The sequence below is a fragment of the Salmo trutta genome, chromosome 6 (assembly GCF_901001165.1).
Source record: "Salmo trutta chromosome 6, fSalTru1.1, whole genome shotgun sequence".
In the NCBI taxonomy this organism is placed as follows: Eukaryota; Metazoa; Chordata; class Actinopteri; order Salmoniformes; family Salmonidae; genus Salmo; species Salmo trutta.
In genome coordinates this window covers 50397363-50469221 of record NC_042962.1, presented here as the reverse complement: position 1 = coordinate 50469221, position 71859 = coordinate 50397363, and the positions used below count along the sequence as shown (strand labels likewise).

Here is a 71859-nt window from a genome sequence, read left to right as displayed (position 1 = left end):
CAGTATACAATCAAGCCGTTAAAAAAACGTATATAACCAAACTCTTGTTTTGCATTGATAATTTTGATGATAATCTAATCTCTCTCTCCTCAGTGGATTAATAACCTGGAGACAGACAGCAGGTACGGCTCATGGCCCTACAACGTCCAGGAGCTCCTCAGACCAACCTTCCCCGGAGTCATACGACAGATCCGGAGAAACTTTCACAGCCTCGTGAGTACATGATACGTGTGTCAGACAGTGACACCAAACGTATTGGCATGAACTCGTGTGATGAGTCTGCAGTGTCGTGCAGCTACACGAAACGTATCGCGCACACTTTTGGAACAGACAGCAAAAACCAATGATGTCTTGTGTTTTAGGTGGTGATTCTGGACCCGACCCATGAGAGTTCTGCTGAGCTGTTGAATGTTGCTGAGATGTTCTACAGCAATAACATCCCACTCAGGTAGGGGGGGGTGTTTCTAGCAACAACAAAATGTTTTTCTTTTTTATTTAACTAGGCAAGTCAGTTTTAAGAACAAATTCTTATTTACAATGACGGCCTAGGAACAGTGGGTAAACTGCCTTGTTCAGGGGCAGAATAACAGATTTTTTTACCTTGTCAGCTCGGGGATTCGATCTAGAAACCTTTCGGTTACTGGCCCAACACTCTAACCACTAGGCTACCTGCCGCCCCCGAAGGCCATGTTGGTTCTAATTCTGCTGTATTATTATTATTATTATTATTATTATTATTATTATTATTATTGCTATGTGGATGTGAGTAACTGTGTTTAACCCTTAGTGGGGGGGGGGGGGGTCGATAGAGTTGCATATCGGGGTATTATTTTTGACGATGTATTGCATCTTTTTGACAATATCGCAATATTATAACTCCCGTATTTTTCCTTCATAGCTCGTTCTCAATCTTTCTAAATTGGGAGCCAATTTGTTTTCAGCGCTTTTATTTCCATTACTTTTATTTGGTTTTCTCATGGTTCTCGTCTCTCTGCAGCAGACATATGGTGAGCAATATGTCTGGAACATCGAATCGCAATAAAATCACAGTATCGAATCGCAATACATGTAGAATCGTGAGAATCGCAATACATAGCGTATCAGCACCTAAGTATCGTGATAGTATCGTGATAGTATCGTGATAGTATCGTGAGGTCCCTGGCAATTCCCATCCCTAATAACCCTGCTGTGTGTGTTGTAGGATTGGGCTGGTGTTTGTGGTGTCTGATGTTGATGAGATAGATGGTATGGAGGATGCAGGTGTGGCTCTGCTCCGAGTCTTTAACTACATCACAGAAGAACTGGACGCTCCCGCTGCCTTCGACACCATCATCTCGGTGAGTCGGTCTGACCAATGAGAATAATGGATGAGTCTTTTGACCAATCCCAGTAATCTGGAACATCAGCCTGACCAATCGGATGGAAATGCTGTATTTGAATCTCCTCTCTCCCCCTCTAGATGTTTAACCGTGTGCCTAGCGGTGGTAAGCTAAGTGTAGGTGATGTAGTCAAGGTGTTGGAGAAGAAGTTTCCCTACGTGGGGGTCGGCAGCATTCTTGGACCTGACTCCAAATACGACGACAACCGGAAGGTATGGTTCTGCTTTTATGTACCGTTATGTTTCTTGACAGAACGGTATGATTTTCATGTACCGTTTCCCTATCTACCTCCGCCTCCAGGAAGGGCGTGGTTACTACTTGCAGACGGGTGTAGGTCCGTTGCCAGTGGTGATGTACAACGGAATGCCGTACCAGCGAGAACAGCTAGACCCAGAGGAGCTAGAAACTGTCACCATGCAGAAAATACTGGAGACTACCAGCTTCTACCAACGGGCTGTCTACATGGTGAGTTACACACATACACACACACAAACACGCACACACACACACTGACCTTCTCTTGTTGTGTCTTCCTAGGGTGAGCTGGCCACTGATCAAGATGTGGTGGATTTCATCATGACCCAACCCAACGTTGTCCCTCGTATCAACCCCCGAATCCTGTCGACTGCCAGGACGTACCTGGACCTATCTAATACTAGTGAGTTTTACACACACACACACACACACACACACACACACACACACACACACACACAGGCGGAACCATCTTAACCACTTCTCTCTTTCCTGGCAGATAACCATTTCATAGACGAGTACGCTCGCTTTCTGTTCCTGGACACCAGAGAGAAGAGCACTGCTGTGGCTAACAGCATGAACTACATGACCAAGAAGGGTAAGATAGATAGATAGATAGATAGATACATACAGCTACACATACAGAGCTTCATCTTAATGAGCAAAACATTATGTGCTCCTACTTTTCAGCCCTAAATCTCTTGTCTATCTATTCTCTTCTTTCTCCTCTGTACGTTTGTTTTTGTTCTATCAGGGATGGCCCCCAAGGACCACCATGGTAACCCTTATTCATTTTCCTGCACTTTCTCTCTTTCTCTCTCAACAGACAGTATTACGATCCATAGTTCTGTAAATCCACCATATCTCACTCCTCATCAACATTATCACACCATCTTGCATCTCTATGAGATGACATGCTTGGATGTATTTGTGTTTGTTTCTGCTCCAGAGAGAGAGTCTTTCTGAAAGACTAAGTATTAAAGTATCTAACTAAGTATCAAACTGCGTACATTTCAGTATTAAGGAGGTCTGTGACCCTTTACTCTCCCCCTCTCCTCCTCTTCAACTCTCTCTCCCTCCTCTAGATGATGGCTACATCCGTCCAGTCACGTTCTGGGTTGTGGGAGATTTTGACCAACCTTCCGGGCGCCAGCTATTATACGATGCCATCAGACACATGGTATGATGATGTCACACTGATATGATGTCACTATAACACGACCCAAAAAACTCCACACACAAAACAACCTGCCATCTGAAGGATTCTCCTAAATCTGCCTTCAACAGAAAACCAGTAACAACGTGCGACTGGGCCTGATCAACAACCCTAGCGACAGCCCATCCAAGGAGAACAGTCATGTTGCCAGGGCGATATGGGCCGCCATGCAGACCCAGACGGCTAACAACGCTAAAAACTACATCACCAAGCTGGCTAAAGAAGAGACCGCTAAGGAACTGGAGACTGGGGCCGACGTCACACAGTTCACTGTCGGGGTAAAGAGTTTACACACACTCGCATACACACACGCTATACATCGTTCTGTCTCACCCTTTACTATACTGTCCTGTTCTCTAAAAACATTTGTTTTTCTTTCATCATCTCTCCAGGGTATGGAAGTTGCCTTGTTTAAGAGTGCGTTTGAAGGTCCTAAGTTTGACTTCCTGCTGTCTCACGCTGTCTACTGCCGAGACGTTCTCAAGCTGGGGAAAGGACAGAGAGCAGTCATCAGCAACGGACGGGTGAGTGGGCAACACACACACACACACACACACACACAATAGCACGCTTCCTACTGTGATCGAAGTGTCACAATGGTGTTTGTCTCTCTCTGCCGCCAGCTCATTGGTCCGCTAGAGGATGGGGAGGTCTTTAACCAAGATGACTTCCTCCTATTGGAGAGTATCATTTTGAAGACCTCGGGAGAGCGAATCAAAAGCAAGGTCCAGCAGTTTGGGGTGGAGGAGGACAGGGCCAGTGACCTGGTGATGAAGATTGACTCTCTGCTCTCCTCTCAGCCCAAAGGAGAGGCCAGGATAGGACATGCCTTTGCTGATGACCGATACAGGTACTGAAACTAATCAAACGTTTTACTTCATGTTTTTATTCATTGCCTATATACTTTCTGTTTTACCTCTGTCTGGTCTATGATTGGTCCACAGTGCTGTAAAGTTCCGGCCCACAGAGGGAGACGTCTACTTTGACATGGTTGCCGTGGTAGACCCCGTAACCAGGGACGCCCAGAAACTAGCCCCGCTCCTATTGGTTCGTACCGCTTCAAATAACTGTCACTTAGGAGTTCTGTCTCACGCCAAATACTCTGTCTCACGGCCATCTGTCTCTCCATGTTTCTCTCTCTCCCCACCAGGTGTTGAAGAAGCTGGTCAATGTGAACCTACGCGTGTTTATGAACTGCCAGTCCAAACTCTCAGACCTGCCTCTCAAAAGGTGAGCAGACCCCAGCTGCACTGTTTCACTCCGTGCAGGTAATCTTGTTTTACGAGAGACCTCGTTTTTGTTGTCTTAGTTTCCTTACCCCTAGAAGTCCCTGGTAGTATGAGGGTTTTTCCTGTGTGTTTCTCTAAACCCTCCTCTCTTCTCCCAGTTTTTACCGGTATGTGTTGGAGCCTGAGGTGTTGTTCCAGACTGACGGTAGTTTCTCCCCTGGTCCCATGGCTAAGTTCCTGGACATGCCCCAAACTCCCCTCTTCACACTCAACCTCAACACCCCTGAGAGCTGGATGGTGGAGTCTATACGCACTAGATATGACCTGGACAATATCTACCTGGAAGAGGTATGTTTTCCGTGCTGTTTTTTTTAGGATTGTGTTCTATTTATAACACGGTTGCCTTGGCTAATGTTGTCCTTTACCTCTTCAGCTGGAGAGTGTAGTGACTGTGGACTGAGTATTCTGGTATTTGTCGAAATGTTGTGTTAAAGTTATTTTTTAAAGGTTTAGTAATGGTTCTCTATTCTCCCTGTCTAGGTGGACAGTATAGTAGCAGCAGAATACGAGTTGGAACATCTGCTGCTGGAGGGTCACTGTTTTGACGTGAGTACAGGTCAGCCCCCCAGAGGACTCCAGTTCACCCTGGGAACCCCCTCCGACCCTGTCATCGTCGACACCATCGTCATGGCCAACCTGGTGAGTCACCTCTAACCCTAATATCTGACTCTGTCGTCATGGCCAACCCTAACCTCTAACCCTAACCTCTGCTGATAGGCAGACACCTTTCTATTCTTCGTTGTTGTGGTTGAACGAAGGCGTTGTGTTGTCGTCGTCCTCAGGGTTATTTCCAGTTGAAGGCTAACCCAGGAGCCTGGATCCTGAAGCTGAGGAAAGGACGGTCTGACGAAATCTACAAGATCTACAGGTACTGAAGATCACATCTCGACATATCACACCGTCTTCACTTCAGCATACGACTAGTGGAACCAGGCGTGTTAGTGCTGGGCTGGAACAAAAGCCTGCACAATGCACACCCTCTTGCTCCTCTCTCTGACCTCACATCCTCTCTTCCAGTCATGATGGAACAGACTCTCCGGCAGACGCTGATGACCTCATCGTGGTGCTGAACAACTTCAAGAGCCGGATCATCAAAGTCAAGGTACTGCTCTGATCCCAGCTGTAGAGTACAGCTTTCATATTGTCTGCTGCTGTCAGGTCCCAATAAAGCTTAGGTTGAATTCGAATTGATCAATAAGTCCATTGCTAAGTAATGTATTGATCGTGTGTTGTTGTTGTTGTTGTTGATCAGGTCCAGAAGAGGCCAGAGAAGTTCAGCGAGGAGCTGCTGAGTGATGGAACCCAGGAGAACGACTCAGGCTTCTGGGAGTCATTCACCAGGTACCTCTCTCTAAGCATCCAGCTCCACCCTTTACATCACTGTCTACTGTTTCATACCTATTTGATCTCTGCTGGATTTGATGGTGTTAATTCTCTCCCTGTCTTTCTCTCTCCAGAGGGTTTACAGGAGGTGTGAAGACGGAGGAGAGTAAACAGGAGAAGGATGATGTCATCAACATCTTCTCTGTGGCCTCTGGACACCTCTACGAACGTTTCCTCAGGTACGTGTGTGTGTGCGTGTGTGGTTTTTCTAAATGTTTGTTTGTTGTAATCCCACAATTTGTTCTCTCTTTTAGGATCATGATGTTGTCTGTTCTAAAGAACACCAAAACACCAGTCAAGTTCTGGTTCCTCAAAAACTACCTGTCCCCGGCATTTAAGGTAGTTAAGTATAAAATGTAAATATGATCTGTTATTCTCTCCTCTAGGAGTTTACTTTGAATGTGGCGGTATGAATAGGGTTTCCAATATCGAGTTTTCATTGAGTTTACTCCAGAATAAATGTTATTCCCACAGGAGTTTATCCCGTACATGGCAGAGCAGTACGGTTTCCAGTATGAACTAGTCCAGTATAAGTGGCCGCGGTGGTTACATCAGCAGACTGAGAAACAGAGGATTATCTGGGGTTACAAGATCCTCTTCCTGGATGTCCTGTTCCCTCTGTCTGTCGACAAGTTCTTATTCGTGGACGCAGATCAGGTACACACACACACACACTCTGAATGTCCATGTCTCTGATTTGCGTAAAGCTGAGAAGTACTCTTTCCTCTCTCCTCCTACAGATAGTGCGTACCGACCTGAAGGAGCTCCGTGACCTTGACCTTGAAGGAGCGCCGTATGGATACACACCGTTCTGCGAGAGCCGAAGAGAGATGGACGGTTTCCGCTTCTGGAAGTCCGGCTACTGGGCGAGTCACCTCGCTGGACGCAAATATCACATCAGGTAATTGTGTGTGGGGGTGGTGGTAGAGGGATATATGTGTGTGTGTGTGTGTGTGTGTGTGGGGGGGGGGGGGGGGGGGGGGGTGGTAGAGGGATATGTGTGTGTGTGTGTGTGGGGGGGGGGGGGGTGGTGGTAGAGGGATGTGTGTGTGTGTGTAACCCTCTGTCTCTCCAGTGCTCTGTATGTGGTAGATCTGAAGAGGTTCCGTAAGATAGCAGCAGGAGACAGACTGAGAGGACAATACCAAGGCCTGAGTCAAGACCCCAACAGCCTGTCCAACCTCGACCAGGTGTGTGTGTGTGTGTGTGTGTGTGTGTATTAAAAGTGAATATGGGTGTATAACATTCAGATTTTCTTAACATTTGATATTCCCAAACAACCTTTGTGAAGTTAAATTAGCTTCAACTCTGTGTATTTATATTTGTAATATTTTCCTATAATCTCTTTCTCTCTCCAGGATCTGCCTAATAATATGATCCACCAGGTGCCTATCAAGTCTCTGCCTCAGGAGTGGCTGTGGTGTGAGACTTGGTGTGACGACAACTCTAAGAAAAAGGCCAAGACTATAGATCTGGTACGAAGTGTGTGTGTGTGTGTGTGTGTGCAGATTTTAGTCATGTCTGTGTTTTTACACTCCACTCCGTGTTTATTTGGACAGTGAAGCTAAAAGGTTTAACCCTTCCTCCAGTGTAACAACCCCCAGACCAAGGAGCCCAAGTTGCAGGCAGCTGTTCGTATTGTAGCAGAGTGGAGCGACTACGACCAGGAGATCAAACGCCTGCAGAACAGAGTCCAGGAGAGAGGAGCAGAGAACCATACCACACAGAAGGACAAGCCAGGTACATATAAACTCAGCAAAAAAAGAAACGTCCCTTTTTCCGGACCCTGTCTTTCAAAGATAATTCGTAAAAATCCAAATAACCTCACAGATCTTCATTGTAAAGGGTTTAAACACTGTTTCCCATGCTTGTTCCATGAACTATAAACAATTAATGAACATGCACCTGTGGAACGGTCGTTAAGACACTTACAGCTTACAGACGGTAGGCAATTAAGGTCACAGTTATGAAAACGTAGGACACTAAAGAGGCCTTTCTACTGACTCTGAAAAACACCAAAAGAAAGATGCCCAGGGTCCCTGCTCATCTGCGCGAACGTGCCTTAGGCATGCTGCAAGGAGGCATGAGGACTGCAGATGTGGCCAGGGCAATAAATTGCAATGTCCGTACTGTGAGAAGCCTAAGACAGTGCTACAGGGAGACAGGATGGACAGCTGATCGTCCTCGCAGTGTCAGACCACGTGTAACAACACCTGCACAGGATCGGTACATCCAAACATCACACCTGCGGGACAGGTACAGGATGGCAACAACAACTGCCCGAGTTACACCAGGAACGCACAATCCCTCCATCAGTGCTCAGACTGTCCGCAATAGGCTGAGAGAAGCTGGACTGAGGGCTTGTAGGCCTGTTGTAAGGCAGGTCCTCACCAGACATCACCGGCAACAATGTCGCCTATGGGCACAAACCCACCGTCGCTGGACCAGACAGGACTGACAAAAAGTGCTCTTCACTGACGAGTCGCGGTTTTGTCTCACCAGGGGTGATGGTCGGATTCGAGTTTATCGTCGAAGGAATGAGCATTACACCGAGGCCTGTACTCTGGAGCGGGATCGATTTGGAGGTGGAGGGTCCGTCATGGTCTTGGGCGGTGTGTCACAGCATCATCGGACTGAGCTTGTTGTCATTGCAGGCAATCTCAATGCTGTGCGTTACAGGGAAGACATCCTCCTCCCTCATGTGGTACCCTTCCTGCAGGCTCATCCTGACATGACAATGCCACCAGCCATACTACTTGTTCTGTGCGTGATTTCCTGCAAGCCAGGAATGTCAGTGTTCTGCCATGGCCAGCGAAGAGCCCGGATCTCAATCCCATTGAGCACGTCTGGGACCTGTTGGATCGGAGGGTGAGGGCTAGGGCCATTCCCCCCAGAAATGTCGGGAACTTGCAGGTGCTTTGGTGGAAGAGTGGGGTAACATCTCACAGCAAGAACTGGCAAATCTTGTTGAATCTTATGTTCATACAAATATTTACACATGTTAAGTTTGCTGAAAATAAACGCAGTTGACAGTGAGAGGACGTTTCTTTTTTTGCTGAGTTTTGATACATACATACATACATACATACATACATACATACATACATACATACACTACTGTTCAAAAGTTTGGGGTCACTTAGAAATGTCCTTGTTTTGAAAGAAAAGCTATTTTTTTTGTCCATTAAAATAACATCAAATTGATTAGAAATACAGTGTAGACATTGTTCATGTTGTAAATTACTATTGTAGCTGGAAATGGAAGATTTTTTTTTTGATGGAATATCTACATAGGCGTACAGAGGCCCATTATCAGCAACCATCACTTTTGCGTTCCAATGGCACGTTATGCTAGCTAAATCAAGTTTATAATTTTAAAAGGCTAATTTATCATTAGAAAACCATTTTGCAATTATGTTAGCACAGCTGAAAACTGTTGTTCTGATTTAAAGAAGCAATAAAACTGGCCTCCTTTAGACTAGTTGAGTATCTGGAGCATCAGCATTTGTGAGTTTGATTACAGGTTCAAAATGGCCAGAAACAAAGAACTTTCTTCTTAAACTCGTCAGTCTATTCTTGTTCTGAGAAATTAAGGCTATTCCATGCGAGAAATTGCCAAGAAACTGAAGATCTCGTACAACGCTGTGTACTACTCTCTTCACATTTGTTTCTGGACATTTTGAGCCTGTAGTCAAACCCACAAATGCTGATGCGCCAGATACTCAACTAGTCTAAAGAAGGCCAGTTTAATTGCTTCTTTAATCAGAACAACAGTTTTCAGCTGTGCTAACATAATTGCAAAAGGGTTTTCTAATGATCAATTAGCCTTTTAAAATGATAAACTTGGATTAGCTAACACAACTTGCCATTGGAACACAGGAGTGATGGTTGCTGATAATGGGCCTCTGTACGCCTATGTAGATATTCCATAAGTAATCTGCCATTTCCAGCTACAATAATCATTTACAACATTAACAATGTCTACACCGTATTTCTGATCAATTTGATGCTATTTTAATGGACAAAAAATGTGCTTTAATTTCAAAAACAAGGACATTTCTAAGTGACCCCAAACTTTTGAACTGTAGTATACATACATATACAGTTGACTAATCCCTCTCCTTCCTCCCCTCTCTCTCCCAGATGATACACATACAGAGTTGTGAGACCAGTAGATGGAAGATGTGGCTGTAGCAGCAACAAAAGATGGAACCATGTTAATAGACAATGCTGTTCTCCTTTGGAACAGCAATGATAGACGGACTGCAAACCAATACTCATTCAATCATTCATTTTCCATGTATTTGTATTTTCTCTGTTGTGAGAGTGGCGAGGATACGGGATAGGGAAGGGGTGCTGGGTGGGGATGATATGGGGTGACTGTTAGTGGATGGTGTGGGTCTGTGAAAAATCAGACTATTCCAACAGTTCCCACCTCCAATATTTTTGATCCATCTGTGTTTGCACTGATTAGGACACCTTATTAAACAACTGTCTGTGGGTAGAGGTTTGGGCCTAAGAGTTCAATCACACTGATAAATAGCAGCTTAAGTTATGAGATGAGAGTTTTGTCCTGTTCTATGCCTTTCGTTTCTGTGCTTTAGACTTCAGTTGTCCATGGCCTGTGTCAAACTCAGGGAAAGGTGGTTTTGGCGAATTGATCTGATTCAATCTCCTAATGACAATACAAAGAGGACTGGAGTGACATTTTATTTAATGTGAAACAGACATTAGTTCTGTCATGTAGTAAAATAGGGATTCATATCTCTACAATACAATTTACCTGCAACATTTCGTTGCATCCTTGTGAGCATGATGTGGAGTTAAGGGATGTGTGGGTGAGCACTGGTGGGGACATATCAGCGACAGACGGCACTGGGAGTTCTGTGATCACTCAAATTGATTTTAACAGTGACTTGAAAGGCAGCAGGCATATGACTAGAATGTTGTGGTTCAGGGTGGCCAATCTTATCCACAAAAGGTCTTTGGGTGCAGGGTTTTTTTTTCTAGCAACACACCCATTTCATCAAGTCAGTCTTTAATGAAGATGATGATTAATGGGCTTGTTGACGCAGACGGCTTGATTGGAACAAAGCCTAGGTCAGATTGGCCACCCCTGCTGTAGTTAACTCCTGTTTTCTCCGCTGTGGTCTGTTCTGGAGTAAACACTTAGTCATCCATTGCTAACCGCTGGCTGTTTCTGTTCTTTGTTTTGGCTAAATATGTACTGTTAATTGTGGGAAATCAATATTTTGTAATAAAAAACAAGGAACCCAACACTGGTCGTTTAGTGACCCCGATCCCTCTTCTGCGTGTTGGTGTTTCCTTTCTGTTTGTTTTACTGGTAAGACATTTTTATTATACTCTTATAGACTGCCATCTATAAGAATACAGTAATGGCTGGAGAATGACTACAGATTTACTACTAAAAGGCTGGACTTACACAGGCAGACCAATTCTGGGGTGTGTTCAGTATGGAGAGGAAGAGACAAAACAAGAGGGATAACTGGGCCCAAAATCTGTGTTCTCCAGCAGGTGAGTTTTTGTATGGCGGTCAATGAGGGTTGAATTTCGTTAACAAAAAAATGTAACGGCTTATTTGGTCTAATTTTCGTAATGCTTAGGTCCTTAGTTGTTACGGGTGTACTGATATAAGTAGGACATGTGACATCCCAGGAACTTTTAGAAAAAACATCGGTTGTGCCTGTTCACATGCTTATCTGTCCTCTCATTGGCTAGAATGGTCCACCTGATCTTGCCTCCTCCCGAATGCCTTTTATTTAAATAGGCAAGTCAGTTAAGAACAAATTCTTATTTACAATGACGGCCTACACCGGCTAAACCCGGATTACGCTGGGCCTATTGTGCGCCGCCCTATGGGACTCCTAATCACGGCCGGTTGTGATACAGCCTGGATTTGAACCAGGGTGTCTGTAGTGATGCCTATGGCACTGAGATGCAGTGCCTTAGGCCGCTGTGCGACTCAGGAGCCTTCTAATTTTGAAGACATTTATTTTCATTGTTAGAGCGGTCATTTGAGTATCTTGTCAATATAACTGATAATCTGTGGTTTAATTAAAACCTCTTAAGGACCTGACAATTTTTTTCAATTTGTCTAAAATGACATACCCAAATCTAACTTCCTGTAGCTCAGGACCTGAAGCAAGGATATGCATATTCTTGATACCATTTGAAAGGAGACACTTTGAAGTTTTGTACAATCAGCTTTGAAATGCAAGCGAAAGGCCATAATGTACTATTCCAGCCCAGGCGCATTTTAGATTTTGGCCACTAGATGGCAGTAGAGTATGTGCAAAGTTTTAGACTGATCCAATGCATTACTGTTCAAAATGTATCAAGACTGCCCAAATGTGCCTAATTGGTTTATTAATATATTTTCAAGTTCATAATTGTGCGCTCTCCTCAAAGAATGGCATGATATTATTTCACTGTAATAGTTACTGTAAATTGGACAGTGCAGTTGGATTAACAAGAATTTAAGCTTTCTGCCCATATCAGATATGTCCTGGGATTTTTTTGTTACTTACAACCTCATGCTAATCACATTAGCCTACGTTAGCTCAACTGTCCCGCGGGGGGGTCACCGATCCCAGAGGTTAAACTCCAACAGTACTGTACTGAATTGCTGTTGAACGGTGTGCACCGTTTTGGGAAAATGTGTCATTCAGTACAAACCGTTGAAGTAACTAAATGCACCCCAGAAATGGGCTGCCTGTGTAAACACAGCCAAAGAGAGTCTCCCCAACATTTGAACTATGCCCACTTATCTTTTATTCAAAATTATAGTTTGCAAGGCAGATTGTATAACACAGAGGGAACAACAATATACAAATATGAACATGATTAAAAGCAGAAACACACAAAACATTTTTTATGTGAACATCTACCCCATCTAGTGACATTTAAAAGCCTAACTAATTATGGTATTGGGTTGCCTGACAACACCCTGAACCTAATTCCACTGCTCTATCGCTACATACATAGGCTTCAGAAAGTATTTATACCACTTGACCACATTGTGTTACAGCCTGAATTCAACATGCATTTAAAAAAAAATTACAAATAAAAATAAAATCACACCCATCTACACAACAAACACCATAATGACAAACGCGATATGTTTTTAGAAAATGTATTAAATTATATCTAATTTACATAATTCACACCCCCGAGTCAATACCTTGTAATCGCCGCCAAAGGTACTTCTACATCTTTGAGTCGTGTTGGGTATGTCTGTATCAGCGTGGCACATCTGGATTTGGTGATTTTCTCCCATTCTTCCTTGCAGATTTTCGCAACCTCAAGTTAGATGGGGAGCGGCAGTGAACAGCAAAGTTTTTCCACAGATTTTCAATAGAATTCAAGTCTGGGCCACTCAAGGACTTTCACAGTCTTGTTCTGAAGCCATTCCAGCGTTGCTTTGGCTGTATGCTTGGGGTCATTGTCCTGTTGGAACGTAAATCTTCGCCCCAGTCTAAGGTTATTTGCACACCTTATCAAGGATTTGCCTGTATTTGGCTCCATTCATTGCTCCCTGCCGCTGAATTGCATCCCCCCATAGCATGCTGCTGCCACCACCATGCTTCACCGTAGGGATGGTGTTAGATGGGTGATGAGTTGTGCCTGGTTTTCTCCAGACATAGCGCTTTGCATTCGAGGTCAAAGAGTAAAAATTGTCTCATCAGACTACAGCATCTTTTGCCTTATTCTCTCAGTCGATCACGTGCTTTTCTGCAAACTCCAGGGGTGCTGTTATGTGCCTTTTTCTCAGGAGTGGCTTCCGTCTGGCCACTCCCGTAAATCCCAGATTGGTGAAGTGCTGTAGAGACTGTTGTCCTTCTGACAGGTTTTTCTATCTCAGTCAAGGAACTCTGTATTTCTGTCAGAGTGATCATTGGGTTCTCGGTCACCTCCCTGACCAAGGTCCTTTTTGACCGGTTGTTCAGTTTGGTCGGACGGCCAGCTCTCGGCAGTCTGGGTAGTTCCACATTTTTTTTATTTCCCAATGAGGGAGACCACTGTGCTCTTGGAAACTTTCAACACTCTAGAAATTGTTTTATACGGTACCCTTTCCCAGATATATGCGTCATCACAATTCTCTCTCGGAGATCTACAGACAGTTCCTTGGACTTCATGGTATAGTTTCTGCTCTGACATGCACTGTCAACTGTGGGACTTTATATAGAGACGTGTGTTTCTTTCTAAATCATGTCCAAACAATTGAATTGGCCACAGGTGGACTCCAATCAAGTTGTAGCGACATCTCAAGGATGATCAAAGGAAATTGGATGCACCTGATGCACCTGAGCTCAATTTGGAGTGTCATCGCAAAGGGTGTGAATACTTAAGTAAATTTGATAACATTTCAAAAAATGTGGTAATGTGTATAGATGGGTGAGAAAAAAATTATAATTTAGAATTCAGTTTGTAACAACAGATTGTGGAATAAGTCAAGGGGTATGAACTTTCTGAAGGCGTTGCCATCCTAGAAGTTATTTGTGTGACTTCAAAATGAGAAGCACTGTACAAAACAAATTCATCAGTGATTGGATAGTCTAACAAATCTTAACCACGCAAAGTATCAAAGTTGATAACGTCATCATGCAGGCCGGCGCTGGCCCAACCGATCGATTTCTGGGACCAATCAGAAAGGTCAGAATGTGTTCGCATTCTAAGGCAAATCCAGACTCATCGTGGAGAAGAAACATCAGTTGGCGGGATCGATGTAAATGGTTAGCCAGGCAAGGTATTGGGCTTTGTCTGTAGAGTTCAGTGGTGTATCTGATCTGTAGATGCCCACCCTGCCTTGTCCTGACTCCGGGTCGCTGATCCCTCGTAGGTGGCAGCCAGCTGGAGAATTTGTTTGACCTCTGCAGCTTAAATGTATACACTCGAAGGTTGTAGTTGGGAACCTTTCATTGGCATCTTTTCAAAGTAGCTTGTGGCCCACCTGATAATCAAAATATCAACATTAAAGCTGCAATATGTAACTTTTTGGGCGACCTGACCAAATTCACATAATGTGTGTTATAGATCTGTCACTCATCAAAAGCAAGTCTAAGAAGCGGTAGATATGTTCTATGTGCGCCATTTCTATGCTTACCGTTCTTTCACTTTCGGTTTTGTACACCAGCTGAAAATACAATATTTTCTGTTCTGGAAAATATATTTCACAACGGTATAGATGGTACCATTGTACACTATACTTGCTTGTTTTGTCACATAAATTGAAATTAGGCTAACTATTCGAATTTTAGCAACCAGGAAAATGGTGGAGAGATTTCTGCATTGCGCATCTTTAATACAATATAGCTGACTGCAAATCACCAATGGGGAAGGCCCATAATTTAACAATGAACGCTATTGATAGTATACTATGCTTTTGTTGAAACAAAATATTAAAACATTTGAAAAAAAGAAATACTTAAATGAAAACAGTAATACTCAGACTTGTGTATCAGCAACAGTCTGTCTGTGTGTATTTTCTACAGTCTGTGGTGGCAATTCCAGGCCACCTGGTTAGAAATCACATTGGTATTGCAGGAACCCACCCAATCAAACACCAATTCTGCATTATAGATCGAGGAACTCTGAGACACCAGAGTAGTGCCTCTTCTCGTGGCGTTTTCTGTCGCCATCTTGGGAGAAGCGTTGCCCACAGACAGAGCATTGGTATGGTTTCTCTCCAGTGTGAACGAGACTGTGTCTCTTCAGTGACTCTTTTCGAAAGAATCGTTTTCCACAGTCTCCGCACTGATGATTTCTCTCTCCAGTATGAACCCTCCTCACGTGTCTCACCATGCCATCTATGCGAGTAAAAGTCTTTCCACATTCCAAACAAGGATAGGTTGCTCTTTCACCAGAGGTATGTGTTAATATGTGTGTTTTGTACGATTTTGTATACGCAAAACTCTTCCCACACTCAGTGCAGTGATATGGTTTCTCTCCAGTGTGTACTCGCATGTGTATTTTAAAGTTGTGAATCTCCTTTCCACATATTGTGCAGAGAAATTTCTCTCTTTTTCTCAAATGTGTTCTCCTGTGTCTTTCAAAAAGTCCCTTGTACAAGAACTGCTTGTCACAGTCAGGACAGTGTAGGATCTCTCTGTGTACTAAAAAGTGTGCTTTCCAGTCAACCAGATCTGAAAACCTTTCATCACACTTTGAACAGCGGTAACTTTTCTTGTGTGTTAACTGATGTTTTTCAAGCTGTTCCAATCGGACAAAGCTTTTCACACAGTCAGAGCAGCGGAAATTACGTTCCTCCTTCATATGTGTTTTTTGGTGTGACTTAACATGATCTAATCGCGCAAAACTTTTGTCACAGTCAGGGCAGTCGTAAGGCTTCTCTCCTGTATGTGTTCGCTGATGTCTTATAAGACGATTCTCTAGTCTGAAGCTCTTACCGCAGTCGGAGCAGATGTATGGCTTCTCTACAGTACTAAAACTCTCTGTCCAGTTATCAGAAGTATCTTCAGGATCCTCTTCATTCTCCTGCGTTGTTTGGGGTAGTTGCAGTTTTTCTGAGTGTTGATTCTTTCGAACTGAACTTTTGTAAGGGGAGTCTTTACCTGGCTGTGACTGGCCCATTTTTCCCCGTGGTGCACTAGCTCGCATTTTACTCTTCTGCCTGCCTCTGCTGGCTGTTCTCTGCTGTGTGTGCGCACAGTCTACATTCATTTCAGTTTGATGGTTCAGTGTGACATTATGTTCCTCTTTAATATGTATTTTTTGGTGTAATTTAAGATTATCTAATCGAGCAAAACTTCTCTCACATTCAGGGCAGTGGTGAGGCTTCACTCCTGTATGTATTTCTTGGTGTAACTTAAGTTTGTCTAATCTAGCGAAAGTTCTATCACAAACAGGGCAGTGGTGAGGCTTCTCTCCTGTATGTGTTCGCTGGTGTCTTATAAGATCCCTCACTTTTCTAAAGCTCTTACCGCAGTCAAAGCAGTAGTGAGGCTTCTCTCCTCCAGGACCGAAACCCTCGATCCAATCATCAGAGTCATCAGTATCTAGGGGCTCCCCTTCCTTCTCCTGCATTGTTTTGCTATGTGTTGGTGTTCCCTTTCCTGGAGCTCTAGCTCGTATTTTACTCTGCTGCCTTTTACTCTCTCTGACTTTGCTGAATGTTCTCTGCTGTGTGAGCACACGATCTATATTGGATGCACTGCTGGTAGCTTTGAAGGTATTCTCCAGCTGGTGTTTTTCAAGCTTCTCTAATAGGACAAAGCTTTTCACACAGTCAGAGGAATGAAAAATACGTTTGTCTTTTGCATGTATTTTTTGGTGTGACTTAAGCTTATCTAATCGAGCAAATCTTCTGTTGCAATCAGGGCAGTGGTGAGGCTTCACTCCTATATGTATTTCTTGGTGGATCTTTAGCTTATCTAATCGAGCAAAACTTTTGTCGCAATCAGGGCAGTGGTGAGGCTTCTCTCCAGTATGTGTTCGCTGGTGTAATTTAAGCTTATCTAATCGAGCAAAACTTCTGTCGCAATCAGGGCAGTGGTGAGGCTTCTCTCCAGTATGCGTTCGCTGGTGTCTTATAAGATCCCTTACTTTTTGAAAGCTCCTACCACAGTAGGCGCAGTAGTGAGGTTTTTCTCCTCCAGTACTGAAGCCATCAGTGTCATCAGTATCTAGGGGATCTTCTCCATTCTCCTGCGTTGTTTGGGGTTGTTGTGGTCTTTCTGAGTTTTGATTCTTCTCTGATTGGCACTGGACATTGGCTGGGCATTGATGTTTTCTACATGAAAGCACACGGTCTTCATTTTCCGTGCTGCTGGCAGCTTTGAAGATATTCTCCTGCAGGTCCTGTTGCTTTTCCACAATTTCAGTTTGACGAATGTGTGTGACAGCTTTATCCAGTGTGAGTTCTGGGTCCATTTGTAATTGCTTGGACAGTCTTCTGTCAAGTAAGCCTGCGACTAGTCTGTCTCTTATCATCTCACTGAGCAGAGCTCCATAACCACAATGTTGTGACAAACAATGAAGTGCAGAGATAAAATCATCAGCTGTCTCTCCTGCTTCCTGTTGTCTTTGGTTGAATTTTGTTCGTTCTAATATTACATTCCTCCTAACTACCAAATGTCCATCTTGCTGTTCATTATTAGAACTGTGGAAGTGTTCCCGCTCCATCAGGTTGTCATCTTGCAGGTCTTCTAGGGTGTCCATCTCCTCTCCCTGGAAAAACATTTTAAAAATAGTATAATTACCATAGGCCTAGTATCATCTGTGTTCTCTAAAACATCATTTTGTAATAGATAAGTCTACTTTTCATTACGGTTCAAGTCCAAATTAGAATAGATAGCATTCAATAAATAGCTAAACAAATAACTTAGGTCTATACATTTTTACAGTAGTAGCTAGTTCTAATCATTTGAAATACCTAGCAGTATCAACATTATAATGTATTGTTTTTCATTAGGTCTAGAGCTCACCATAGCATAGGCTACGCAGTGGGCATATGACATGATAAAGACGTCATTTTCCTGGTTGAAATTTGGTCAGGACGTATTTTTCATGACATCTTTTCGACGTCATGAAAAATTATTCTTATTTGGGTTGATATCTGGCTTTGGGTTGAAATCTGATTGATCTACTGACCAGTTATCTAAAGCATGAAACACACTGAGAATCTCACTGCCGATAGGTATTTATCACTGAGAGAGGCCTTCTCTTGCAAGAACAAATGCGGTACCTGCTGCGTGCCAACCCGGTAGCGACAAACCTAGTGTTTCTACTTGTAGAATCGCAATACTTGTCAGTGGCCAACAACTTGTCTTTAACCTATCTAGGGGGTGTGGGACACTACCGTGGGACACTACATTCACTACATCCAGTGAATGTTGGCCATGTTGGCCAGAGCGCCAAATTCAAAAACAGAAATACTCATTATACAAATTAATGAAACATACAAGTCTTATACATCAGCTTAAAGATAAACTTCTTGTTAATCCAACCGCTGTGTCAGATTTCAAAAAGGCTTTACGGCGAAAGCAAACCACGCGATTATCTGAGAACAGCGCCCAGCAGACAAATCATTACAAACAGTTAGCAGCCAAGAAGAGGAGTAACAAAAGTCAGAAATAGCGATAAAATGTATCACTTACCTTTGATGATTTTCATATATGATTGCACTCCCAAGGCTCCATGTTGCACAATAAATGTTTGTTTTGTTCGATAATGTCCCTCTTTATATTCAAAAACCTCCATTTTGTTTGTGCGTTTTGTTCAGTAATCCATTGGATTAAAGCGCGGTCACAAAAGACAGACGAAAAATCAAAAAAGTACCATAAAGGTTTGTAGAAACATGTCAAACGATGTTTATAATCAATCCTCAGGTTGTTTTTGTCATAAATAATCGATCATATTTCAACCGGACAATAGCTTCGTCAATAGAAAAGGAGAAACAAGAAAGGTGCGCTCCCAGTCACTCGCTGGACTCATGTCTGGAAATTTACACTGTCCTCTCATTGAAAGTGGTGTATCTCCCTCATTTTTCAGAGTAAAATCCTGAAACAATGCCTAAAGACTGGCCACATGTAGTGGAAGCCATAGGGATCGTGAACTGCGTCATAAGTCTTTGTATGGTGGATAGGCTTTCAATGGAAAAACAGGCATTTCAAAATAATAGCACTTCCTGGATAGATTTTCCTCAGGTTTTCACCTGCCATATCAGTTTTGTTATACTCACAGACATTATTTTAACAGTTTTGGAAACTTTAGAGTGTTTTCTATCCAAATCTACCATTATATGCATATCCTAGCTTCTGGACCTGAGTAGCAGGCAGTTTACTTTGGGCATGCTTTTCATCCAAAATGTTGATTGCTGCCCCCTACCCTAGTGAGATTAACCCAATCAGAGAGCATGAATCCCCACTTGGGGGACCAACAGGAGTGACAACAAAAAGGGAAGAAAAATAGGAAATTGTCTCCGTATATCCACGGATGAGCCAGTCACACTTCAAATGCAATGTATGCTATGGGATGGTAGCTAGCTAAGTGACCAGACAACATTGAATATTTACTGCTTGTTACATTACACATCAAATCTCCTATTCGTGGTCAGTATCCATAAAGCCCAGAGCAGACTTGTTTAGAAAGAACAGTGTGTTAGCAAGAATAGAGTTGTCATCGTCTGACTCTCTGATGCAGCGGTCCAGTAAGTGCTGAGTAGAATGAGCTGCTTATCAGCTAACTAGCCAACTTTACATACTATAGAAAACCAAAGCTTCGTTGACGTGAGAGTTCACGGAGCAGCCTGTTAATTACAATCAAACAAGTGAAAGCACGGTAATCGTGAGAAAGATGCATCGTTAAAAACATTTGTAAACAACTGGTTGCAGTTCAGAGCCAACCTGGATACTAAAGAGATCCTGAAGGAAATCGACGAGTATCAACAGCTTTATGCTATGGAGGAACAACATACTCCATCGTAGAAAGATCCGGCTACCTCACAAAAGAACTCTAACCCAACCAAAAAAATAAAATAAGACATTCATCTACAGACAGGGACGATTTACTTACCGTTGAAGTAGAGGCCAGTGCCCTTGCTGGAATCCATGCACTTTAAAAGTTGTGTGAGGAGGTAGCAGAGCTGTGGGGGAGTTTGGAGTTTAGCCAGAGTGATATTAAGGAGAGAACAAGGCACTCACAGCCAAGGTAAAAACCCTCGATTCCAACATGGATTGTCTACTCAGGGGAAACAGGGTGATGAGGGAGTCGCTACGAGACATACAAAGCCGTAGCATGCGTGAAAATCTAATATTTTCTGGGATTCCTGACGACGCATCCAATAATCCAGAGGGCGCAATAAAGGAATTCATGCAATACCCCTTTGTAACTTTCTCTAGAGACTAAACAAGGTGGCTTTCCACCAAGTACACAGACTTGGAGCTCAGAGCGACAAGACCAAGGGTCCCTGACCAAATTCAGTCTCAATTACCAATTTCCACGGAAGATAAGTGAACGTCGCAAGAGGCTGTATCCTGTACAGAGGCAACAGAGGGAGAGGGGTAAGCGTGCCTTTCTCATTGTGGACAAACTCTTTATAGATGGACGGCTCTTGCGAGACAGCTCCATAACACCATGGCTGTACTAAATTCTACGGGGACATCAGGTTATGAAGAAGAAAAAAAAAAAGTATGGGAACTGTAAAAATATCTGAAAACTATGAAGTTGATATGAACATACACGCACTCAATTACATGCTCGCTTACACATACAGACTTATACACACACGGACTTATACACACACTTGATCCCTCTCTCGTCAAGAACTTTTCTATAATTTAATGTTTGTCTATGTCTGTCTACATTTTTATCTATGTTTACAACAAGCAAGGGGAAGATATCAGAACAGGTACATTGGGGAATAATATATTGTACGGGATACATTTGTACTGTAGTGAAGCCGTCTATATAGTAATGGAAGATGTCGGCCATGATCACGTGAAACGTCAATTGCTATGGAAATGTTGGGATGTGTTTTTCTATGAAAATTATGTTAAAGGTAATTATTATGCAACTATGTTGGTGATACAATATGGATTACAATTATCATCCTGAATATTAAGGCTATTCTCACGTGGTGTAAAGTACTTAAGTAAAAATACTTTAAAGTACTACTTAGGTCATATCTGTACTTTACCATTTATGTTTGACAACTTTTACTCCACTACATTCCTAAAGAAAATAATGTACTTTTTACTCCACTACATTCCCAAAGAAAATAATGTACTTTTTACTCCTTACATTTTCCCTGACACACAAAAGTACACGTTACATTTAGAATGCTCAAGCAGAACAGAATTATGGCACCTATCAATATAACGCTTTGTCATCCCTACTGCCTCTGATCTGACAGAGTCACAAAACACAACTATTGTGTTTGTAAATTATGTCTGAGTGTTGGATTGTGCCCATTTCTGTCCGCAATTAAAAATAATACGAAAATAGTGCTGTCGGGTTTGGTTAATATAAGGAATTTGATGAATAGCATTTACTTTTACTAAAGTATGACAATTTAGTATTCTACCACTGTTCTTAAGTACATTTAAAACCAGATACTTTTAGACTTTTACTCAAGTAGTATTTTACTGGGTAACTTTCACTTGAGTTATTTTCTGTTAAAGGTATCTTCACTTTTACTCAAGTATGACAATTGAGTACTTTTTCCACCACTGCATGTTACACACTGACACTGTTACACACTGCATGTTACACACTGACCCAAATTGGCTGGGTTATTATTTATTTGTACATCACACAGTCTTATTCAGACATCATACACTCGCACTAAATCACATCCAATGTCATACACATCAACCTACTCCGATTGACTACACACACAATATCTTGACAAAATTTTCGAACATCTGTGGCATTAGCTCACAGGCAAGGGAATAAAACAAATATTGCTAGAACCTGTTTGAATTCTAAATATCAGACATTTGAAATCTCCGTCATAATACCTCTTATGGCAGTAACTTTACGAGCACTAATTATGGTCAATTTAGACTGAGAATAGTATCTAGTTATGGTAAGGGGTGAAATAAGTATATCCAGTTATAACTAACAGTTTAGCAGATTATTTAAAAAAGTCTACGTGGCTAAAAGAAAAGGAATATAACATACTGTTTACAGGAAACTCACTCTACAAGCTAAATAGTTTAAGCAGATGTTCTCTTTTCCGACTCATCCTCATCCACTTAATGACGATTACGGTAAGGAATACTTTCCAAATAATACTTGTTTTTTTGATTTTACAAAAAGTACAGAAAGATCAGCGCGAAGGCCAAATTGCAGAGGAAGAACTTTGAGGCTTTTAAATCCTTTCAGTCTGGAAAAACCCCAGGGCTTGATGGCATACCGGTAGAGGTATATCAAGCCTTTTTTGATATACTCAAAGCTCCATTGTCAGCTTGTTTTAACTACTCCTAAAGAAATGATAATCTGTCAGGTACTCAGCAGGAAGGTCTGATTTCACTATTACTAAAACAAGACCCAGATGGCAAATATAAAGATCCAGTCTAAAAAACTGGAGGCCTCTTATACTTCAATGTTGTGATGCAAAAATACTATCGAAATGCATAGCACTCAGAATTAAAAAAGGTTTTAGCAGGTATTGTTCATCCTGATCAGACAGGATTTTACATGGACGATAGATTGGAGATAATATACGACAACAACTAGAAATAAATAGAACATCATGAAACATCTAAGAAGCCAGGCCTGGTATTTATAGCGGATTTTGAAAGGCCTTTGATAAAGTAAGACTGGATTTTATGTATACATTTTTTCAATTTCGGTTATTCTCTTATAAAAATGGATAAAAGTAATGTATTGCAACCCCAGGTGTAAAAGAGTAAATTGCGGCTACTTCTCAGAGTTTTGAATTGTCAAGAGGAGTTAAACAAGGGTGTCCACTGTCACCATATCTATTCATTATGGTCATCGAAATGCTAGCTATTAAAATCAGATTCAATAACAGATTAGAAATCCAAGGCTTAAAATCAAAAGGTGTCCACATATGCCGACGACTGAAGTTTTTCATGAAGTCCGCAAGCTAGATCCCTGCAATGTCTCATTAAAGATGTAGATAACTTTTCTGGACTCTCTGGACTAAAACCTAATTATGATAAGTGTACAATATTACGTATTGGATCTTTAAAAAAATACAGCTTTTACATTACCCTGCAGTTTACCTATAAAATGGTCTGACGGTGAAGTAGACATACTTGGTATTCATATCACAAAATACATAAAATGTGCTCTCCACAATGAATTTCAATAGAAACATTTTAAAAATAGACAATATCCTGCAACCATAGAGAGGTAAATACCTGTCTATTTATGGACAAATTGCCCTGATTTACTCCTTAGTCATATCTTAGTTTACTCACTTATGGCACTGCCTATTCCTGATGATTTGTTTTTCAAATCATATGAGCAAAAGATATTTTGCTTTATCTGAGATGCTAAACCAGACAAAATAAAGCGTGCCTATCTATATAATGAATAGGGTGGGTTGAGATTATTAAATATAAAAGCACTAAACCTCTCTAAAAGCTTCACTTATAAAGTTTTACCTGAACCCTATGGTTCTCAAGTAGATTACTAAGAAAAGCTCATCCATTTTGTAAAAAATGGCCTGAAAAGATAGAACAAATATTATAACTGAACTCAAAATGTGCTGGTTGATAAAATACCTGTATTTATGGGAAAGATGTTTGAAAAGGGTATTTTGTTCTTAAATTATATTGTACATTGGAATGGTAGAATTGTGTCTTTCATGGAGTTATCAGAATTGTATGGGAATGTCTGCTCAATCCAAGAGTACAACCAGCATTACCCCAAAAATGGAGGAGGCAGATGGCTGAGGGAAGAGGTAGGGAACTGGTTTGTCTTCCCAATAGAAAATGATCAAAACTGGCGGAGGAATAAAAATAGCATAAATAGGAAAGTATACCCATTTCATTTGAGGACCAGGGTGTTGACGGCTGTGCCATACAGATTACAAAATAGTTGGGAAGAGATTTTTGATGTACCGATTCCATGGTACAGCGTGTATGAGTTGATATATAAAACCACGCAAGATTCAAGACTTCGTGCTTTCCAGCTAAAATTATTATATAGTATTCTTGCCACCAACAAAATGTTGAATATTTGGGGCATACAATCATTGAAGCTCTGCCCTCTGGTAGCCTGTTTCTCATCTCAGGTTCAGGAATGGCTAAAATGCATAACATTGTTCTAAAATTGACCATGAAATAGTACTGTTGGGAGATTTGGAGAGACCGGGTCAGTCAATTACTCATACTCTTAGTAAAAGTATTTATCTTCAACTCGCAATCTGTGGATTCGATTAAATAGAAATTCTATGTTAAACATCAAATCAAATTTTATTTGCCATATACACATGGTTAGCTGATGTTAATGCGAGTGTAGCGAATTGCTTGTGCTTCTAGTTCTGACAGTGCAGTAATATCTAACAAGTAATCTAACAATTCCCCAACAACTACCCAACACACAAATCTAAAGGGGTGAATGAGAATATGTACATGTAAGTATATGGATGAGCGATGGCCGAGCGGCATAGACAGGTACAATAGATGGTATAAAATATATACATGTGATATGAGTAATGTAAGATATGTAAACATTATTGAAGTGGCATTATTTAGAGTGCATTGTATAAAGTGACTAGTGATCCATTTACTAAAGTGGCCAGTGATTGGGTCTCAATGTAGGCAGCAGCCTCTCTGAGTTAGAGATTGCTGTTTAGCAGTCTGATGGCCTTGAGATTGAAAAACAGTTTCTGTCTCTTGGTCCCAGCTTTGATACACCTGTACTGACCTCGCCTTCTGGATGGTAGTGGTGTGAACAGGCAGCGGCTCGGGTGGTTGACGTTGTTGATCTTTTTGGCCTTCCTGTGACATCGGGTGCTGTATGTGTCATGGAGGGCAGGTAGTTTGCCCCCGGTGATGCGTTGTGCAGACCACACCACCCTCTGGAGAGCTTTGCGGTTGAGGGCGGTGCAGTTGCCATACCAGGCTGTGATACAGCCCGACAGGATGCTCTCGATTGTGCATCTGTAAAAGTTTGTCAGGGTTTTGGATGACAAGCCAAATTTGTTCAGGCTCCTGAGGTTGAAGAGGCGCTGTTGCGCCTTTTTCACCACACTGTCTGTGTGAGTGGAACATTTCAGTTTGTTTGTGATGTGTGTATGCCGAGGAAATAAAAAAATAAAAAATAAAAATGTCCACCTTCTCCACTTCTGTCCCTTTGATGTGGATAGGGGGGTGCTCCCTCTGCGGTTTCCTGAAGTCCACGATCATCTCTTGTTTTGTTGACGTTGAGTGAGAGGTTGTTTTCCTGACACCACGCTCCGAGTGCCCTCACCTCCTCCCTGTAGGCTGTCTCGTCATTGTTGGTAATCAAGCCCACTACTGTTGTGTCATCTGCAAACTTGACGATTGAGTTGGAGGCGTGCATGGCCACGCAGTCATGGGTGAACAAGGAGTATAGGAGGGGGCTGAGCACGCACCCTTGTGGGGCCCCAGTGTTGAGTGTCAGTGAAGTAGAGATGTTTTCGAGTGCTTGGCCACACACACTCAGTTACCGGTGACCTTTTCAGCCACATCCCAGCGAAAGGAGAGAACAGAACCACCCCTCCTTAAATCCATAGTCATTGACAGTAAGTTTCAAATGTTTTTTTCCTCTTTGATACGCTGATCTTCAATGTGTAATGATTTCTACTAACCAGCTTGGTAAGAGCTAAGTTTGTACTAGCCAGAGTTGTGGACTTTAGTGATATGACTTGGACTCGAGTCTGACTTGAGTCACAAATTTGATGACTTGAGACTCAACTTGATATAAAATAACTAGACTTGACATGGAGGCTCAAGACCTGAGACCTTGACTTGAGACTGATGACTTGAAATTATGTGGCCAGGTTTTGTAAAATTGTGTCACTAATTTTGGGGCAGTCTCCATGGATTCCCCTAGCAACAAAACGTGCAACAGATTGGATATTGAAACGCACACTTGGCCCTCTGATTGGACCAGTAAACTTAGCACAGGTCAGGTGAGCTAGTGAACAGATTTGCTGTACAGCTATTGGATCGGGGGCAGTGCAAACATCAATTTGTAGGGAGAGAGGATTGGCATAAATAAATATGCAGCTACAAAAATGTTTTGGTGATCAAGAATATTAACTGTTTACTTTGCAAGCTCACCAGCAATGGGGCATCAAGCAACAGTTAGGCCTACTAGCATGGTAGGTGAAAATTGCTTGAAATGTATTTTTGCCAGAGATCTTAGTCGCGTTCTGCTTGGTGCAGGATAACCGGAGTTGGGCTTGCCCATGGCCACCTTGCCCACCGAATGGGGTCATGTTTGCTGGGAAGTGCATATACAGTGCATTCAGAAAGTATTCAAACCCCTTGACTTTTTCCACATTCTGTTACATTACAGCCTTATTCAATCTACACACAATAGCCCATAATGACAAAGCGAAAAACAGATTTTTAGAAATGTTTGCAAATGTATAAAAAACAGACTCAAAATTGAGCTCAGGCGCATCCTGTTCCATTGATCATCCTTGAGGTGTTTCTACAACTTGATTGGAGTCCACCTGTGGTAAATTCAATTGATTGGACATGATTTGGAAAGACAAAGACCTGTATAAATATGGTCCACAGTTGACAGTGCATGTCAGAGAAAAAACCAAGCCACGAGGTTGAAAAAATTGTACGTTGAGGGGGAGAAGGGCTCCCGAGTTACTCTGTGGAGACGAGAGAACCTTCCAGAAGGACAACCAACTCTGCAGCACTCCACCAATCAGGCCTTTACGGTAGAGTGGCCAGACGGAAGCCACTCCTCAGTAAAGGCACATGGACTCCAAAGGACTCTCAAACTATGAAAAATCAGATTCTGGTCTGATGAAACCAAGATTAAACTCTTCGGCCTGAATGCCAAGCGTCACATCTGGAGGAAACCTGGCGCCATTCCTACGGTGAAGCATGGTGGTGGCAGCATCATGCTGTGGGGATGTTTTTCAGCGGCAGGGACTGGGAGACTGGTCAGGATCGAGGGAAAGATGAACGGAGCAAAGTACAGAGAGATCCTTGATGAAAACCTGCTCCAGAGCGCTCAGGACCTCAGACTGGGGCGAAAGTTCACCTTCCAACAGGACAACAACCCTAAGCACACAGCCAAGACAATGCAGGGGTGGCTTAGGAACAAGTCTTTGAATGTCCTTGAATGGCCCTGCCCGATCAAACATCTCTGGAGAGACCTGACAATAGCTGTGCAGCGACGCTCCCCATCCAACCGGAGATAGCTTGAGAGGATCTGCAAAGAAGAATGGGAGAAACTCCCCAAATGCAAGTGTGCCAAGCTTGTAGAGCCATACCAAAGAAGACTTGAGACTGTAATCACTCCCAAAGGCGCTACAACAAAGTACTGAGTAAAGGGTCTGAATACTTATGTAAATGTGATATCAGTTCATAAAAATGTTAAAAACAACAACTAAAAACCTGTTTTTGCTTTGTCATTATGGGGTAGTGTGTAGATTGATGAGGGGAAAAAATGATTTATTGCATTTTAGAGTAAGGCTGTAACGTAAGAAAATGTAGAAAAAGGCAAGGGGTCTGAATACTTTCCGAATGCACTGCATGTACCTCTGAGCTTCTGTTAGAAAGATTCTATTTGGTTTCTCAAGGGGAGGCTGTGCAGTCTTGCCTGCTACCAGTGTCTGTTCAGATAGCCTCTGTGTCAAGCTTAACCCATCCTATTTCTTTTGGGCTTTTGCCTGTGTATATTTGATAAATCTACTTGTATATTTTATATAATATGGTGCTTTCACCTGTAAATAAATGTACACTGAGCCCATCAACCTGCCATGCTGATTTCATGCCCCTTAAGTAGAGGTCGACCGATTAATCGGAATGGCCGATTAATTAGGGACGATTTCAAGTTTTCATAACAATCGGTAATCGGTATTTTTGGCCACCGATTTGCCGATTTAATTTTTTTTTTTTTTACACCTTTATTTAACTAGGCAAGTCAGATTAAGACACATTCTTATTTTCAATGACGGCCTAGGAACGGGGGTTAACTGCCTTGTTCAGGGGGGATTCCAGTTACTAGTCCAACGCTCTAACCACCTGCCTTACATTGCACTCGGGTGTTGATTAAACAAGCGCATTTGCGAAAAAATTTACCTGACCATAAACATCAATGCCTTTCTTTAAAATCAATAAACAAGTATATATTTTTAAACCTGCATATTTAGTTAATATTGCCTGCTAACATGAAATTGTGTCACATCTCTAGCGTTCATTGCACACAGAGTCAGGGTATATGCAACAGTTTGGGCCGCCTGGCTCGTTGCGAACTAATTTGCCAGAATTTTACGTAATTATGACATAACATTGAAGGTTGGGCAATGTAACAGGAATATTTAGACTTCGGGATGCCACCCGTTAGATAAAATACGGAACGGTTCCGTATTTCACTGACAGGAAAAACGTTTTGTTTTTCGAGATGATAGTTTCCGGATTCGACCATATTAATGACCTAAGGCTCGTATTTCTGTGTGTTATTATGTTATAATTAAGTCTATGATTTGATAGAGCAGTCTGACTGAGCGGTGGTAGGCAGCAGCAGGCTCGTAAGCATTCATTCAAAACAGCACTTTCGTGCGTTTTGCCAGCAGCCCTTCGCAATGCATTGCGCTGTTTATGACTTCAAGCCTATCAACTCCCAAGATTAGGCTGGTGTAACCGATGTGAAATGGCTAGCTAGTTAGCCGGGTGCGCGCTAATAGCGTTTCAAACGTCACTCGCTCTGAGACTTGAAGTGGTTGTTCCCCTTGCTCTGCATGGGTAACACTGCTTCGAGGGTGGCTGTTGTCGATGTGTTCCTGGTTCAAGCCCAGGTAGGAGCGTGGAGAGGGACGGAAGCTATACTGTTACACTGGCCATACTAAAGTGCCTATAAGAACATCCAATAGTCAAAGGTATATGAAATACAAATCGTATAGAGAGAAATAGTCCTATAATAACTACAACCTAAAACTTCTAACCTTGGAATATTGAAGACTCATGTTAAAAGGAACCACCAGCTTTCATATGTTCTCATGTTCTGAGCAAGGAAATTAAACGTTAGCTTATTTACATGGCACATATTGCACTTTTACTTTCTTCTCCAACACTTTGTTTTTGCATTATTTAAACCAAATTGAACATGTTTCATTATTTATTTGAGGCAAAATTTATTTTATTGATGTATTATATTAAGTTAAAATAAGTGTTCATTCAGTATTGTTGTAATTGTCATTATTACAAACAAATAAATATATATATATAAAAAAAATAATCTGTCGATTAATCGGTATAGGCTTTTTTTTGGGCCTCCAATAATCGGTATCGGTGTTAAAAAATCATAATCGGTCGACCTCTACCCTTAAGACTGGTACATAGTCCATATTAATTAATTTTTGGCAATTACATAATCAAAATGTGTTGTAGACAAAATAATGAAAAGGGCTGTCAGGTAGCCTCAATAAATAGACAAAGATTTGTTGTTGAACAAGTCATTGCATACAGTTGAAGTCGGAAGTTTACATACACAAAAGGTTGGCGTCGTTAAAACTCATTTTTCAACCACTCCACAAATTTCTTGTTAACATACTATAGTTTTGGCAAGGTGGTTAGGACATATACTTAGTGCATGACGCAAGTAATTTTTCCAACAATTGTTTACAGACAGATTATTTCACTGTATCACAATTCCAGTGGGTTAGAAGTTCACATACACTAAGTTGACTGTACCTTTAAACAGCATGGAAAATTCCAGAAAACAATGTCATGGCTTTAGAAGCTTCTGATAGGCTAATTGACATAATTTTAGTCAATTGGAGGTGTATCTGTGGATGTATTTCAAGGCCTACCTTCAAACTCAGTGCCTCTTTGCTTGACATCATGGGAAAATCAAAAGAAATCAGCCAAGACCACAAAGAAAAAAAATTGTAGACCTCCACAAGTCTGGTTCATCCATGGAAGCAATTTCCAAACGCCTGAAGGTACCACGTTCATGTATAAACAATAGTACGCAAGTATAAACACCATGGGACCACGCAGCCGTCATACCGCTCAGGAAGGAGACGCGTACCTTGGTGTGAAAAGTGTAAATCGATCCCAGAACAACAGCAAAGGACCTTGTGAAGGTACTGGAGGAAACGGGTACAAAAGTATCTATATCCACAGTAAAACGAGTCCTATATCGACATAACCTGAAAGGCCACTCAGCAAGGATGAAGCCACTGCTCCAAAACCGCCATAAAAAAGCCAGACTACGGTCTGCAACTGCACATGGGGACAAAGATCGTACTTTTTAGAGAAATGTCCTCTGGTCTGATGAAACAAAAATAGAACTGTTTGGCCATAATGACCATCGTTATGTTTGGAGGAAAAAGGGGGAGGCTTCACTGTCCTCAATTGGGGGAACCTCTGTCCGGGACAAAGTCCTCAGGATTATGGAGCGGTGTATTTATAAAAAGTTGTTTGAATATTATAACATGTATGAGGAGGATTAAGCAAAACTTTACCATTTAGAGATGAGTTAAACATTTTCATTATCCATGTGCTGCCATCCTGTCAGAAGGTAACAGATAATTTTATTACAATGGTTAAGATGGATTTTCATTGTGTTCCATGGTGTTATTCGCCCCCTAGTGGAGCTTTCTGGTACTTAGAAAGACTGTACGCAAACAGGAAGTAGATAATTCGTTCTGCATGCATAGAAGCAGCTAAAAACGCCGCTACGGTGCAGGTCTTTCAGTGTAGTTATTTATTGTCACGCTTCAGCCTCGGAAAATATTTGTTTGTAAGTTCGATTCAAGCATTTAGCTAGTGATGATAATCTTGTTATTGATAGTTGCTTACATATCAATGTTGGTTGGTTGCATTTACTCACACAAATTGCAATGCCTTTCATGTATGCCGTCAGCTGTATTACTTTGCTCGTGCGTCATGCAAATGAATTGTAAAATATACAATACTGTAGTTTTACTGTTTCTAGTGTAATATGCTTTGTTATTCTACAGAGATGGTTGTACATTATTAGAGTAATGAAAGGAGTTAGCCAATTACCATATGAGTAACAATTAGCTACATGGTTTGGCGTCATGCCAGATGCATGATACCTTGGCACTTGCTTTATATTTTCATGCAATTTCAACTTGAAATGTATAATGTACAGCTACAGTATGTCTATGTGAATTGAATACTAAAGTATATTCTTTTCTGTATTTTGCAGTTTCACAACAAACGTTTTCAATATATTAATTCAAGAAAAGTCACGCCTTGGGAGTTTTATTGAAGACTTAGTTGTTAGCTATCTGTCTAGTTTTGCATGAGAACGCAATTCAAGGGCAGAATAATACAACTACTGTCTAATTTTGATATCCTCTCATAAAATGTTTCAGACTGATGACCAATGAATGAACGTCCCACTTCAATATGAATGGACAAAGGAGAAAACAAGCCTTTGCTACCACTCATGTGTGTTCCATTGTAGTTGGTAAGAAAATGTGAGCAGTTGAGACATTGACATAGACAACGAGACAGGTTTAGTAGATTCTGCCTGTTAAAGATATTTTACTGTGTGTTACTGTTCTGTCGTGTCCGGCATGCCCACATTATGCCAATCGTTCATTTATTTTCATCTCTTTTTATGCTTACAGTAAGTCTCATGAAAAGCCAGAAAACTCACAAGGTTGATTGTTGCGGGCCCTCTGGAATGTCCTAAAATATGCCCCTGACCTCCGTGGTGGAGTAGGATGCAAAGTTGATATTTTTTTCTCTCACTAAGCTATAAACAGCCACAAACGTCTTTAACTAATACCATGGAAATAGTTTTAGCCAGCTGAGTTTACAAAGTTTATTCAGGAAGGTCCTTTTCTAGTTATTTTAAAATCTCAAATTGATAGTTGTAATGTGCCGATTCTCTTCACTGCATATCTGACCCATCACACAACTCTTCAAGAGGACCACTACGCTCCCGATCGCCTTCTGTGCCGAGGTCCTTGATGAGGATCTACCCCATCACACAGCTCTTATTAATCATTAAGATTAATACGGCTGCTAGAATCCTGACTAGAACCAAAAAAATTTGATCATATTACTCCAGTGCTAGCCTCCCTACACTGGCTTCCTGTTAAGGCAAGGGCTGATTTCAAGGTTTTACTGCTAACCTACAAAGCATTACAAGGGCTTGCTCCTACCTATCTTTCCGATTTGGTCCTGCCGTACATACCTACACGTACACTACGGTCACAAGACGCAGGCCTCCTAATTGTCCCTAGAATTTCTAAGCAAACGGCTGGAGGTAGGGCTTTCTCCTATAGAGCTCCATTTTTATGGAATGGTCTGCCTACCCATGTGAGAGACGCAGACTCAGTCTCAACCTTTAAGTCTTTACTGAAGACTTATCTCTTCAGTAGGTCCTATGATTAAGTGTAGTCTGGCCCAGGAGTGTGAAGGTGAACGGAAAGGCTGGAGCAACGAACCGCCCTTGCTGTCTCTGCCTTGCCGGTTCCCCTCTTTCTACTGGGATTCCCTGCCTCTAACCCTATTACAGGGGCTGAGTCACTGACTTACTGGTGTTCTTCCATACCGTCCATGGGAGGGGTGCGTCACTTGAGTGGGTTGAGTCACTGACGTGGTCTTCCTGTCTGGGTTGACGCCCCCCCCCCCCTTGGGTTGTGCCATGGCGGAGATTTTTGTGGGCTATACTCGGCCTTGTCTTCGGACGGTAAGTTGGTGGTTGTAGACATCCCTCTAGTGGTGTGGGGGCTGTGCTTTGGCAAAGTGGGTGGGGTTATATCCTGCCTGTTTGGCCCTGTCCGTGGGTATCATCGGATGGGGCCACAGTGTCTTCTGATCCCTCCTGTCTCAGCCTCCAGTATTTATGCTGCAGTAGTTTATGTGTCGGGGGGCTAGGGTCAGTCTGGAGTATTCTCTTGTCTTATCCGGTGTCCTGTGTGAATTTAAATATGCTCTCTCTAATTCTCTCTTTCTTTCTCTTTCTTTCTTTCTTTCTCTCGGAGTACCTGAGCCCTAGGACCATGCCTCGGGACTACCTGGCATGATGACTCCTTGCTGTCCCCAGTCCACCTGGCCATGCTGCTGCTCCAGTTTCAACTGTTCTGCCTGCGGCTACGGAACCCTGACCTGTTCACCGGACGTGCTTGTTGCACCCTCAACAACTACTATGATTATTATTATTTGACCATGCTGGTCCTTTATTAACATTTTAACATCTTGACCATGTTCTGTTATAATATCCACCCGGCACAGCCAGAAGAGGACTGGCCACCCCTCATAGCCTGGTTCCTCTCTAGGTTTCTTCCTAGGTTTTTGGCCTTTCTAGGGAGTTTTTCCTAGGGAGTTTTTCCTAGCCACCGTGCTTCTTTCACATGCATTGCTTGCTGTTTGGGGTTTTAGGCTGGGTTTCTGTACAGCACTTTGAGATTTCAGCTGATATACGAAGGGCTATATAAATAAATTTGATTTGATTTTGATTTGAATTATGAAACAATTACTGTATGCAGATTTGCAAAAAATAGATTTGTTTTTGCCATTTCTTGATCTATTTTAAAATGCAAGAATATGTTGCAGAATTAAACTTTAATTGGTACCTATGGAAACAAATAGAAATGTAATGAACCAAAAAAATTCAATATCCAACTTTATCCTCAGAAATACTTTTTACAGTAGGTAATAAACTGTAGTCAAGTGGTCATTACCAGGTTATGATGGTTTTAACTATAACCAGTACATAACATAGCACATAATATAGTGGTCAGAATTATGACCAACTGGTCCTATGGTGGTCAGTAAAATACCTCATACTATGGTCAGTAAAAAGACGTAACAAAAAAAACATTCAGTTTGTGACCAGAATAAGACGTCATAGTCTTTTCATCCAGGTTTGGCCCACTGGGTAGTGTTCTAGGCTAGAACATGTTAATTGACAGTAGAAGTAGTATTTTTACCTGTGGATAGTCTGACTTCGTCTCCTTGTGTTTTATGAAGCCAGACAGCCAGGACAGTGTGGTGAGTATTTGTGTTTGTATTCCTGATGCTGCATCCCCACTCTTCCCCTTAATTTTCCTCCTTAGTCTGACATATCTGTCTCTCAATTTCTTCCATTTCGTCCTGCAAATCTGTTCTTCTACTCTCAGAGTTTGGGCTATCTCCTTCCAGCTGTTGCTGGTTATTGTGAAGTCTTTATAGTCTTTCAATGAGGTGTTGTACAAATTGCTGTACCTTCTGACCTCTTCAATTAGCTTTTCCTCGAATCTTGCGTCGTCCTGAATCTTGCTTGTCTTGGAGTCGTCAGTATAATGGGGCTCATCTTCATCTTGGTTCTCATGCATTGTTTGGTTCTGTCCTTCCTTCTCAAGTTCCGCCATTTTCTCTGATGTGTTTTGTATGTGAACAGAAAGGGTGCGGGTAAAACCACAGGATGCAAACCAACGAAGTCTGCTATGTTATTCTGTGAACAACAGTTTTGTTTTCTTCTGCAGGTAGCAATTGAAGCTGTTGGTTTGATTTGATTCAAAGAAAGAAAAAAACATCTCACACGATCCAAGGCTTGTTGTTGCTACTGCACATCTACGGTCTGCTATTCCTCTCCACACCAGACGCAGTGTGATCAGGGTTAGAAAGGAACAACACAAACACAGCAACCTAAAAAAACGATTGATAACGACTCTAGCTGACTATTTTCTGCAATCATTGGCACTTGAGAGTTGGCATTTTACATGATCCGATATGCAAATCACATGCACAGCGAAATGTCGTAAAATGCATGCAGACGTTTCACTTTACTTCTCAATGCCGAGTATGGAAAGTCCAAGGGGCCAATACGTGGGTCATCACTAGTAACCACAGCCACAAAGTCAAAATGATGTCTAAACCCCGCCTATTTAAAACATTTATATTTTTAAAATCTGATTTTAAACCTAACCTTAACCACACTTATAACCTTTTGCCTACCCCTAACCTTAAATTAGGACCAAAAAGTACATTTGGGTTTTTATGAATTTTTACTCGAGACAAATTTGACTTTGTGGCTGTGGTAACTAGTGGCAATCCAAAAAGTGTGCAGAAGAGAGAACGACCCCAGTGGGTAAAACCTGGTTAAAAAGACCTCAGTATGATGTTTTTTTACTGTCTTATTCTGGTCGCAAACTGGTTGAAAATTACATTACTTTTTATTTTTTTACGACCACCAGTTTGTGATAATTGTGACCTATTTGACTAGCTGGTCATAATTCTGACCACTATAATATGTAGTTTACTGGTCATAGTTAAGACGTCATCATAATCTGGTAATGACCACCTATTACAACTGATTATCAACATTCTTAGAAAAAAGGGTTCCAAAAGGGTTCTTCGGCTGTCCTCATAAGAGAACCCTTTTCGGTTCCAGCCGAATAACCCCTTTAGGTTCTAGATGACACCTTTTTTTCTAAGAGTGTACTGTAAAAAGTATTGCAGATGATATTTGGATATTGACAACATTGTTCGTTACGTTTCTGTGTTTCCATGGCAACCATAATCTGCAACATATTATTTAAAATAGATCAAGCAATGGCAACAACAAATCTACATCACAATTTTTTGCACATCTGCATACAGTAATTGTTTCATAATTCACCCACAGACATTACATGCATAGAAATACTGGCACACAGTATATAAATGCCCATTGTTTTAGTTGATTAATGATTAATAGGAGTGGTGTGATGGGATAGATCGTCATCAAGGACCTCTGAGCACAGAAGGCGATCTGGAGCGTAGTGGCCCTCTTCAAGAGTCATGTGATTGGTCAGATCTGCAGTGACGATAATCATTTTGTGGAATAGACACTGGCTGGAATGAGGTTTTAACCAATCAGCATTCAGGATTAGAACCACCCGTTGTATAAAAAAAATGGCATATAACACCGATCCAGAAATTCAAATATCGTCGCTAGCTAGAGTAAAAACATAGTGCTTCGTCCCCTCTTGCTTGGTAAGCTACTCTGGCTCACCAAGCCACCTAATGGATATACACTACACGCATTTAGTTTTTTTGTGTGTGAGCCCAACTGTTTCTCTAGAGAAATCAAATAATTCAAGTCAGAAATCAAGTCAGGAACAGTGGGACGTTGAGTTGTAGTTTTTATTAAGCAAATATTCAACCTAGTCTAACTCAAACGTGGTAATTAACTACAATGACCATAATCCATTTCGATATCTGTTTAGAACATCTTTCCTTGATGTTCTTCTCCCCAATATGCCACCGCTTTACTTACAAATGTAAAACAAGATTGCAGGAGAACAGGGACTACCACAGCAGTCAAATAATTTCTTCGTTTTTTGTGTACATTTTGAGAAACTGTCTTTGTTTTCCAGCTGTTTTGTTGTGTAGACTACCTGCGATCTGTTCCAACTGCTGTATGGAATGTTGACTGATGCACTCCAGCAAGCAGGCTGCCTTCAAGCAGAGATCTATTACTGCTTGCAAGTCACAAATTCCAATCCAAGCTGGGAACTGATATGCCTCCACAAATTTTGCACTCAGTGTTAAATTGACTAAAGAACAGTTTGTTGAATTTATTTAGTTGAGGTTGCCACGTGTTTCGGTATCTAAGACAGATGTAAAAAGAAATGCTATTGTGTCTTGTCCAGACTCCCTGTAATACCTCCATTCTCCCTGTCCGAAAAGCCTGGCGTTTTGTTAAATAAATCTTTTTTTGGGATAGGCCCCTTTTTTCTCCATTTCCTGTCTGAATGACGTGCCCAAAGTAAACTGCCTGTAGCTCAGGCCCTGATGCCAGGATATGCATATAATTGGTACCATTGGAAAGAAAACACTTTCAAGTTTGTCGAAATGTAAAAAGAATGTAGGAGAATATAACACAATAGATATGGGGTAGGAGAAAATCCAAAGAAAAACCAACCAGAATTTCTTTTTTGAGAGAGACTATCCTCTTAGAAATGCAAGAGAAAGGTCATATTGTAAATCCTATGGCTTCCACAGGGTGTCAGCAGTCTGTGTTCAAGGTTTCAGGCGTGTAACTTCAAAAACAAATAAGAAATAACAGTTTTAGTAGGACACAGTCTTGGAAATTCATGTTTGCGCGCCCCATGAAGAAATTACGCACCTGCTAAAATTGGTTTCCTATTGAACATACTTCTTTCCAAAAGAAATATTATAGTTTGATTACATTTTAGGGTATCTGAGGAGAAAATAGAAACATATTTTGACTTGTTGAAACAAAGTTTAGGGGTAGATTTTCAGATTCCTTTCTCTGCAAGTTGAAAGAGTGGATTACTCAAATCGATGGCGCTAACTAAGACTTTTTGGGATATAAAGAAGGATTTTATCTAACAAAACGACACTACATGTTATAGCTGGGACCCTTTGGATGCCAAATCAGAGGCAAGATTTTCAAAAAAATAAGTGAATATTTAATCGTTATATGTGAATATATGAAGCCTGTGCCGGTGGAAAAATATTTTGATGTGGGGCGCCGTCCTCAAACAATCGCATGGCATGTTTTCGCTGTAATAGCTACTGTAAATTGGACAGTGCAGTTAGATTAACAAGAATTTAAGCTTTCAGCCGGTATAAGACACTTATAAGTACCTAAACGTTTAAAATCCATAATATTTATGATTATTTATTTGAATTGCGCACCCTCCAGTTTCACCGGATGTTGTCCCGCTAGCGGGACACCGATCCTTAAGAGTTTTTTTTTAAAGATCTCAGACCTGTTAACGATGCAGTTTATGCAAGGACTGCTGTTGTGCCGAACCCCATTACCATTCTATCTGCTGTGCCAACGTCGGCTAAATGATTTTCAGTTGTTGATTTGGCTAACTTTTTTTTTTTAGCATTCCCCTGGCATTTATGGTAGTGAGTGGAAGCCCACTGCCGGAAATGTTCTCATCAATTAAATATTTGATCTCAATACTCTTTCGTGTTCCAAAAAATAGCATCTGTTATAGAGTGGACTAAGTTAAGTAGACTTTACCCATTGCATAAAAAAATTCTAATAAGTTACGTTATACATTATGTTGGCTGACAATTTGTTAGTTACGCTATCCTTTTGAACCACACAGCATATCATTGCAGCAGTATGTACCGGTAATATAACGTTACTTGGCTACTAATACATAAAACTTGCTAGTACATTAACTAAACTCAGCAAAAAAAAGAAATGTCCCTGTCTTTCAAAGATAATTTGTAAAAATCAAAATAACTTCAGATCTTCATTGTAAAGGGTTTAATAAACACTGTTTCCCATGCTTGTTTAATGAACCACAAACAATTATTTTACATGCACCTGTGGAACGGTCGTTAAGACACTAACAGCTTACAGACAGTAGGCAATTAAGGTCACAGTTATGAAAATGTAGGACACTAAAGAGGCCTATCTCCTGACTCTGAAAAACACCAAAAGAAAGATGCCCAGGGTTCCTGCTCATCTGCGTGAACGTGCCTTAGGCATGCTGCAAGGAGGCATGAGGACTGCAGATGTGGCCAGGGCAATAAATTGCAATGTCCGTACTGTGAGACGCCTAAGGCTGCGCTACAGGGTGACAGGGCGGACAACTGATCGTCCTCGCAGTGACAGACCACGCGTAACAACACCTGCACAGGATCGGTACTTCCGAACATCACACCTGCGGGACAGGTACAGGATGGCAACAACAACTGCCCGAGTTACACCAGGAACGCACAATCCCTCCATCAGTGCTCAGACTGTCCACAATAGGCTGAGAGGGGCTGGACTGAGAGCTTGTAGGTCTGTTGAAGGCAGGACCTCACCAGACATCACCAGCAACAATGTCGCCTATGGGCACAAACCCACCATCGCTGGACCAGAGGACTGGCAAAAAGTGCTCTTCACTGACGAGTCGCGGTTTTGTCTCACCAGGGGTGATGGTCGGATTCGCGTGTATCGTCGAAGGAATGAGCGTTACACCGAGGCCTGTACCTCGGAGCGGGATCGATTTGGAGGAGGGTCCGTCATGGTCTGGGGCGGTGTGTCACAGCATCATCAAACTGAGCTTGTTGTCATTGCAGGCGATCTCAATGCTGTGCGTTACAGGAAGACATCCTCCTCCTCCCTCATGTGATACCCTTCCTGCAGGCTCATCCTGACATGACCCTCCAGCATGACAATGCCACCAGCCATACTGCTCGTTCTGCGCGTGATTTCCTGCAAGACAGTAATGTCAGTGTTCTGCCATGGCCAGTGAAGAGCCCGGATCTCAATCCCATTGAGCACGTCTGGGACCTGTTGGATCGGAGGGTGAGGGATAGGGTCATTCCCCCCAGACATGTCCGGGAACTTGCAGGTACCTTGGTGGAAGAGTGGGGTAACATCTCACAGCAAGAACTGGCAAATCTGGCGCAGTCCATGAGTCGGCGATGTACTGCAGTACTTAATGCAGCTGGTGGCCACACCAGATACTGACTGTTACTTTTGATTTTGACCCCCCTTTGTTCAGGGACACATTATTCCATTTCTGTTAGTCACGTGTCTGTGGAACTTGTTCAGTTTGTCTCAGTTGTTGAATCTTATGTTCATACAAATATTTACACACGTTAAGTTTGCTGAAAATAAACGCAGTTGACGGTGAGAGAACGTTTCTTTTTTTGCTTAGTTTAGTATGCTTATTGGTCCTAGTATGGATATATTTAGTATGCCAAAAATTCCCGGATGTCGTACTAAATACGCCAAAATATGAAGTATACATGCAGTGGACATTATTTCTGTGCTTTTAGGGGCCATAATGCAATTCTTTCGAAAATGGGCGTGGCTTCACAACTTTTTCAGATTTGAAGAAAATGGTGGAAAATATGCAGCAGAAGTCTGACGAAAGCAGATACAAGTTCATTGCTTTAACTAATTATGAAAAATGTTAAGAAAATGTTGAGCAATGTAATAAAGTAATGACTTTTCAAATAAGTTACGTTACACATTATTTTGGCTGACAATTTGTTAGCTACGCTATCCTTACGAACCGCATAGGATTACAGCAGTAGGTACCGATATGTTTGCTAGCCACCTAACGTTAGTTGGCTACTAATACATCGAGCTTGCTAGGCAGTATTATTAACTATCTGCTATCTAATTAACTACCCAACGTTTATTGACTTGATTATTCACATCACTCTTAGCTAAGTGGTATAGTCGTTGTGCGTTTCAATAGACATTGTCCATTCTGGCTATCTACTCCGATTCCTAAAATGTTAGTTAGTCATTTGTTATGCTAACAAGCAAGCAAGAGGTTGCATAGCAACAGCATCAACCTCCGGTAGACAGGCGAAGTTCTAGTACGCTCAACTGGAACGATACCGTTCCTTTACAGTATACTAAAATGAACTAATAGTATATACTCATTAAGTATGTAGTATACAGTATGTTAGTATGGGTATTCGAACACAGCTCGGGTGTTTGACTTATTTGATACCATTCCACTGATTCCGCTCCAGCCATTACCAAAAGCCCGTCCTCCCCAATTAAGGTTCCACCAACCTTCTGTGTTGTAACATTGTTACATTTGTAGCTGTATAGTACTGCTGCAGCTTATGTACACTTCAGATACTCCATGTCGTTTATAAGTGCCTATATTTCATTGATTGCATGTGTTTTGCAGTAGATGTTGTTTGGAGATGGTTAATTCCTATAGCCTGTATGCTTACTTTGCTGCGTTTTCATAGTTCACACTACTGTTAAGCAATGTCCAGAGATTCTAGAAGTTTCAGACTGTCCTCAGCGCTCCCGCATGCACAGTAAAATGTATTACTCGGTGGCACCAGACACAGATCAGAGCTCCGCCAGAGTGTGCTACAAATCTCGCCTGTCGAAGTAATTAGTTATCTTGCTCTCTGCGAGATGTTTATATATATACTGCTGTAAATACTGTATGTATGCTGTTATGTGAATATCTGTTATGTCCCCGCCTCCCGCTAGCACAACAAGTGGGTAGCTGGGGCGACACGTGTACTAACTAGCTTGATAGTTAGCGACACCATGTGCTTGCTAGTTAGCGAGCACACGGCATCACCCCTGCCAACGTTATTGTGCATTAACGCCATCTACTGTACTGGAGAGCCCCGGCCTCCCGTAACTTAATTTACCAATAGAAGTATAAAAATGGGTTCGAACGCCCCGAATTGCAGGCTGCAATTGCACCCTGCTCACGAAGTTCAAGGCCGACGGCATTACTGCAGGCTGTTGTTTCCAGAAAGCAGGATCCCCCATTATAGTGAATGGGAAAATGTTAATCATGGTACCAAAATTGCTTCTATTATATCAGATGTAACGTTATGTCCTTGAACAGATTATTTAAAAATCGCACAAAAGAAATTGAGGATAATTTAGTTGCTACCACCAGCCTGCAGTACCCCGGTCGGCCTTCCACTTAAGATTCAGGAAGTGTCCGAATACCTGTACTTGCGTTCTAAATAGTGGGCATTTTGGGTATGCGAGAAAAAAGCTTTATAGTATGTCAAATTTAGAAAATGTACCATAATTAGTTAGGCTTTTTTAAACAGACACTAGATGCGGTAGATGTTCATTAAAGAGCGACTGCCTTTAAATAGCAATGAATCCCTTTGAAAACGGCCTGTGTGGCATCAATATTCGCCAAACAGTTATTCTACTGTCAAAACTGACTAAAAAGTGCAAATAAGATAGTTTTGGTAATAAAGTCAGTCTTGTCTAAAACGGAGTTTGGAACATCCGTGCATCACAACGGGTAATTGAAGGTTGGGTTTTGATTTGAGGATGTCCATTTGCCCACTAACATGGGGTGAATAGCTGCGGTGATTGCTCTCTAACCAATAGCATAGACAGGGAGACAGACCTGCCAAGCATCTTCAACTTTGTTTTCATAAGACAAATCATCGCACATTTAACTTGAGAAATATTGCACCAAGCACCTTAATTAGATGTAAAATTGAGCAAATTGAGCAAATATCCTCAGCAAAAATGTCTAAATGAATTACAGATTTCTGGAGTTAACTTCAATTCATTCTGGGGATTTTGAGAAAGTGAAATAGGTTTCTGCGTCTACAGTGTATCATGGGAGACAAACGTTAAGCAAACGTGGAATCAGTCAGGAAACGCACGTCCAAGACTGAAATCAAATTTTTCTAATGCCCTCCAAGACTAAAATCAAAATGTTCTAATGCACAACAGGAAAAAAGAATGTGCCAATCGGTGTGTTCAGTGGCTCCTTAATAAAAACACAAAATGTGAACATCTCCCCCATCTAGTGACATTTAAAAGCCCAACGATGGTATTGGGTTGCCTGATGACACCCTGAATTCAGCAAATGTATAAACTCACTGAAGGTTGTAGCTGTGAACCTTTCATTGACATGTTTTTAAACTAGCTTATGGCCCACTTGATAATCAAAACAATATAAACATTAATACAATATGAATTAACTGAACCACCAATGGGGAATTACCATCGTTCAACAATGGTAGTATACTATTGGTAGTATACTGTAATATGCTTTGTTAAAACAAAATATTGAAATACCTTTTTTTTTTAAATATATATTTAAAAACATTTGTTGGAACTGAAATTATTTTCCAATCGTTTCGTTCTGAACATAACTTTTCCTCCACTGCTCCGACAACAAGTCAATCCATAATTCATTTAAACAGCTCTCCCTATTTTCTGAATTATGCTTGTAACGTCATTAGTAGGCTACAGTAACCTATGCTTCAGAGTGAAGGGGCAGGTATCCAAAACACACGCACACCCACTGGCAAAGATTTCCCTCTGGCAGGCAGACGCTGCAATAAGTTTCTGAGTGACAGAGTGAGGGCTTTGCATATGCGCTTTATTTGCAATTTTTGTGGGACTGGAAAATGTTAAATAATGTTATTAACTGGTTCCCATGCTTTTATAATAATGGTTCTGTTCCGGGAACAGTATAGATCACTTTCGTTTTTGTGTTCCTCAAATAATATAGTAATTTTCCATATTTTAAGTCCGGTTCCCTGAACCGGTTTCAACCCTTGATTTAAAACCAACTTTTGAAAATAATAATACTGCTATGAAGACAGTAATACTCAGTCTTGTATCAGCAACAGTCTGTCTGTGAGTCTCTTCAACAGTCTGTGGTGGAAATTCCAGGCCACCGACATTGTAGTTAACAGATTAATAGATTATCAAATCACAGTGATTAGGTAGGTTCCCACTTCCTGCAATGCCAAACACATTTTACATTACATTTTTGTCATTTAGCAGACACTCTTATTCAAGGCGACTTACAGGAGCAATTAGGATTACTCAAGGGCACCGACAAATTCTTCACCTAGTAAGTTTGGGGATTTGAACCAGCAACCTTTCGGTTACTGGCCCAATGATCTTAACCGCTAGGCTACTGTACCTCCACCACTTCTGCATTATAGATCGAGGAAATCTGAGACACCAGAGTAGTGCCTCTTCTCGTGGCGTTTTCTGTCTCCATCTTGGGAGAAGGGTTGACCACAGATAGAACATTGGTATGGCTTCTCTCCAGTGTGAACTAGCATGTGTCTCTTCAGTGTCTCTTTCGAAAGAATCGTTTTCCACAGTCTCTGCACTGATGATTTCTCTCTCCAGTATGACTCCTCCTCACGTGTCTCAACATGCCATCTCTGCGAGTAAAATACTTTCCACATTCCGAACAAGGATAGGTTGCTCTTTCTCCAGAGGTATTATGTGTTAGTATATGTCTTTGGTATGATTTTGTATATGGAAAACTCTTCCCACACTCAGTGCAGTGATACGGTGTCTCTCCAGTGTGTATTCGCATGTGTATTTTCATGTTGCGACACTCCTTCCTGCAAATTGTGCAGAGAAATTGTTTTATTTTGCTCAAATGTGTTTTGTGTCTTTCAAAATGTTTGTGTGTTAGCTAAAGTTTATCAAGCTGCTTCAATCGGACAAAGCTTTTCAAACAGTCAGAGCAGTGGAAATTACATTCCTCCTTCATATGTGTTTTTTGGTGTAATTTAAGATTATCTAATCGAGCAAACCTTTTTTCACAGTCAGGGCAGTCGTAAGGCTTCTCTCCTGTATGTGTTCGCTGATGTCTTATAAGACGATTCTCTTCTTTGAAGCTCTTACCGCAGTCGGAGCAGATGTATGGCTTCTCTACAGTAAAGAAACTCTCGGTCCAGTCATCAGGAGTATCTTCAGGATCCTCTTCAATCTCCTGCGTTGTTTGGGGTTGTTGCAATTTTTCTGAGTGTTGATTCTTTCTAATTGAACTTTTGCAAGACAATTCTTTTCCTGGCTGTGATTGGCCTATTTTTCCTGCTCTTCTTCCTGGCTCTGCTGGCGGTACTTTGCTGTGTGTGTACACGGTCTACCTTCAGTTTAGTTTCTTTTGTCCGTGTGACATGTTTCTCTTTCATATGTATTTTTTTGTGTAATTTAAGTTTATCTAATTAAGCAAAACTTATGTCGCAAACAGGGCAGTGGTGAGGCTTCTCTCCAGTATGTGATCGCTGGTGTCTTATAAGACCCCTCACTTTTCTAAAGCTCTTACTGCAGTCGGAGCACTAGTGTGGCGTCTCTCCTCCAGGACTGAAACCCTCGATCCATTCATCAGAGTCATCAGTATCTAGGGGCTCTTCTCCATTCTCCTGCGTTGTTTGGGGTTTATGTGGTCTTTCTGAGTTTTGCTTCTTCTTTTCTGTTTGGCACTGGGTATTGGCTGGGCATTGCTGTTTGCTATGTGAAAGCACACTGTCTACAGTTGCCGCATTCCTGGCAGCTTTGAAGTTATTCTCTGGGAGGTCCTGTTGCTTTTCCACAAGTTCAGTTTGACAAATGCGTGTGACAGCTTCATCCAGTGTTATTTCTGGGTCCGTTTGTAATTGCTCAGACAGTCTTCTGTCAAGTAATCCCCTGACTAGACTGTCTCTTATCATCTCACTGAGCAGAGCTCCATAACCACAATGTTCTGACAAACAATGAAGTGCAGTGATAAAAATCATCAGCTGTCTCTCCTGCTTCCTGTTGTCTTTGGTTGAATTTTGTTCGTTCTAATATTACATTCCTCCTAACTGCCAAATGTCCATCTTGCTGCTCATTATTAGAACTGTGGAAGTGTTCCCGCTCGATCAGGTTGTCATCTTGCAGGTCTTCTGAGGTGTCCATCTCCTCTGCCTGGAAATACATTTAAAATAGCATAATTACTAGTAGGCCTATAGTCTCTGTTCTCTAAAACAACATAATTTTGTAATAGGCTATAATGTCTATGTTTCATTATGGTTAAAGTCCAAATTAGAATAGATAGCATATACAATAAATAGCTAAACAAATAACAGGTCTACACATCTTTAGAGTAGAAGCTAGGTCTAATCATTTGAAATACCTAGCAGTATCAACATGATAATGCTGATTTGTTTGTCATTAGGCCTAGAGATCACTAGTGATCTATGTTAGAGAAAGTTAATTGACAGTATAAGTTGACAAACGTTTTTTCACGATTTCAGTTATCATAAATCAAAGCAAATTTTGGGGCTCATTCAGTAGGTTTTACATCATTAAGTAGAATCATATTGAAAATAATGTTAAAAGTATTATTTATATTCCTAAAACATAAGTTGAAAATGATAACAACAAAACACCGGTTATAAACGTCCAAAATCATCATCAATACACGCAGAAATAAGTTGTGATATTTTGAAGACCAAACATAAAAATTACTCCCTCCACATACATGTCACACTTGTGTTCAGATTACTTATATTTTGCTAGCTTCGATGCAACCAAGAGTTGTGACATTGTGCACCCTCTTGGTTGCTAATATTTTGATAAATTAGTACCTTATAAACGGCACACATAACATTTACCAAGCGGCCACTCTAAACTGGAAATGATTAGCTTGTTCTACTGAAATCAATAGCATGCGTATTCTAGTCAAGGCGCATCTTCTATAACTAGTGCTGTAAACACCTTATCTATTAAAATACTTTCCATAATGTCTATACACCATCATATACATACACACAGAGGGTACAAAACATTAGGAACACCATCCTAATATTGAGTTGCACACCTGAATTCATCGGGGCATGGACTCTACAAGTTGTCAAAAGTTTTCTACAGGGATGATGGCCCGTGTTGACTCCAATGCTTCCCACAGTTGTGTCAAGTTGGCTGGTAGTAGATGGATCTCTACTCCGAATAGCTCATTCCATCTCATCCCACAGATGCTCAATTGGATTGAGATCTGGTGACCGGGCAGGCCATTGCAGTAAACTTGATTCACTCATGTTCGTGGAACCATTCCTGGACAATCCTAGCCTTGTGGCATAGGGTATTATCCCACAGGAAAAAAATCTATTTGCAGTTGTGTTTTAATCAAGGGGCCCAATGTTTTTTACTGAAAGAAGTGGAACTAAGGTTGTCGGGTACCATACCCCATTCGTGTCAACGTACCTTTGAGTTGTGCATTCTTTTATGGCTACTGGACTGCCAGTTGACTAAATGTAGCCTTTCGGTTGCTCTGCATAAGCCTTTCGGTTGCTCTGCATGCATCAGTATCAGGCTCCTTTGTCCTCTTTCATCAATTACCCGTTTTCGACCACTGGTCTGTCGTTGGCTGGATGTCCAGCAGTGTTGCAGTTCTTGACACACTCAAACCGTTGCACCGTGTTATAGCCCTATTAAGACAGGTATTATTAGAGATGTTGGTTTTGTAATTATTATCCAAGCATGTGTATTATTCCAGAGGACGATTCACACAGGATTAGTTTTTCCAAACTGCCCCCTGTAATTCTTATTTTTTTTCCAGATTTAATTGACTTATGACGGAAGCCTGGAGGTTTTCATCGTAGGCGTGAAGATATTTCAACATCTTGTCTCCACTGATAACTCGTGCCCGGCTGCCAAATCTATAGGCCTCCCTACACAATTTTTGAGGAAGTGTGGTCATAATTATAGTTTTAGTGATCCATCCATGGTAGACATCCTCCTTCCTAATAACAATGCCATACATTCTGCTGATTTCAGCTGCTGAACCGTATTCGCACTTGACTGTGTTTATGGATGAGAAAGTGAACTTGCCATTTCCAAAACGTTTAGCGGGGATGCTGCTTTGCGATCTATTGCCGAGGACAGGGCTCTCCAACCCTGTTTGTAGAGAGCTACCATCCTGTAAGATTTTCACTCCACATCTGATTCAATAATTACACTGAACACAAATATAAAACGTAACATGTAAAGTGTTGGTCCCATGTTTCATGAGCTGAACAAAAATTTGTTTACATCTCTGTTAGTGAGCATTTTATCCTTTGTCAAGATAATACATCCACCTGACAGGTGTGGCATATCAAGAAGCTGATTAAACAGCATGATTATTACACAGGTCCACCTTGTGCTGGGGACCATAAAAGGCCACTAAAATGTGCAGTTTTGTAGCACAACATTTCCACAGATGTCTCAAATTGAGGGTGCATGCAATTGTCATGTATTTAGTTTTACTTAACTAGGCAAGTCAGTTAAGAACGAAGTCTTATTTACAATGACGGCCTACCAAAAGGCCTCCTGCGGGGACGGGGGCTGGCATAAAAAAAATATTACAAATAAATATATAAATACAGAACAAAACACACATGACAAAAAAAACACTACATAAAAAGAGACCTAAGACAACAACATAGCAAGGCAGCAACACATGACAACACAGCATGGTAGTAACAACATGACAACATGGTAGCAGCACAAAACATGGTACAAACATTATTGGGCACAGACAACAGCAAAGGGCAAGAAGGTTGAGACAACAATACATCACGCAAAGCAGCCACAACTATCAGAGTGTCCATGTTTGTCTTTGAATTAAGAGATTGAGATAAAACTCTCCAGTTTGAGTGTTTGTTGCAGCTCGTTCCAGTGACAACCTCAAGCTCTAAACCCTCAGAGGTAGTAATCACCCCTGTGGGGAGAGGGGCATTCTTCTTACCAAACCCCATGACCTTTGTTTTGGAGGTGTTCAGAACAAGGTTAAGGGTAGAGAAAGCTTGTTGGACACTAAGAAAGCTTTGTTATTGAGCATTTTACACAACATCTGGGGAGGGGCCAGCTGAGTATAAGACTGTATCATCTGAGAGTTTGCTACTGCCCGAGCTATGTTGTTGATGGAAATTGAGAAGAGTGTGGGGCCTAGGATCGAGCCTTGGGGTACTTCCTTGGTGACAGGCAGTGGCTGAGACAACAGATGTTCTGACTTTATACACTGTACTCTTTGAGAGAGGTAGTTAGTAAACCATGCCAAAGACCCCTCAGAGACACCAATACTCCTTAGCCGGCCCACAAGAATGGAATGGTCTACAATGTCAAAAGCTTTGGCCAAGTCAATAAAAATAGCAGCAACACATTGCTTAGAGTCAAAGGCAATGGTGACATCATTGAGGACCTTTAAGGTTGCAATGGCACATTCATAACCTGAGCGGAAAGCAGATTGCACACCAGAGAGAATACTATAGACATCAACAAAGCCAGTCAGTAGATTATTGACACGTTTTTCCAACACTTTTGATAAAAAGGGCAAAATAGAAATAGGCCTATAACAGTTAGGATCAGCTTGATCTCCCCCTTTAAATGAAGGATGAACCGTGGCTGCCTTCCAAGCAATGGGAACCTCCCCAGAAAAGAGAGACAGGTTAAAAAGGTCAGAGATAGGCTTGGCGATGATAGGGGCAGCAACCTTAAGGACGGGTCTAAACCATCTGACCCAGATATTTTTTTGGGGTTAAGTTTCAGAAGCTCCTTTAGCACCTCAGACTCAGTGACTGCCTGCAGGGAGAAACTTTGTAGCAGAGGAAAACAAGGGAGAAGCATCGGGATAGTCACATTAGAAGATCGGGGATAGTCACATCTCAACTGGCCTACCTGGTTAAATAAAGGTTATATATATATATATATATATTTTTTTTTTTTTAAAGGTGGGAGATGAGGAAATGTTGGATGGGCAAGGAGGCATGGCTGAGTCAAATAGGAATCCTGACTTAATGAAGTGGTGATTAAAGAGCTCAGCCATGTACTTCTTGTCAGTAACAACCACATCATCAATATTAAGGGAAATGGGCAGCTGTGAGGAGGAGGGTTTATTCTCCAGGTCTTTAACTGTTTTCCAGAACTTCTTGGGGTTAGACCCACAGAGAGAGAAATGATGACTGCGGTAATGTCCACCAGAGCTGTTAGAGAATTCAATGTTCATTTCTCTACCATAACCCACCTACAATGTCATTTTAGAAAATTTAGCAGTAGGTCCAACCAGCCTCAAATCAAATCAAATTTGATTGGTCACATACACATGGTTAGCAGATGTTAACGCGAGTGTAGCGAAATGCTTGTGCTTCTAGTTCCGACAGTGCAGTAATATGTAACAAGTAATCTAACAATTCCAAAGTAATCGAACAACCGCAGACCATGTGTAACCACGCCAGCCCAAGACCTCCACATCCGGCTTCTTCACCTGCGGGAATGTCTGATGGTAGGGGGAGCGGGGTGTTGAGGAGAATTTCAGGGGCTGTAATAAATCCCTTTTGTGGGGGAAAACTAATTATCATTGGCTGGGCCTGGCTCCCAAGTGATTGGGCCTATGCCCTCCCAGGCTCACCCGTGGCTGCGCCCCAGTAAAATCCATAGATTATTAGGGTCTAATTTATTTATTTCAATTGACTGAATTCCTAATTAAACTGATGCATTTGGCAATGTTCAACTTCAATTCATTGGCACTGTGAAGAATAGCCGTACTCATTGATAGCCTAATATATACTTTAACATACTTTTGGTGAATTTACGAGGCATTGATAGATACAGACTACCAAAATACAGCCTATATCCACGGGTCTGACTGTCTCTCTTTTTGTACCTTCTTACCTCTTCAATAAGCTTTTCCTCGAAACATGCGTTGTCTTGCATCTTGAGTGGCTTAGTCATCAGTATATTGGGGCTCCTCTTTAATCTCGGTTCTCCTGCATTGTTTGGGGCAGTGCTTGGTCCTCAAATTCCGCCACTTTCTGTTAACACCGCCGTTTTGTATCCCAAACGAAAGGGGTGCGGGTAAAACAAGAAGCTGAAAACCAACGAAGTCTGCTGTGCTATTGTATACACACCTGTTTTGTCTGCTCGTCTTTCACTTAGATTTGATTCAAAGTTAAATAATGTTATTTATTTAAAGCCCATCTCACACGATCCTTGTTGTTACTGCACATCTATCCCACTGTATGATTAGCTATTCGAACCCAGACGCACTGTGTTGAGGTTTTTAAAACAAGCTTAACTGGTTAGCTAGCTAAACTACTGATTGAGAACGAATCAAGCTGACTATTTTCTGCAGACATAGCCACTCTAGAATTACAATTTTACATGACCGGATGCAAATCACATGCACATCGAAATGTCATAAAATGCGTGCATACTTTACGTCTGAATGCGGAGTATGGACAGAGAGGAAGAGGCAAAGCGAGAGGATTTACTCCGTCCTAAATATTTCCGCGAAAGCCTTTTTTTGTATGGAGGTCTAAGAGAGTGCTGAATTACGTGAGGCTTATTTGATCATTCGTTAGTCTATTACAAATTCATTTATATGTGGATGCAGATGGCATTCCGCAAACGACTCAAGCCTTGTTCACATTGGCAGTTTGAAGTGACTCAAATCCTAATTTTTTTGCATATCCGATTCGAATCGGCTATTTCAAACCACCTTTGTAGGTGGTTTGAAATCAGATACAGATCATGTGACTTGTGTCTGAAAGGTCAAATCTGATTTATTTAAAGGGAGCCCAAATTGAGCATGTTCCCCATTATAATACTTGGGTTTTTGATTGACGATCAACTAACTTTTAAAACACACATTGAAAAACTGAGAATAAATATTGGTTTCTTTTATAGAAATACATCCTGCCTCACTTTGGAAAGTAGAAGGAAGATTGTTCAAGCAACGCTTCTCCCAGTACTTGATTATAGTGATATATTCTACATGCATGCGTCAGCCTGTTTTAAAACATTTAGACTCAGTCAATGACTCAGCACTGTTTTATCACTGGGGACAATTTGCATACACCTCACTGCATTTTGTATAGTTCTGTTGGCTGGGAGTCTCTGACTACCAGAAGGGGCCAGCATTGGCTACTTTTTGTATATAAAACAGTTCTTCAGAGACTCCCCTACTTCCTCAGCTCACATATTAATTGGAGATCCAGAAATGTTCAGACAAGGTCTCTGGGCTGGCTGGTTCTGGAGGTCCTGCGGGTCTCCACAAAGCTGGGGGATAATGCTTTGAGTTTTTATGCCCCCAGCTCGTGGAATAGCCTTCAGGCCACCTTGAAGCTGGAGTCGCTGGTCACCATTGGACAGTTTAGATCAATTTTGAGGGAGATGTGATCATTGTTTGTTTTGATTAATCTTATTGATGTTGTTATTTTGCTTTATGTTGTACTGAGTTGTGTGTTCAGGTTCACATGGCTCCCTTGAATGAGGTCCTGGTCTCAATGGTGACCCCACCTATCTAAATAAAAGTTCAATAAAAAAAAACAGGGAAAAGTTACAGGAGAAAGAAAGGGGAAATTGGAAGCTGGGGATGATTAGGTGGCCATGACAGTATGAGTGCCAGATTGGGAATTTAGCTAGGACACCGGGGTTAACACACCTACTCTTATGAAAAGCGCCATGGGACACCAGTTTAGCGTCTGTGTGGGTCTAACTTTCCCAAGGATCCTACACCAGGCTACTCCCTGGTTTTTACCTGGGTCAGCCATCAACCCTGAAACTGCCTCACTTATGGACAGGGTTTCTTGCCAAAGTACATTCTTAAAGTACACCAGCAGTACTATCCCACCAGGCATAAACTGGTTGAATCAACTTTGTTTCCACATAATTTCAACCCCAAAAATGTGATGACATTGACTCACCATCGAAAACTGACTGCGTTTAAAAAAGTAAATCAAGTTATGGGCATTTAGTCATTTTTCACCCAACTTTTAACCTAAATCCAATGACATGGTGAAATGTTTTGTTGATTTCACATTGAATTTACATTCGTTGACAACTCAACTAAATGTAAATCAAAACTAGACATTGAACTGAAGTTTGTGCCAGTGGCGGTCGGTGCCGTTTAAGATGAGGGAGGATGATAATTTTTTTATGAGCATGGCCTTATTTCTATTACAGCATATTGGATGACTCTCATTCATATTCCATTCATCCAGCTCAATGTAACATTGATAAGTTTAGGCTACTACATAGTACTTGAATTTTCCCTGTACCCATCATGAGGTTGTTACAACCTAGTCTATGATTAAAGTTGACAATGTAGGTGCAACTGGCAGAGAGAATTGAGTAATCAAGGTGACAGACTGAGTAACACATTCAATACCGCCTTGCACTCTTGCCTGCATCTAGCTGATCTAGGGTGTAATCATTAGTCCAACAGTTTCAAATAAGAGATTCTGTTGGACAAATTCCGGTATGTTTATCCATGTCTCATTTGCTTCCGTTTTAGAAACTTTAACAGAATCTGCGGAATGAATACACCCCTGATCACAAACAAACAGTTCACTTTCATAGCAGCCAAATAAAAACAGCATGACCACTTTGCTCGTTGTTGATTGAATTCCTTCTTGCAACTATCGACATGCTCTCCTCTCACATTTTCCCCTTCTCGTGGACTTCCTTGCACAACACAGCCTACATCTGTCACATCATAGTCAAATAGAACTAACACGTTAGTAAGCCCACTACAATGATGCAGTACAGTGTACAGTCAGAAAGCAGTTTAGCAGTTACACTGGCGGGCCAGTGGGAATAAATTAATAAAACCAAAAGCTTACCTTGACTTGGAAGAGTTCCAGTGTTTGATAGCTGGCTATCGCTAGGTAACATAGCATCCCCCTCTGTTTGAGCCAGGTGTTTGAGTAGGCTGAACTAGCTGGCTGCATTTGTTAGTGAAAGTAAAAAAAAAAAAAAGTACAACCAAATATAGTTCTCTCTCGCTTCTCCTTGATTTTGGAAGAAATTAATTTGTTCAAAACTGTTGAACTATTGTCTTTCTCACTCTGAGTCAACTACCACAATTTATGCAGTGCTAGCTAGCTGTATCTTATGCTTTCAGTACTAGATTTGTTCTCTGATCCTTTGATTGGGGGGACAACATGTCAGTTCTTGCTGCAAGAGCGCTGATAGGTTGGAGGATGTCCTCTGGATATTGTCATAATTACTGTGTAAGTCTATGGAAGGGGGTGAGAACCATGAGCCTCCTAGGTTATGTATTAAAGTCAATGTACACAGAGGAGGACAGAAACTAGCTGTCCTCCGCCTACACCATGGTGCTACCCTACAGAGTGCTGCTGAGGCTACTGTAGATCTTCCATTGCAAAACAGTGTGTTTTAATTAACTGGTGATGTGAATATACACTGCTCAAAAAAATAAAGGGAACACTAAAATAACACATCCTAGATCTGAATGAATGAAATAATGTTATTAAATACTTTTTTCTTTACATAGTTGAATGTGCTGACAACAAAATCACACAAAAATAATCAATGGAAATCCAATTTATCAACCCATGGAGGTCTGGATTTGGAGTCACACTCAAAATTAAAGTGGAAAACCACACTACAGGCTGATCCAACTTTGATGTAATGTCCTTAAAACAAGTCAAAATGCTCAGTAGTGTGTGTGGCCTCCACATGCCTGTATGACCTCCCTACAACGCCTGGGCATGCTCCTGATGAGGTGGCGGATGGTCTCCTGAGGGATCTCCTCCCAGACCTGGACTAAAGCATCCGCCAACTCCTGGACAGTCTGTGGTGCAACGTGGCGTTGGTGTATGGAGCGAGACATGATGTCCCAGATGTGCTCAATTGGATTCAGGTCTGGGGAACGGGCGGGCCAGTCCATAGCATCAATGCCTTCCTCTTGCAGGAACTGCTGACACACTCCAGCCACATGAGGTCTAGCATTGTCTTGCATTAGGAGGAACCCAGGGCCAACCGCACCAGCATATGGTCTCACAAGGGATCTGAGGATCTCATCTCGGTACCTAATGGCAGTCAGGCTACCTCTGGCGAGCACATGGAGGGCTGTACGGCCCCCCAAAGAAATGCCACCCCACACCATGACTGACCCACCGCCAAACCCGTCATGCTGGAGGATGTTGCAAGCAGCAGAACGTTCTCCACGGCGTCTCCAGACTCTGTCACGTCTGTCACATGTGCTCAGTGTGAACCTGCTTTCATCTGTGAAGAGCACAGGGCGCCAGTGAGGAATTTGCCAATCTTGGTGTTCTCTGGCAAATGCCAAACGTCCTGCACGGTGTTGGGCTGTAAGCACAACCCCCACCTGTGGACGTCGGGCCCTCATACCACCCTCATGGAGTCTGTTTCTGACCGTTTGAGCAGACACATGCACATTTGTGGCCTGCTGGAGGTCATTTTGCAGGGCTCTGGCAGTGCTCCTCCTGCTCCTCCTTGCACAAAGGCGGAGGTAGCGGTCCTGCTGCTGGGCTGTTGCCCTCCTACGGCCTCCTCCACGTCTCCTGATGTACTGGCCTGTCTCCTGGTAGCGCCTCCATGCTCTGGACACTACGCTGACAGACACAGCAAACCTTCTTGCCACAGCTCGCATTGATGTGCCATCCTGGATGAGCTGCACTACCTGAGCCACTTGTGTGGGTTGTAGACTCCGTCTCATGCTACCACTAGAGTGAAAGCACCGCCGGCATTCAAAAGTGACCAAAACATCAGCCAGGAAGCATAGGAACTGAGAAGTGGTCTGTGGTCCCCACCTGCAGAACCACTCCTTTATTGGGGGTGTCTTGCTAATTGCCTATAATTTCCACCTGTTGTCTATTCCATTTGCACAACAGCATGTGAAATTTGTCAATCAGTGTTGCTTCCTAAGTGGACAGTTTGATTTCACAGAAGTGTGATTGACTTGGAGTTACATTGTGTTGTTTAAGTGTTCCCTTTATTTTTTTGAGCAGTATATTTAGTATAGTTTTATCTAAAAAGGACAACTTATGTTTCCCAAAATACATTTTTATTAAATCCACTGAGGATGGTTCTCCCCTTCTTCCTCTGAGGAGCCTCCACTGGTCTTTGCCCAGAGGGATGTGTGGAAAGAATTTCAGTACATCTCAACCTGAAAACACACATTAGAGCTGTACATACAGATACCGAATGTACAGAACGCCCACACTGATGCTCCCAGTGTGGCAAGACATTTCTGCAACCAGCCAAGTTGAATGAGTACCAGGTAGTTCACACGGGAGACGCAATTAACGTGAGATTTGTGGAGCTAATTTCAGTTTTAAGGAAAGCCTTGCAAGACACCATCAAATTCACACAAAGAAGTGGCTGTACTGTTGTGAGGTGTGACATGCTAACCTCTCACCATTACCAATAACAGGGAAGGTTAGCATGTCTTTGGGGTATGATCTTTGACCCTATAACTTTATAACTCAATTATTCACAATTCTTTCTGGATTATCCGTAATCATCAAATAAAATTGTATTGGTCACATACACATATTTAGCAGATGTTATTGCGGCTGTAGCGAAATGCATGAGTTCCTAGCTCCAACAGTGCAGTATTATCTAATAATTCACAACCATGCACACAAATCTAAAAGTAAAAGAATGGAATTAAGAAATATATAAATATTAGATTGAGCAATGTCGGAGTGGCATTGACTAAAATACAGTAGAATAGAACAGTCTATACACTACCATTCAAAAGTTTGGGGCCACTTAGAAATGTCCTTGTTTTTGAAAGAAAAGCAATTTTTTTGCCGATTAAAACAAATCAAATTGATCAGAAATACAGTGTTGACATTGTTAATGTTGTAAATGACTAATGTAGCTGGAAACAGCTGATTTATAATGGAATATCTACATAGGCGTACAGAGGCCCATTATCAGCAACCATCACTCCTGTGTTCCAATGGCCTGTTGTGTTAGCTAATCCAAGTTTATAATTTTAGAAAGGCTAATTTATCATTAGAAAACCCCTTTGCAATTGTGTTAGCACAGCTGAAAACTGTTGTTCTTATTAAAGAAGCAATAAAACTGGCCTTCTTTAGACTAGCTGAGTATCTGGAGCATCAGCATTTGTGGGTTCGATTAGAGGCTCAAAATGGCCAGAAACAAAGAACTTTCTGAGCTGGCAGCCTTGCGAGGGTTTACACACTTAAACGTCTTACTCATGTCGGCCACGGAGGAGGAGAGCCCGCAGTCCTTGGTAGCGGGCCGCAACGGTGGCACTGTGTTATCCTCAAAGCGGGCGAAGGTGGTGTTTAGCTTGTCCGGAAGCGAGACGCATCTGGTTTTCCCTTTGTCATCCGTGATTGTCATTGCATCATTTACCATTCAATTCTATTGGACACAAAATAATCTGAAACAACCAAAATGTTGTTGCCTTGCTATGTTGTCGTCTTAGGTCTCTCTTTATGTAGGGTTGTCTCTCTGGTTGTGATGTGCATTTCGTCCGATATTTATAGATCTTTTTTCTTTTTTATCCCAGCCACCATCCCAGCAGGAGGCCTTTTGGTAGGCCTTCATTGTAAATAAGAATTTGTTCTTAACTGACTTGCCTAGTTAAATAAAGGTTAAATAAAAAAGTCATAAAACAAACTTCAAATCTATCCTACAAGTTTGTAGAGTCACAAGCTTTGATCATTGCGTGCTTGGAATATGGGGCCAAATACAAAACTTTTAACTACTTTATTTTTATGTTTAGGGGTGTAAAAAATGTTGACTCCTACCTTTGAGAGAAGGTATTACTTGTTAAACAAAATCTTTCTCTGAGCAATTGTATTAGTATATAAAAAAAAAGCTCAGTATTTGAGTTATTTATCTTATACAGTTATTATTACAGACTCCACTGTATGTTTAAAGAATTTATTACAATTATCAACTGAGAAATCACAAGCTCTCACACACAAGTAATGGTTAACACACTCAAGGAATGAGACAACCAAAACCTTTCAGCTGTGAGATATGTTTGAAGGGCTTCAGCTCCATCAGTTCTCTAAAAACACATGGATGAATTCACACAGGAAAAACATATACATTTGTTTCACATGCGGAAAAACTTCTCCATAATGCTACTTTTGAATATCACCAGAAATTACACACTGGAGTGATGCCCAATGCTTATGGCTGTTGTGGAAAGAGACTTATTACAAAATAATCTCTTAAAATACATGAGCTGATCAATACAGGTGAGAAAACTACACAAGTGGAGTGGTTGTGGGAGACTTTCAACTCATCAGTGATCTCAAAAGGCGAGTCCATGAGAGAAGCCTTTCAGCTGTGATGTCAGCGGGAGAAGACTCAGCCAAGCCATTCATGTCGCAGCCAACATGCAAGTGCACACAGGAGTCAGACCATACTCATGCAAGAGATGTGGAAAAGGCTTTTATGATTCAAGACACTTAAAAAATTGAAAAAAATAAAAACTGTCAGTAGCTACCGTAATTGTCTGACCGCTCTTTCAGAGGTAAGAAATAAGAGAGTACATGCCAACCTGAATAACATGGACATCTAATAACTGTTCACCAGTTTGAATACTGACAAATTGTTGTTTTTAGTTTTCAAATTGGATTTCCCAAATTATTCCATATATCTTGGCTTGTAAATTATTTATACTCTGATGATCACATTGCTGATATTCACCTTAGTTCTAATAGCCCATATTTACAACAGTTGTAATCTTTGTAATAGTATTTTGGGTAGTTCAAGTGGGCAAATAATTACCCATTTGGTTGTTTGGCCTTATGGAATGCTTTAGGTGCAGGGGAGGATTGATAAATACCATTTATGCAGGGTGGAAACTAGGAGAGTGATAAGAGATTTATAAAATAAAGTTTACTGTTAATAAAAAACAAATTGTGTTTGACAAAGTAAAAAATAAATCTGCAATAACACAGTGATACTGTTACTATATTGCATTTTTGTGTCTCTGTTGTAGTAGTCCTTTCTTATTGAGTGTCTCTGTGACTTTGCCTTCCAGACTGTAGAATAGAGGTTGTCTCCTCTCCAGAGTGTTGCCTCTTCTGATGCCGTTTTCTGTCGTTAATTTGGGAGAAGCTTTGTCCACAGTCTGAGCAGTGGTACGGTTTCTCTCCAGTGTGACTTCTCATGTGTATTGTAAGAGAGTTCTTTTGGAAAAATCTTTTTCCACAGCAGGAGCACTGGAAAGGTCTCTCTTTATTATGAACCCTTCTCACATGAGTCATCACGTCACATGAACGAGAAAAAGTATTTCCACATTCCGAGCAAGGATAGGCTGCTCTTTCACCAGAGAGTTTGAACTTGTGTGCTTGCTTGTGACACTTAAATGTTTTTTCAAGAGCAAAACTCTTCCCACAATCAGTGCAGTGGTATGGTTTCTCTCCAGTGTGCATTCGCTGGTGCCTTTCTAACTGTTGCATATTTGTAAAACCCTCCCCACAGTCAGTGCAAAGGTATAGTACACTTCCAGTGTGTGTTCTTTGATGTCTTTCAAACTTTGCCTTGTTTAAGAAACACTTTCCACAGTCAGAACAGTGGAGTGCCAGGTCTCCAGTATGTACTGGAAGGTGTGATCTTAGTTTTGCCATGTCAGGAAATCTTTTATCACACCTTGAACAGTGGTAAGGTTTCTTTTCTGCCTGAGTGTCTTGTGGATGGTATGCATTTTCTCCAGCATGTACATACATGTGTGTTTTTAGATCTTCTGGTTTGGAGAAAAGTTCCTCACAAAGATTGCAGTGGAAGTATTTCCCTTTCATATGCTTCCGCTGGTGGTGTCTTTTCAAATGATACGATTGAGAATAACTTTTGTCACAGTCAGGGCATTGGTGAGCCTTCACTCCTGTATGTGTTAGCTGGTGTGACTTAAGACGATCTAATCGGCCAAAACCTCTGTCGCAATCAGGGCAGTGGTAAGGCTTCTCTCCAGTATGGGTTCGTTGGTGTCTTTTAAGATCCCCCACTTGTCGAAAGCTCTTCCCACAGTCGGAGCACTGGTTTATTTCGGAGCAGTGGTAAGGCTTCTTACCTGTATGAGTTTCTTGTTGAAGGTATGCCTTTTCTCCAGCATGTACATGCATGTGCGTTTTTAGATCTTTAGGTCTGGAGAAAAGTTCCTCACAATGATTGCAGTGGAAGTATTTCCCTTTCATATGCTTTCGCTGGTGGTGTCTTTTCAAATGATACGATTGAGAATAACTTTTGTCACAATCAGGGCATTGGTGAGCCTTCACTCCTGTATGTGTTAGTTGGTGTGACTTAAGACGATCTAATCGAGCAAAACTTTGTTCACAATCAGGGCAGTGGTGAGGCTTCTCTCCTGTATGTGTTCGCTGGTGTCTTATAAGATCCCTTACTTTTCTAAAGCTCTTACTGCAGTCGGAGCAGTAGTGAGGCTTCTCGCCTCCAGGACTGAAACCCTCAATCCACTCATCAGTGCCACCAGTATCTTGGGGCTCCTCTCCATTCTCCTGCGTTGTTTGGGGTTGTGGTCTTTCTGAGTTTTGATTCTTCTCTGATTGGCATTGGGTATTGGCTGGGCATTGCTGTTTGCTATGTGAAAGCACACAGTCTACATTTGCCGCACTGCTGGCAGCTTTGAAGTTATTCTCTGGCAGGTCCTGTTGCTTTTCCACAAGTTTAATTTGACGAATGCGTGTGACAGCTTCATCCAGTGTTATTTCTGGGTCCGTTTGTAATTGCTTGGACAGTCTTCTGTCACGTAAGCCCATGACTAGTCTGTCTCTTATCATCTCACTGAGCAGAGCTCCATAACCACAATGTTCTGACAAACAATGAAGTGCAGTGATAAAATCATCAGCTGTCTCTCCTGCTTCTTGTTGTCTTTGGTTGAATTTTGTTCGTTCTAATATTACATTCCTCCTAACTACCAAATGTCCATCTTGCTGCTCATTATTAGAACTGTGGAAGTGTTCCCGCTCCATCAGGTTGTCATCTTGCAGGTCTTCTGAGGTGTCCATCTCCTCTGCCTGGAAATACATTTACAATAGCATAATTACTAGTAGGCCTATAGTCTCTGTTCTCTAAAACAACATAATTTTGTAATAGGCTATAATGTCTATGTTTCATTATGGTTAAAGTCCAAATTAGAATAGATGGCATATACAATAAATACCTAAACAAATAACAGGTCTACACATCTTTAGAGTAGAAGCTAGGTCTAATCATTTGAAATACCTAGCAGTATCAACATGATAATGCTGATTTGTTGTTCGTCATTAGGCTTAGAGATCACCATGATATAGCATATCGATTGCATTGGCTAGTGATCTAGGCTAGAGAAGGTTCATTGACAGTAGTAGTAGTGGACATTTCCATGTAAAAAGCCCTATGATCACTAGCATATGAAGTGTCAAATGAAAGTTAAGAGCCTATAGTTCAGAATTATAGGCATAGCAAATGTTCAACCATTTTCCATCCAAAAAATTAGGAATAAGGAAAGGCTTTGATTTTTGGTGTTGGATTCTAGCTTGAAATATACTTATTACCATACTAGAATGTATTTATTACTTTACATGTATAAGAAATGTATATGTTGGGGGTACATGAATGGTGAATAGGAACACTGTGTATGGAAAGTTAAAGTGTGACAAGGGGAAGTGCAGAAAGTTCATATTCTGTTCAAACTTGTTGCTGAATATGAATATTCCTGAGCAAGGAGGCAAAGACAAACAGTCTAGTTTCAGTTCCTGAGAAGGAAGGCCAGTTGCTTTGGAACTAGGACCATGGGGGATGTGGAACTCAACTCGAGATAAGGTCAACAGTTGAAGAGAGAAGACACTGCTTGGAGGGGGGCCATAGGGGCCCACCCCGAAGACCACCTGATTACAGTCCCCACACACACCCCCCACTTCCATGAGGATCATAGACTTAGGCAGGCCATGCCAATACCAGTAAGAGGAACCTACTGTGTTTCTGCCTAACAGAGAAGGATTGTTTATCTTAGACATGCAAGGAGATGACTTGCCTAGTCAGAAGGTATAAATATATGCTTGTGTGACTTGTATGTTGCGTCTGCAGCTAAAGCACCCAGTGGGTTGAATAAACTTGGGTTGAGCTTTTTCTAGTCGTCCATTTGAGTTTCGGAATTTAACAGTTGATGTTGCTAGTGATTCACCGTGATTTACAGTCGAACTGGAGAGTCCGAATCGGTGGAGCAGGAGCCGACACCAACAACAAGGTAGGCACAATTCCTACACCTGTTTCCACTCATTCTGACATCTTGGGGAGATGAGAGTCATAGGCTGAACATATATTATAAGACTCGGACCTAGGAAACCTTTCTTCAGTAGTCCCATTGTGTTACGAACAGTCATAGGGCTAGGGTGGGTTCTGCAAGGATAGGTCCAGGATTGGGTCCCTGCAAGATCTGTGGGCGACCCCACGGTGAAGTGTAGATTCCGTGTATAGGTCTCGGGTGGGGTTGGTTCCCTGAGAGATCCGTAAGTGGGACGATGGTCCCAGGGGGGTGAAAGCCCCAGCTGTGGTGGCCATAAAGTGTGTGTGTGGATAAATTGTCATTCTTGTATACTAGTACTGTAAGATGTAGAGAAGTAGTCCATGTAGGAGGAGAAAGGCACGAAGTGCATACGGTGGAGAATAGCAGATATCTGTGCTTAAAGATGAAACATTGTCAGTGAGTGGGAATGTGGATGGGGCTAGAAGGTTGCCTGTAAATTCTGGAAAGCGGCCCCCTCCATGGTGAGTCATCCATAATAGTCTGTGGTGAATTGGCATACAATACAACACAGTGTCGTCCAACACCAGAACTGTTCAGACGGGTGACAAATAATTTAGCGCCTACACTGTTACTACTCTCCGGGGGAGTGGGTATCACTGCCTTGGGAAAGTCATTAATAGAAGGTGAGTGTTAGAACCGTGGGTACAGAAATCTAAACACCGTTGGGGGTGGCGCGGAGCCAATAATACCTGATATGGTGTCCGGAAGCCAGGAGACTCCTGGAGCGGGAGGGGTGGAAAGGGAGAACGTTACCAAGCATTAGAAGCGTTGAAAAAGGCATATGAACAGCACCAAGTATCAAATAAGTGGTGAGGAAAGTTAGCCAAAAATCAGACAAAAATTGGTACACATCCCGTCGATGGACAGTTTAAATCCAGGCAAGAGTGTATGGATGCCATCGTATTGTGGAACACTGACATCAAAGAACGGTTCAGACCACAATACACAGGTATCCTAACCACAGCACTTTATCAGCAAAGGATAAAAATTGAAAAAAGTTCAAAAATAAAAACCTGCCAGATAAAATGGAGGAATAAAATAAACTAGGCATATCCGAAGGGTGAGTGCACAGATTAGATGAACAGAAGCAGGAATTGGCTAATGCGTTAGAATAGAGTAAAAACGAAATCAGGAATTAGAGGGAGCCCTTGAGGATAGACAAAAGCAAATAAAACAAGTTATGGTTTCGCTTCAATAGTATCAGAATACTTGTATATGCCATTGCCACTCCTCCACCGTTCGCCCCAGGCTACAAAGTGAAACAGGTACATCTAGTGTGCCACCGTTATACCCCTCTCTTACAGAGGAAAAATAGCGATATGGATTGCAAGACGCGGAGGACGGGCACATTACGAGCCCGGACATAGTAGTCCTGGATAGTGGATCACCATGATCCAGGTAATCATAGAGATGTGTGTCCAGTACGAACGCATGCGACCCCGGTTAAGTATTATACAAGACAAATATTACCAGGGGAGGATAATCCTATCCCAGCTGACACACAGCCCCAAGTACGGATCCAAATTTAGCATCGCCATCAGCCACTGAGCGTGAGCCAAATGCTTAGCAATATGAAAGAAGCACCAGACCCAGTAAAGGAGGGACAAGAATGTATCAGTTTCTTGAGGAAACAGGGTAGAATGAGTGACCACGAATGACAAAACTGAGGGATTCTTAACAGCAGTTGGGACTATTTTGTTATATAAAGTACCAGTCAAAAGTTGGCACACCACTATTATTCTACAATGTAGAAAATAGGAAAAAAGAAAAAAATCCTGAAATGAGTAGGTGTGTCCAAACTTTTGACTGGTACTGTATATCTGGCCTCTGTGCAGTCGATTGTGGTTCAGCAAGATAACGGTTTCTATGTGGAAGGAGACGTAGGAGGCCACGTCTCACACAACTTCCAGTAGATACCGGCGCTCAGATATCACTGATTCCTTACGATGAGAAATTAGCTACATTTGCGACAGGGAAAAAGTACCACATTCAGCGGGGTAACGGGCGGAATCGAAAGCGATACAACTATTATCCCTGTCCTATATCATAGGACCAGTAACAATACCATGCTAATTTTACATGGCGACGGGTGTGGAACCAATGTTGGGGTTGGATAATCTCTGCGAAAAGCCAGGGGAGTGGATTCTCAAAAGGTACCAAATTAGAATTCGCAGTACAGACGGTGAAAGTCGAGCAATAGTTGTTTCAGGATCATCCCCCATTGGCAAAAGATGCATTAGATTGCGGTCAGATTGAAGGCTGCAAGCCTGTTGTGGTGGAGGTACATCCACTGCCACCGATAAAGCAATATCCTATTAAACTGGAGGCTGAGAAATCGGTGGCAATATTACTAGAGCGAGGCATAGCCGTCATTGTAAATAAGAATTTGTTCTTAACTGACTTGCCTAGTTAGATAAGAAATAGCGGTACGAGGACAAGCCCGATGCAACAGCCCTTTATTTCCAGTAAAGAACAAACTAAAATGGCGTTTTAAATTGAGTTTTCACGGCATAAACAAAAATGCAGTGAAAATCACAACAGTAGTAGCAGATTTTGCAGACCTTTTGGCATCTATTCCCTCGGACTCCCTCGGACTCAGAATGGTACAGCGAAGTGCTGGGTGATATGGCCAAAATATCATGGTATTTTTCAAATATTTGATGTTATTGATTAATAAAAGTTCTAAATTTGCTAGGATGGCAACACATATTCTGAATGATTTCAAAGAGTCTTTCTCTATTCAGATTGTTTTTATACTGTTCAATTCAACTTCAGCCTAAAATCATTTCCTGCATTTCCATAAATTTCTGCATTTCCTGCACTCATGTGAGATCATTTCCACACTGCCACGATATGGGCAACAATACTAGGCCTTATTTTTAACCAAATGTTGCAATTGCGATTTAGATAAACACTTGGGTGAACTTTTGGAATCATGGAAATATCTGAATATCACTGCACAATGCAATTTGACCCTCATCAGGATCCCTTGCTAGAACAACTCTGGGTTATGGGGGCAAATGGTAGGAAAGCACCAATAATGTCTCAGTATGTAATCATTGGGAAGCAGGGAGCTGCAATGGATGTGATGGACAGAGACGGATCTGAATTTGTGCAAAAGTGGTTCAACGTCTCTGACTCTGTCCCTCACATTACATTGCTGGTAAATCAGGGATTTACATCAAAGGATCTAGGACCTATGATGAAGAAAGCTAGGAGGAAGAGATGGGATAAAACAGACAATCCATTGATTTTCCATTCAAAAGATAAGGCATTTATCAAGATAATAAACACTACAATGATAATTGGTGATCCTAGGGAAATAGAGGTCAGTGCAGTCCAAAAGGTATTGTTAGGTGAGGGTATAGGACTGATTAGTGAGCTTAGAGAAGAAATGGAAAATATCATACCACCAGAGGTATGGTCACAACATGGCACAGATGTTGGGTTAGTAAAATCAGCAAGTCCTGTTAACATCAAAGTAAAACCGGATGCTAAACCCCATTGGAAAGCCCAGTGTCCTATGAAGCCTGAAGCTGAAGGGATAAGTTCAACGATTGAAGGATTGCTCAAGGCAGGTGTATTGATAGAGATGCCAAGCCTTTGCAATACACCTTTGCTACCTGTTCTTAAAGCCAATGGTAAAAAATGGAGACTGGTACATGACTTAAGAGCTGTCAATGATATTGCACAGGATTGTCCTGCGGAAGTTCCAAACCCTCACACACTGTTGACTAATGTTCCCCCTGATGCTAAGTACTTTACCGTGATTGACTTGCGTGGAGCATTTTTTAGTGTACCCCTGGCGGAGGAATGAAGGCATTTGTTTGCATTTAGATATAAAGGCAAAACTCTGTCTTATACGAGACTTACCCAGGGATTTCGGCATAGCCCGCATTTATTCAATCAAATACTAAGAGCTGATTTGGAAGAATTAATGCTTGATAGCACTTTGATCCAATATGTGGATGACCTGTTAATCTGTGCCTCAACAGTGGAACAGTGTCACTCTGACTCATTAACCTTTTGGGGATAGGGGGCAGTATTGAGAATTTTGGAAAAAATATGTTCCCATTTTTAACTGCCTCCTACACCAACTCAGAAGCTAGAATATGCATATTATTGTTCAGGTTTGGATAGAAAACACTCTGAATTTTCTAAAACTGTTTGAATGGTGTCTGTGAGTATAACAGAACTCCTATGGCAGGCAAAAACCTGACAAGGTTTCAAGCAGGAAGTACCCTGTCTGACAAGGAGTCGTGCGTCTTGCATCTTTTTATTGAAAAGTAAGGATCTTAGCTGTAACGTGACAATTCCCAGGGCTCCAATAGGCTCTCAGAGCCCGGGAAATAACTGAAGGTTTACGAGGGAGCCTCAGGCTGAAACACATTATCACCTTTTGTAAGTGGCTGCTCAGAGGACCTTTGAATGAGGCGCGTGCACGATTCGCTCCTGAGGAGAAATTTTATTCGGCTGTTTAGGCTCAATGCATATTCCCGGTCGGAATATTATCACTTATCTACGAGATAAATGGCATAAAAATTGGTTTTAAACAGCGGTTGACATGCTTCGAAGTACGGTAATGGAATATTTAGACATTTTTGACACGCCAATGCGCCATGCGCGACACCGTGATGAAGCATTCTGATAGTGTCTAGAACTCACGAACAAAACGTCGCTGTTTGGATATAACGATGGATTATTTGGGACCAAACCAACATTTGTTATTGAAGTAGAAGTCCTGGCAGTGTATTCTGACGAAGAACAAGCAAGGTAAGAACATTTTTCTTATAGGAAATGTGATTTTGGTGGAGGCTGACCTGGGTGGGTATCTAAATAGCTAGCCCTGTGATGCCGGGCTATGTACTTAGATTATTGCAAAATGTGCTTCATCCGAAAAGCTATTTTAAAATCGGACATATCGAGTGCATAGAGGAGTAATGTATCTATAATTCTTAAAATAATTGTTATGCTTTTTGTGAACGTTTATCGTGAGTAATTTAGCAAACTGTTAGTAAATTCCCCGGAAGTTTGCGGGGGTTATGCTTTTTCTGAACGTCACATGCTAATGTAAAAAGCTGTTTTTTGATATAAATATGAACTTGATTGAACAGACATGCATGTATTGTATAACACAATGTCCTAGGTGTGTCATCTGATGAAGATCATAAAAGGTTAGTGCTGCATTTAGCTGTGGTTTGGGTTTATGTGACATGATATGCTAGCTTGAAAAATGGGTGTCTGATTTTTTCTGTCTGGGCACTCTGCTGACATAATCTAATGTTTTGCTTTCGTTGTAAAGCCTTTTTGAAATCGGACAGTGGGGTTAGATTAACGAGATTCTTGTCTTTAAATAGCTGTAAAATAGTCATATGTTTGAGAAATTGAAGTAATAGTATTTCTAACGATTCAAAAATCGCGCCACTGGATTTCAGTGGCTGTTACGTAGGTGGGACGAGTTCGTCCCACATGCGCCAGAGAGGTTAAAGGTACTTCAACGATTAGCAGAAGGAGGACACAAAGTCTCTAAAACAAAACTTCAGTACTGTCAACCCCAGGTTGAGTACTTAGGTAGGACAATAGCTCATGGAACTAAAGCAATAGCTCCAGGACAGCTAGAGGGTATTAGCAAAGCACCGTTGCCACAAACGGTAGCTCAAATGATGACCTTTTTAGGAATGACAGGATTTAGCTCTGACTGGATAGAGGAGTATGTAGTCAAGACAGCTCCTTTGAGAGAAATAATGAAAGAAGCAGGACAGCTTAATCTGAGAGCACAACTAGACGAACACTGATGCTTTGGTTGCATTTGAAACACTTAAAAAGGAGATGCAAACGGCACCAGCTCTAGCAGCCCCAGATTACACTAAACCATTTTTGTTATACATAGGAAATAGGTGTGATAATTATGCAGCAGCTGTTCTTATGCAGGAAACATGTAGTGGTAGGAAGACAGCCTATCGCTTACTACAGTTCTAAACTGGATCCGGTAGCTCAGGGTTACCCACCATGTTATCAAGGGTTGGCAGCATTGCATTATGCTTATGACAAGGCGTCAACTATCACCATGGGGTATCCTGTGATTATAAGCACTCATCATAAAATAGTGGAGATGATAGAACAGGGTAAATTTGTGTTAACTAATGCCAGGACTTTGGACTACATGACTTTACTCACTTATCCTAACGTCTCCATTAAAAGATGTAACACTGTCAATCCAGCCGAAAGAATTCCATTTGACTTTGAAGGGAAGGCTCATGATTGTGTTGCAGAAGCCTTGACATTTACCAAACTGCGTCCAGATCTAGAATCCATTCCATTACTAGACAGAGAGGAAGGTAACATGGAGAACTACTTTGTAGATGGGTCTTGTTTTAAGGACTACACAGGTAGTCATGCAGGATTCGCAGTAGTTAAACAACAGGGAAAGGCTTTCACTGAGGAAATATTGGAACATTGTCCTCAACCTTGTTCAGCCCAGCTGGCTGAACTACAAGCACTGACTGCAGCATGTGTGCTAGGAAAGGGAAAGACAGTTAATATCTATACTGATTCAGCTTACACACATGCTGTATGCCATTTGTTTGGTGCAGTCTGGAAATAGAGAGGATTCAAAAAGAGTGATGGTACTCCCATCCAGCATCACGCGCAAAATGTCAAACTAATGACAGCTTTAATGTATCCTCGGAAACTAGCAATAATCAAATGTCAAGCACACAAAAAAGGTAAGGACTTCGTTATTAGGGGAAATAATGCAGCTGATGAAGCTGCCAAAAAGGCTTCTAGATGTATCGTCCCAATTCTAACTGCACCTTTGATGGATATGGTTGGCATTGTGCCAATTACAACTCCGGCTGAGTTGGTTCAAATTCAGTCTCGTGCTGGAATTAATGAGCAAAATACCTGGCTACACAGATGTGGATTTACAAGCAGGAATACGAGGAATCTAGCCCATCCATCGTCCACCGCAAATGTTTCTAAAGCCTTGACTCTTAACCTCAGTGATCAACATGGGGTATGGAGAACACATGATGGTGCCATACTAGCCACCACTACCTTATTGACCTTACTTATTAATGATGCAGGGGGGAGGTGATAAGAAAAATCAAAAGACAAGGTTTTTGGTCACCTTATCTACAGGCAACAGTAGATGGGATCTTGTCAAGGTGTGAAATATGCGTGAAAAACAACATACATAAAAGGTATAACTACGCCCATAGGACACATACCAGTTCCAGAAGGTCCATTTCGACACATCGTGATGGACTATGTAGACATGATAAAACCTATACGTGGTAAAAGGTACATGTTAGTCACCATAGACAGGTTCAGTAGATGGATAGAAGTCGGCTGATCAAGGATCAGGTACAGTGATAAAAGTCCTATCAAAAGAAGTAATACCTAGGTTTGGTATTCCGTCCGAAATCAGTTCAGACAATGGTTCAGCGTTTATACAAAAAGTTGTAAAAACGATAATACAGCAGTTAACCTCTACGGGCTAGGGGGCAGTATTGAGAATTTTGGAAAAAATATGTGCCCATTTTTAACTGCCTCCTACAAACAACTCAGAAGCTAGAATATGCATATTATTGTTCAGGTTTGGATAGAAAACACCCTAAAGTTTCTAAAACTGTTTGAATGGTGTCTGTGAGTATAACAGAACTCCTATGGCAGGCAAAAACCTGAGAAGGTTTCATGCAGGAAGTACCCTGTCTGACAAGGTGTTGTTGTTCTTGCTTCTGTTTATTGAAGAGTCAGGATCTTAGCTTACATTTACATTTACATTTAAGTCATTTAGCAGACGCTCTTATCCAGAGCGACTTACAAATTGGTGCATTCACCTATAATATCCAGTAGAACAAACACTTTACAATAGTGCATCTAAATCCTTTAAAGGGGGGGGGGTTAGAAGGATTACTTTATCCTATCCCAGGTATTCCTTAAAGAGGTGGGGTTTCAGGTGTCTCCGGAAGGTGGTGATTGACTCCGCTGTCCTGGCATCGTGAGGGAGATTGTTCCACCATTGGGGTGCCAGAGCGGCGAACAGTTTTGACTGGGCTGAGCGGGAACTGTGCTTCCTCAGAGGTAGGGAGGCGAGCAGGCCAGAGGTGGATGAACGCAGTGCCCTTGTTTGGGTGTAGGGCCTGATCAGAGCCTGAAGGTACGGAGGTGCCGTTCCCCTCACAGCTCCGTAGGCAAGCACCATGGTCTTGTAGCGGATGCGAGCTTCAACTGGAAGCCAGTGGAGAGAGCGGAGGAGCGGGGTGACGTGAGAGAACTTGGGAAGGTTGAACACCAGACGGGCTGCGGCGTTCTGGATGAGTTGTAGGGGTTTGATGGCACAGGCAGGGAGCCCAGCCAACAGCGAGTTGCAGTAATCCAGACGGGAGATGACAAGTGCCTGGATTAGGACCTGCGCCGCTTCCTGTGTGAGGCAGGGTCGTACTCTGCGAATGTTGTAGAGCATGAACCTACAGGATCGGGTCACCGCCTTGATGTTAGTGGAGAACGACAGGGTGTTGTCCAGGATCACGCCAAGGTTCTTAGCACTCTGGGAGGAGGACACAAGGGAGTTGTCAACCGTGATGGCGAGATCATGGAACGGGCAGTCCTTCCCCGGGAGGAAGAGCAGCTCCGTCTTGCCGAGGTTCAGCTTGAGGTGGTGATCCGTCATCCACACTGATATGTCTGCCAGACATGCAGAGATGCGATTCGCCACCTGGTTGTCAGAAGGGGGAAAGGAGAAGATTAATTGTGTGTCGTCTGCATAGCAATGATAGGAGAGACCGTGTGAGGATATGACAGGGCCAAGTGACTTGGTGTATAGCGAGAATAGGAGAGGGCCTAGAACAGAGCCCTGGGGGACACCAGTGGTGAGAGCACGTGGTGCGGAGACAGCTTCTCGCCACGCCACCTGGTAGGAGCGACCTGTCAGGTAGGACGCAATCCAAGCGTGGGCCGCGCCGGAGATGCCCAGCTCGGAGAGGGTGGAGAGGAGGATCTGATGGTTCACAGTATCAAAGGCAGCAGATAGGTCTAGAAGGATGAGAGCAGAGGAGAGAGAGTTAGCTTTAGCAGTGCGGAGAGCCTCCGTGACACAGAGAAGAGCAGTCTCAGTTGAATGCCCAGTCTTGAAACCTGACTGATTAGGATCAAGAAGGTCGTTCTGAGAGAGATAGCAGGAGAGCTGGCCAAGGACGGCACGTTCAAGAGTTTTGGAGAGAAAAGAAAGAAGGGATACTGGTCTGTAGTTGTTGACATCGGAGGGATCGAGTGTAGGTTTTTTCAGAAGGGGTGCAACTCTCGCTCTCTTGAAGACGGAAGGGACGTAGCCAGCGGTCAAGGATGAGTTGATGAGCGAGGTGAGGTAGGGGAGAAGGTCTCCGGAAATGGTCTGGAGAAGAGAGGAGGGGATAGGGTCAAGTGGGCAGGTTGTTGGGCGGCCGGCCGTCACAAGACGCGAGATTTCATCTGGAGAGAGAGGGGAGAAAGAGGTCAAAGCACAGGGTAGGGCAGTGTGAGCAGGACCAGCGGTGTCGCTTGACTTAGCAAACGAGGATCGGATGTCGTCAACCTTCTTTTCAAAATGGTTGACGAAGTCATCCGCAGTGAGGGGGGAGGGGGGGGGGAGGAGGATTCAGGAGGGAGGAGAAGGTAGCAAAAAGCTTCCTAGGGTTAGAGGCAGATGCTTGGAATTTAGAGTGGTAGAAAGTGGCTTTAGCAGCAGAGACAGAAGAGGAAAATGTAGAGAGGAGGGAGTGAAAGGATGCGAGGTCCGCAGGGAGGCGAGTTTTCCTCCATTTCCGCTCGGCTGCCCGGAGCCCTGTTCTGTGAGCTCGCAGTGAGTCGTCGAGCCACGGAGCAGGAGGGGAGGACCGAGCCGGCCTGGAGGATAGGGGACAGAGAAAATCAAAGGATGCAGAGAGGGAGGAGAGGAGGGTTGGAGGCAAAATCAGGAGATAGGTTGGAGAAGGTTTGAGCAGAGGGAAGAGATGATAGGATGGAAGAGGAGAGAGTAGCAGGAGAGAGAGAGCGAAGGTTGGGACGGCGCAATACCATCCGAGTAGGGGCAGAGTGAGAAGTTTTTGATGAGAGCGAGAGGGAAAAGGATACAAGGTAGTGGTCGGAGACTTGGAGAGGAGTTGCAATGAGATTAGTGGAAGAACAGCATCTAGTAAAGATGAGGTCAAGCGTATTGCCTGCCTTGTGAGTAGGGGGGGAAGGTGAGAGGGTGAGGTCAAAAGAGGAGAGGAGTGGAAAGAAGGAGGCAGAGAGGAATGAGTCGAAGGTAGACGTGGGGAGGTTAAAGTCACCCAGAACTGTGAGAGGTGAGCCATCCTCAGGGAAGGAACTTATCAAGGCGTCAAGCTCATTGATGAACTCTCCAAGGGAACCTGGAGGGCGATAAATGATGAGGATGTTAAGCTTGAAAGG

At 42.0% G+C, this 71859-nt stretch overlaps 3 protein-coding genes and 1 long non-coding RNA gene across 5 annotated transcripts in view; 1 reads left to right on the top strand and 3 right to left on the bottom strand.

Moving 5' to 3' along the window:
• The window catches only part of LOC115196150 (UDP-glucose:glycoprotein glucosyltransferase 1-like), a 15907-nt gene extending 5085 nt beyond the window's left edge, over positions 1-10822 (top strand). The window contains exons 13-39 of one of the 2 annotated variants that reach the window (XM_029756768.1): positions 94-213; positions 363-448; positions 1202-1337; positions 1460-1591; positions 1680-1844; positions 1917-2037; positions 2134-2232; positions 2389-2412; positions 2720-2814; positions 2922-3128; positions 3243-3374; positions 3474-3700; positions 3795-3897; positions 4001-4080; positions 4238-4427; positions 4620-4778; positions 4922-5007; positions 5157-5241; positions 5392-5480; positions 5597-5701; positions 5777-5861; positions 5997-6179; positions 6263-6423; positions 6598-6712; positions 6881-6997; positions 7112-7262; positions 9666-10822. In XM_029756768.1, coding sequence (XP_029612628.1) covers positions 94-213; positions 363-448; positions 1202-1337; positions 1460-1591; positions 1680-1844; positions 1917-2037; positions 2134-2232; positions 2389-2412; positions 2720-2814; positions 2922-3128; positions 3243-3374; positions 3474-3700; positions 3795-3897; positions 4001-4080; positions 4238-4427; positions 4620-4778; positions 4922-5007; positions 5157-5241; positions 5392-5480; positions 5597-5701; positions 5777-5861; positions 5997-6179; positions 6263-6423; positions 6598-6712; positions 6881-6997; positions 7112-7262; positions 9666-9688 — 3276 coding nt within the window. In that variant the 3' untranslated portion in view covers positions 9689-10822. The remainder of the gene's footprint in view (positions 1-93; positions 214-362; positions 449-1201; positions 1338-1459; positions 1592-1679; positions 1845-1916; positions 2038-2133; positions 2233-2388; positions 2413-2719; positions 2815-2921; positions 3129-3242; positions 3375-3473; positions 3701-3794; positions 3898-4000; positions 4081-4237; positions 4428-4619; positions 4779-4921; positions 5008-5156; positions 5242-5391; positions 5481-5596; positions 5702-5776; positions 5862-5996; positions 6180-6262; positions 6424-6597; positions 6713-6880; positions 6998-7111; positions 7263-9665) is intronic. The other variant, XM_029756769.1, reaches the window with a different exon arrangement.
• A 3990-nt stretch (positions 10823-14812) lies between these two features.
• On the bottom strand, positions 14813-34940 carry LOC115196152 (zinc finger protein 585A). The gene is made up of 2 exons (XM_029756770.1): positions 34114-34940; positions 14813-17729 (listed from the first exon to the last, which is right to left on the bottom strand). Exons 1-2 carry the CDS (start codon positions 34531-34533, stop codon positions 15117-15119), a joined length of 3033 nt encoding a protein of 1010 aa, XP_029612630.1. The 5' UTR covers positions 34534-34940; the 3' UTR covers positions 14813-15116.
• A 9613-nt stretch (positions 34941-44553) lies between these two features.
• LOC115196190 (uncharacterized) lies at positions 44554-50537 on the bottom strand. Its single transcript, XR_003878810.1, has 2 exons — positions 50031-50537; positions 44554-45305 (listed from the first exon to the last, which is right to left on the bottom strand). It is a non-coding gene; the product is annotated as an uncharacterized LOC115196190 (long non-coding RNA).
• Positions 50538-57036: 6499 nt separating this feature from the next.
• LOC115196156 (zinc finger protein 271) overlaps positions 57037-71859 on the bottom strand; it is a 23887-nt gene continuing 9064 nt past the window's right edge. The window contains exon 2 of the mRNA XM_029756773.1: positions 57037-60154. Within this exon, the coding sequence (XP_029612633.1) occupies positions 58133-60154 (2022 nt within the window). The 3' untranslated portion in view covers positions 57037-58132. The remainder of the gene's footprint in view (positions 60155-71859) is intronic.

Coding starts and splice junctions, on each gene's coding strand:
- LOC115196152 (XM_029756770.1), bottom strand. CDS start 34,533: ATGGCGGAACTTGAGAAGGAAGGACAGAACCAAACAATGCATGAGAAC. Junction 17,730..34,113: donor CGAAGTCAGACTATCCACAG/GTAAAAATACTA, acceptor ATGTTTTTCCAG/GGAGAGGAGATGGACACCCT.